Raw genomic sequence first — 70,467 nt, 5'->3', positions numbered from 1 at the left:
TATGCACAAATGGAATTACAAGACTGTTTGGGAACCACCCCCCTCCAAAATCAGAGATCCACACATGCATGGGATCTTCAAAATATTCATGGAAAATACACATCATGAAAAAGCTACACATAGGTTTTTTAAATTCTTGCAACAAAATCAGCCTATGTGAATTCCATTTTCCATGAACTTTTTAAAAAAGATTTATTTGGTTTTTATTGCAGTCAGATATGCAGAGAGGAGGAGAGACAGAGAGGAAGATCTTCCATCTGATGATTCACTCCTCAAGTGACCGCAATGGCCGGTGCTACGCCAATCCAAAGCCAGGAGCCAGGAACTTCTTCCAGGTCTCCCACACAGGTGCAGGGTCCCAAGGCTTTGTGCCATCCTCTACTGCTTTCCCAGGCCACAAGCAGGGAGCTGGATGGGAAGTGGAGCTGCCAGTATTAGAACCGGTGCCCATTTGGGATACTGGCACATCTAAGGCAAGGACTTTAGCTGCTAGGCCACTGTGCCGTGCCCTTCATGAACTTTTTGAAGCCCTTGCTCATTCTGGCAGGCACAGTGTCATCGCTGCTCCTGGCTCCAACCTTTCTGGAGGTGCCCACTGATGTCAGGCTTTCCTGAGTCTTCCAAAGATGCTCGCTCGATCTCCAATGCTAAACCTACTGAAGTGAGAAGGCACGATGGTGGGGTAGTGTCTGTGCCTGAGCAACCGAAGTAAGCCCTAAATGGATCCGAAAGTGCAGAGAGCAGGCGCTTGGTGACTAAGATGTCCCTCAGAACACCTGCATCTGTACGAAAGTGCCTGTCTTGGCTGCGCTTCCGTTCCAGCTTCCTCCTGACACACAACCCTGGGAGGCAACAGAGGATGGTTCAGATATCTGCACCCCTGCTTCCCACATCGGAGACCCAGAGTAAGTGCCTGGCTCCTGGCTGTGGCTGTCACTTAGGGAGAGGCTCGGAAGACAGATCTCTTTATCTTTGCCTGCTTGTCTCTCAGCCTTGCAAATCAATTTTGAAGATTCTGTGAAGAGGTAAACGAGCAGCTCACACACCACAAGGATTAGGTTCAGAGTGACGCGGTCTAGGCTGATGCGCCCCCCCCCCAGCACCACGTCTGTGCCCCAGTAAGCATGACTGCCCTTCTGCTGCCCTCTTTACCACTAGCAGTGCATAAACTTGGGGGACCTCATTTCACCCGGTCACCCCCCCAAGGTCTGGCACATGCCTCTCCCACAGGGGTCCAAGCTCCAGATGCACAAGGGAGGCTGGGAAAGGGAAATGATGGGTTGATTTCAGGTGTTCCAATGGAGAGAAAGTGAGTGCTGCCTTTCAATCAATCTATGAAGTTGGGAGCTCTGAATCCAAAGAATGGGGTTCAAATGTCGGATTGTGAAGAGAAGGTCCAGGACCAGTACTGTGGTATAGTGTGCTGAGTGGCCACCTGCAGTGCCAACATCCCATATGGGTACTGGTTTGAGTCCTGGTTGCTCCATTTCCAACCTAACTCCCTGCTAATGGCTTAGGAAAGCAACCAAGGATGAACCAAGTGCCTAGGCACCTGCACCCACATGGGTACCCAGAAGAAGCTCCTGGTTTCTGGTTGGCTTTGGAACAGGCACAGCTACAGCTACTTTGGTCATTTGGAAGGAGTGAACTGGCAGAAGAACAGGCTTTTGAATAAATAAATAAATCTTTAAAAGAGAGGGTGAGAGAGAAGAGAATCTCCTCCACATAACAGCAGTGGGCACCAGGAAGGTGGAGGGACCTTTTGCTGGGGGTGATAAGACCCTTGCAGGGGCAGGAGGGCGGAGCCAGGGAGTGCAGTTGATGCAGGGGCAGGAACACAATGCGTGAGGCATCACTTCACTGTCCACACCGTGGTGAGAGTTGCCAAAGCAAAACCGCATGCTTGGGGAAATTGCAACACAGGAAGAGCAATTGAGCAATCCCCAAACAAATGAAGTCTACATATGTTGAGAGAGGAAGGGGAGGCTATTTCCCTAATGTGGGGAAGAGTTGAGCTGCGTTGCAAAGAGGATTGCACTGCCACCTCTGAGTATGGAGTACGGAGAGCCAGCTTGCTGACACCACCTCCCACAGTGCGGAGAATCAGAAGCAACACAACCCTGTGACCCCTGGGAGTTGGGAAAGACGCCCTTCCACCGGTCCCCTCCCTTAGTGTCATTCCCCCCGGCCCCCTGGCAGGAAGGAGGGAAGTGTCCAGTAGCTGGGGAGGACCGTTAAGCCCAGCTCTGCCCACCGACAGCCTTCCCTTGTCAGCGGGCCAGCTTCGAGCCGGCCAGTGAGGGAGCCAGCCTGTGAGAGGTGCCAGCTTTCAGCGCTGTCTGCTACCTGACAGGTGGGTCTACCTCTAGGTAGTGTTTGGAAATTTGTGGTTTTCAGTTTCATCTAAGCTACACCCTTGATCCTGGCAGGCACCTTCATCAGCTGTGAAGGATGTTGGAACCTGTCTGTACCTATTTTACTCCGTTATGACTCAACAGCGCCCAGCTCAGACACAGTTAAAAAAAAAAAAAAAAACAGGATACTCATTACTGATGTCTCACTCAGTCCCACCAGTGCAAACATATCATTTGCCAAATAGTACAGGATTCAACTTTTTAAAAAAGAGCAACCGAGAACAAAGGAGAGATAAGTAACAAAGGGATCCTCCATCAAATGGCTACAGGAGACAAGTCGAGGCCACCTGAACCCAGGAGACTGAAACTCCAGCCTGGTCTCATGCAGGTGGCAGGGGCCCAAGTACTTGGGCTGTCTTCACAGTACACGAGCAGGAAGCAGCACTGGAAGCAGAACAGGAACAGGACTTGAACTAGTGTTCCAACACGAGATGAGGGTGACCCAAGTGGCAGCTTATTAACCTCTTCCTTCACCATGCTGGCCCCAGGAGGACTCAATGTGTGATTATTTTAGGCAGTGGGACTCTCGGGCCTGGGGATGCACTGCAGAGCGCTGGCTGTTTGTTCAGCACCTCAGAGCTCCCACGCTGAGGAGACAGTGGTGAAGTTTGCAGTCCCGTCTTCCTTCTCCTGGGCATCTCCATCAGAGAGCAATGCTTTCTTCCATCAGAAGAAAATGCTTATTTTCTCAGACTTCCTTGTAGCACAGAGTGTCACATGACACGGTTTCAGTCAGGGAAGTCAAAGCTAAAGAATTCTGAAAACCTTTGGGAAATGTTTTGGTTTCTTCAATGCAGCCAGAAGGCCTGAAGCTGTAGGGATACAAGGCAATATGTAGGGGCTGGCATTATGCTGTGGTGGGTGAAGTCACCAGCTGTGGAGCCAGCATCGCACATGGGTACCAGCTCAAGGCCAGCTCTCTGCAAATGGCCTAGAAAAAGTGGCAAGAGATGGACCAACTATTTGGGCCCTGCATGTATTTGGGAGACCTGGATGAAGCTCCTGGCTCATGTTTTCTAGTTTCAGACTGGTCAAGCCCTGCCTTATGTGGTCATTTGGGAAGTGAACCAACAGGTGGAAGATCTCTCTCTCTTTTGTACTCACTCTGTGTGTGTGCACGCATGCATGTGCCTTTTTTCTCTGTAACTCAGCCTTTCAGATAAACTAATAAATAAATCTTAAAAAAAAACATATGTAAGATCTAAAGCTTAATTATTAAAGACAGAGTGAAAGACAGAAAGGGCTTGAGTTCCATGTTGCCTTGCTGAGCAGTTGAACCGACACCACCATCTGCTGATCACCAACTTATGATGCCAGGAAAGCAAACTCATTTCTTTAACAAGAAGTCAGATGTTGGGCTATTTACAGCCTAGTGCGCTTCAAGGGGCCTGGCATTGTGGCACAGTGTAGATTAAGCTGTATCCTGCGATATCAGCATCCTGTATCTGAGTATAGTTTGAGTCCATCTGCTTCACTAACAATCCCTACTAAGGTGCCTGGGAAAGCAGTGGAGGACAACCCAGGTGCTTGGGCCCGGCCAGCCTTGCAGGAGACCTGGATGAAGCTCCAGGCTCCTGATTTCAGCCTGCTCCAGACTTGATTGTTACCTGGAACACCATCCAGATCTCCCACATAAAACTTTTTAAGTCCAACTCAAGGAGTCAGCACATTGACTCAACTGGCATATCTTCTACCTCCAATCGCCGACATCCCATATGGGTGCCAGTCCGTGTCCCAGTTACTCTACTTTCCATAAAGCTCCCTGCTTATGGTCTGGGAAAGTAGAGAAGGCTAGCCCAATGCCTTGGGATCCTGTACCCATGTGGAGACCCAAAGAAGCTCCTGGGTCCTGGGTTCGGATTGACTTAGACTATTGAGACCAATTGGGGAGTGAACCAGCAAATGGAAGATCTGTGTCTCTTCTCCCTATAAATCTGTTTTTCCAATAAAAATAAAATTTTAAAAAATGTGCAGCTCATGCACTCTCAGCCACACAAGTTGCCTCAGGCTGAGGGTGGGGGATTGACCACAGACAAAGTACTTGACCTCTGAACTGGAATTCCACAATGGAGGGTAAGAAAGGTTCTTCCCTGTTTCACACCGAGGCTCTTGCCAGGAGAATGGAGGGAGGATGCGCAGCCCATGGGACAGGGTCTTGCCTGGGACAATTTCTCTTCCTTCTTCCCTCACCGCCCAGTGGAAGTGCTTCATGATTTCTAGCCACACATGTGTCCAGTGCCACTCCCCCACCCTCCCCCTCCTGGGCCAGCCGTGGGAGACTGCAGCCAGTGGAAAGGGCTCTGGTGTCTTGTCTGAGAGCCTTGTGTAGGGAATTACCGAGATGTCCACTCGCGCCCCACTGCCATCATCCTCTGAGACAGCTGCTGCACCAGCTTTCTGCCTTGCCTGACACTGCCCTAGCTGGCAAGGCCCACGGAGGAGCGTCTGGTACAGGGCCCAGTGTCTCCTCGAAAGGTTACTGCCCAGCAAACCTGTGCCTGCTGGCTGGCACAAGGGTAAACAGAGCAAGGCAGACAGGAGAGCCACCCTGGGAGTCAGGAAGGAGACTGGCGGCTGGCTCTGATGTGTGTGTGGGTTAGTGGTGGGATGTATTTATCTGTAATGTCAAGCAGCTCTACGGTTACCAATGGATAACAGACAGTCTTCAACTCCCCCACTTAACGTGGACAGTCCTGTGGCATGGAGCTTGCTGTGATGTAGAGCCATCCTCACAAATTTGCAGCACTTAAAAGAAAAAATCAATTTGTTTATTTTGAGAAGCAGAGAGACAGCTCTCATCAGCAGGGATGCTGAGCCTACAGGCCAGGGCACTGTGGGGGCTTAGGGACAACAGGTCAAGGACAGTGCAGGGGATACCCTGGACCCAAGAAAGGTTTCAGGATTTCATTTCTTCTCACTTCATGTCAACAGCTACTTAGTGGTAGCTTCCCAAATGTGTCTGAAGCTGTACAGAAAGAAAGAAATCTAAAGATCCATTTGGCAAATAGGCATCCCCGTGAGAAGGGCGGCTGGGAGTAAGTAGTGTGCATGGAGGAGATGCCACTCAAGATGGCTTTGAAATGTGAGTGTGAGCTTGCTGTATGAACAAACAGAGTGAAACCACAAGGGCGTAAGCAGAGCCCAGGAAGCTCCACCAGTGGCCCCTGAATGAATCCGTATGTTCGTGCAGGACATTAGGATTCAACATCCCCCACCCCATCCCTCACGGCCTCACAATAGGCAGCTTGAGTAGAAGGACCCGACTGGGGTCTGGGGTCCTGATCACTGCAGAAGGGTTCCAAGTTCAAGTCTGTTTCCTTATTTCCCAAGTGCACATTAAGCACAGCCCATCATACCCAGGCTTGTACACATATAGTACCTCATTCCAGCTTGGAGGAGGTGGGGATGGTCATGGCACCAAAAAGGGGATTGGTGAGAGTCAGAGAGAGGGGCCTCGGAAGATGCCCCCTGTGGAATCTATGCCTCTGCCTGTGCAGCTTACCCAGTGTCTACAGCCGTGTAATGAGTAACTTTGTGATGACGTCAAGAGCTGAACCTGTGGTGTAAAACAGACTCTCTTTTCAACCCCTAAGTGCCAAAATACATCCCATTGGCCTCGGACCTTTGTCCTCTGGCACTTGGAGCGAGGCCAGTCTTGGAGTTCCTAGAAGCTCCGGGCGAGCTGCCAGCTGCCTGTGCGTTTTACGGCAGCCTTTCACCTGCCACTCCAGCCATGTGCTAGGAGTAGCAGCTTCCCGACATGGGCCCTCAAGACCCAGCACAGCAGTCACACAGGGAAAGAAAGTGTCACCCACATAGCCAAGATCTTGCAGGGAAGGCAAGTCCAGCCTTGGCCAACTCCCGGCAAAGCCAGAACATCAGGCGCCGGTTCTGCCCTTTGTCTTCCCAGGCTGGCTATTGAGCTCTCTCACCATGGCTCACGGGCGGTGTGCAGGCAGGTAACTAGCAAGCAACATGCTCTCTCTTCTTCCGGAAAGCTGGCAAGCATGCGGGAAGATGAGGGAACATCCTACTTTGTTGCCCCGAAAGAAAATCCACCAGATTCCTAGGATCTCCAAACAGACCAGATGAAAAATGCAGGATAGCCAAGAATCCTGGCAGAGAAGGCTTTCCTACTCAGATTCAGGATTTAAAAAAAAAAAATCTTCTTTTCTTCTCTTGCTAAAGGGAATGCTGATTAAGGCCCCAAGAACTAGCAGCTGAAGTCCTTAAAGTTTAAGGCGAAAGAACGTCCTGACATCCTGCCGGGAAGAGCAATGCTTGCAGAATCTTCCCACGGCCTAATGTGCCACCCTCTGCACAAGCGGCCTTGGTTTCAGATTCCCTTAACAGAGCACAGTGTAAGGATTTCCTGGACCCACACTGTCCCTGTAGACTGTTCTGGGCTGTATCAGAGCCATCCCCTCTGGTGGCCGCTATTGTCCTCAAGTGTTTGCAGAAATGTGGCTACCACCTTACATGTCTGAGTTTGAGTCTTAGCTCTGCTCCTGACTCCCAACTTTATGTGACTGCACAGCCTGGGAGATGCAGTGATGGCTCAAGTCGTGGGGTCCCTGCTGCCCAGAGGGGAGGCCTGGCTGGCGATCCTGATGCTCATCATCCGGGGAGGGAGTCAGGAGGTGGTGTTCTCTTCTCTGTCTCTTTATTTTTCAAATGAAGTTAATTCTTTAAAAAAAAAAAAAGATTTGTTTATGTTTATTTGAAAGATTTACAGAAAAGGAGACAGAAAGATCTTCCATCCGATGATTCACTCCCCAAGTGACTACAATGGCCAGAGCTGAGCCAATTCAAAGCCAGGAGCCAGGAGCTTCTTCCAGGAGGTCTCCCATGCAGGTGCAGGATCCCAAGGCTTTGGGCCATCCTCTACTGCTTTCCCAGGCCACAAGCAGAGAGCTGGATAGGAAGCAGGGCTGCTGGGATTAGAACTGGTGCTCATATGGGATCCTGGCGTATGCAAAGCTAAGACTTTAGCCACTAGGCTACTTTGCTGGGCCGCAATAACCCAGATTTTAACCATTAAGGAAGATCCTAGTTGGGATTGATTAATCATAAAAAAAGCAGTCACCTAATTCTTAAATAGAACAGTTTTTACTTGTTCATCTTAACAATCAATAATGGGAACTAGCATTGTGGCTCAGTGAGTTAAACTGCCACCTGGAATATCATATAGACCCCAATTTGAGTCCCCACTGCCCTACTTCTGATCAGTTCCCTGCTAATGCACCTGGGAAAGCAGCAGAGGCTGGCCCGAGTGTTTAAACCACTGCTATCTATGTCAGAAGCCTGGGTCCTGGTTTTGGCCTGGCTAGCATAGTCATGTGCAGAGTGAACCAGCAGATGAAAGATTCAGCCTCTGTTTCTCTCTCTCATTTGCTCTCATTGTGTGTGTGTGTGTGTGTGTGTTGTTGTTCTCTCTGTAACTCTACCTTTCAAATAAACAAACGCTTTTGAAAATTCAAGGATGGCTGAGTGACTGCTGGGTCAGGTTTAAGATGGACTACAGGAGGGAAGGGGGAAGTGCTGCAGGGACCTCAGCTGACGGGCTCACCGACTCCAGGTGTCTGATGGTGCTCCGGCCCAGCTTCCTGAGACTAACCTTGCAGGATCAAGCCTTGGGGACCTGGGTTCCAGGCAGAGCCCAGCTAATTATACCCACCTACCCTGGACAGGTCCTGCCCACACCGCACACCCTCACTTTCTCTGTAGGGATAGCCACTTGTAAGCGCGAGCCTATAAGAAAAGCTTATGGGTAAAAAGTGACAGTAAATGATGTGGTTAGTCCAAGGTCTACTTTTATCTTTTATTTCTGCTCTTTCTGATTAGGAGATGTTAGTATCCAGGATCTCCATGAATTTCCAGGATGTTCTTTCCCGGGGGGATGGGAGGCCGGCTGTCATCGAGGTCCTCTTCCATGCACACTGCTTGCTATTTGGGAGAAATTTTTCTGCGTTCCCGAAACGTGGACATTGTCCTTTTCAGTTGTGGCACAGATGCTTCATTTGTTTGTCTTTTATTCCTTTGAATCAGGGACCGAGGGTGTGCAGTGAGATGGGATTCGATGCTGTACTTCAAAGTCACTGAACCAAAATTGCCCCTCCCCATTTTTTTTTTTTTTACATTTTTTTTTCTTTCTCTAGCTTACAGACAATCTCTTTGGGCTTAAACCAAATGTTTATCACATTCTGAATTTGGAACATGTTTGGAGAAAGAATATACCCCAGTGGACCACGGAATCTGACTGCCTGAGGAGATAGAGTTTGGGTAGCACGGCCTCTGTTTTTGTTAGGATGATCTTTGGATTTCCTTCCTTCTGTTCTGTTAGGGGGAAAAAAACACCTGAACCTTTCCCAAAAATAATACCCAGCTGAGAACTTGCTTTGCTATTGCTTTCCCAGGAAGCAGAGCAAGGCTCTTGCTTTCCCAGCAGGCCCCCTCAAAGATCAGGGAACAGGGACTTTTGGCAAGGGTACCTCCTGTGCTTTTGTTCTCAGCACGCTTGCATCCCCTGGGATCACCGGAGTGTAATAAATAATACGAGGAGTGGAAACAACAGCAGGTACTTCCAGCTAGGATGCGCCACAGCGAGCACAGTGACCCCGAGGTCAGCTGTGGAAGTTGCAACTCTTACCAAGATCCTGGGGAAGCAGGAAAATTCTTCTCTTAGTAAATCAAATAAAAAAGCACTAGTAGAAAAATGTTGATACACCGAGGTTTTATTTGATAAGCAGTGTACCTCACACCAGAGCCTGTGATGGGATGTACTTGTGGTCAGGGGTTGCATCAGCAAGGACTGCCAGAGGCAGCTCAGACGTCAGACTGGCTTTGCAGTTCAAGGGTTGGCAATGTGTGTTCCCTTGAGGGCCCCTCCAGCACCGTTGCTCACTCACCTTCATGTGCCTTGATTTCTGGGTTGGTCTTCCCTGTTCCAGCCTTGTTGTCTGCAGTGCCCATTGGCTCAGGTCCTTATGTAAGTTTGTTAAGGTAATGCTGGCATTGGGAATTCTGGTCATTTCTGCTCTCTGTTCTTGCTCATTTTGAAAACTAAGCATATGAGTTTAAGTGTGTATGTGATTTAGATAACTAGCAAGACATGATACCTCCAGCCAAAAGGCCCTGGACTAGAAAGCTGCCACTCTGGCCTCAGCGGCATAGCTGTCCAAATGGGCCCGCTATAAAATCTCCTTGAGGTCTTCATGCTCCCCCAACGCAGTGCATACCCAACAATATGTTGTTTTGCTGAACTTCGTAGAATTTTTTTATTTCCCAAAATCTCATGTCTCTGCATTAACAATACAGTCCAGGCACAAGGCCTAATGGATCATTACTTTATGAGTAATTAAATAAAACCCATCTTAATTTTATCAGCAAGCTATTGACACAAGCATATTTAAACATTCTAAACCTAATAGTGTAACATGGAAATAGAACAAATAAAATCAAGTCAATGCCCATCCCAAATTGGAAATAGTCTTCCCATGGTCATCACTATAGAGGCCCAGGAATAAAGAGCTTCATTTACATCTCTCACATGGGTAGCGGGTACATGAACACTTGAACCATTTTCCCTGCTTTTCAGGTGCGTGTTTAGGGAGCTGGATGGGAAGTGGAGCAGCTAGGACTCAAAATGGCACTCATTGTGGATGTTGACACCATGGGCAGAAGCTCAACTCTCTACCACATCACTGGCCCTCATCATGTTTTCTATTATTATTATTATTATTATTAATTTAGTTGAAAGGTAGAGCTATACAGAGAGAAGATTGAGGAAGAGCTCTTCTATTGGCTGGCTCACTCCCCAGCTGGCTGTAATGGCCAGGACTGTGCCAGGTTGAATCCAGGAGCCTGAAACTTCTTCTGTGTCTCCCATGTGGATGCAGGGAAGTGGACTGAAAGTGGAGCAGCAGGGTCAGGAATCATCGTCCATTTGGAATGTCAACACCGCAGGCAGCATTTTTACTGGCTATGCCACAGTGTCAGTCCCTATCATGATTTCTTTAGCAATATTATCACATAAGTTTTGCAACTTTCAGTTGTTTGAGAAACTCTGGAGTACTCTGTTAAACATTATTAAATACTGCTGCCCTTTCTTATCAGTATTTCCAAATTTCCTGATGAACACAGACCTGGGTGCTTCTGTCACCAGGACCAGGCGCTCCACGTGGCAAGGAGCCTGCATTATCAGCATCCTCCAACACCATGGAGACCTGAGGGGCCTCAGCTTTAGTTGTCTGCTCTCTCAGTACAAAGGGTGGCTGGAGGAAGGCCTGAAAGGTTTGGGAGGTAGGCCACAGCAGGCACTGAGCCCAACGGTGCCCAGAGCGCAGGAGAATGCTTGAGAGAAAGCCACACAGCCTCACTCATGAAAGAATGATCACAGCAGATCTTGCTTCCCAAAAGGTCATGCCTCAGGAGATCCATTTCCCATGCCATTTTATTCCTCTTTAGGGTCCTGGGAGAACTGGTGGATGAGCAAAATCGCACAGCCTTTAATGCAGGTGCGCCTGCTGCCTGGGTGAAACCACTCTCTAAACTCCAGAATTGCATCTTACAGTGTGTTGTGTGTGACAAGCAATCATGCCTCGTCACAAGGACTGCTCCAAAGGCCCCACGTTCCAGAAATACATACCCGTCTAAGTGAAAGCAGTAACCAAGCTGAAGTGCGGCTTCCACAACTTAAACCTTCCTGCCTTAAGAAACTTCAAATTAAGATTTTGATGATTCACTAAGATCACTCTATTGCTTTTTGAATTGTAAGAGGTAATGTTACTGCTTTAGCAGTAAAATGCCTATTTTGAGAACAGGAAAATAATATTGCTTTTCAGTCTACCTTTTGTTTCTGTGACAATTATTTATTTGAGAGGCAGGGAGACAGCAGGCAGAGAGCCCCCTGTCCACTGACTCATCCTATAACTGCTTACGACAGCTGGGACCAGGCTGAAAGCAAAGGAAGGAGCTGGGATCCAGGACGCAATCCAGGACTCCTGGGTGGATGATCTGTCACTTGCACCATCAGTGGAGAAGGACCCTGTGACTTGAACGTTCACTGTGCCTCCCAGAGTGGACTGGAGGCGGGAGCCAAAGGTAAGCTCTGAATTTGAATGTGTGGGTGAAAATCACATGCATCTTAAGTAGTGTTTTGATTGCTAAACCAAATGCCTGTCCCTTTTTGATCAATGGGTTCAGCTTGTTATATTTTAATACAATTATGTTTTTAATGCTTTACACAGAATTACCAATAAAACAGGACTATGTAGAAAATATTGTCAAGACTTTTTAGTAATTATGCTGACATGCTGAAAATCCAATTCTCTCAAATATGCTAACTACAACTAGGCTTGTCTTTTTAAATATTTATTTATTTGAAAGGCAGAATGATGCAGACGGAAAGGCAGAGAGAAAGAGAGAGGAATCGTTCATGTGCTGGTTTATTCCCCAAATCACTGCAATATCTGGGGCTGGGCCGGGCCGAAGTGAGGAGTCCAGAGCTCCATCCAGGTCTCCCGCATGGGTGGTAGTGCCCAAGAACTTGAGCCATCGCCTGCTGCTGTTCCAGCTGCATTAGCAGGGAGCTGGACTGAAAGCAGAGCAACTGAACTCACACTAGTGCCCTGATATGGGATGCAGGCATTGCATGGAGCAGCCCACACTCATCCTCAGGGAATTTCGAATCTCTCTCTCTCTCTCTCTCTCTCTCTCTCTCTCTCTCTCTCTCTCTCTCTCTTTCTCTCTCTGTGTGTCTGGGGAGTTGGGGGAGAAGTCAGGGCAGGTCATAAATGGTGAAGGTTGGGTGCCCTGATGGGACATGTGCAGGCCTGAGATTTCAGGGAATAGCGATAATGAGTAAGAAGAGATTACCAGAAAAGAAAGGGCGAGAAGACCAAAGTACACACACCTCATGCTTGTACACATGCACATGTGGGGGTGGGGTGAGAAAAAGTAATAGAGCTGGGGCCCAGCACGATAGCTCAGCGACTAAATCCTCACCTTGTACACACCAGGATCCCTGTGGGCATCCATTTGTATCCCAGCTCCTGACTTTAGAAGGGCTCAGCTCTGGCCATTACAGCCACTTGGGGAGTGAGCCAGTGGGCAGAGGATCTTTCTCCCCTTCTTTGTAAATCTGCCTTTCCAATATATCTTTAAACTAAAAAAAAAAAAAAAAGTAACAGAGCAACCAGGCTCTGGAGCAGGCTATTGCTGCTTTCATTAAACTCCCAGTGCGGTTGTTTGCTTGATTTTTAACATGCATTTATTTAAGGGTCTGATGCAATGGCCAAATGGCTAAATCCTCACCTTGCATATGCAGGGATCCCATAAGGACACCATTTCATGCCTCAGCTGCTCCACTTCCCGTCCAGTTCCCTGCCTGTGGCCTGGGAAAGCAGTGGAGGATAGCCCAAAGCCTTGGGACCCTGCACTCATATGGGACACCTGGAAGAAGCTCCTGGCTTCAGATTGCCTCAGCTCCAGCTGTTGTAACAACTTGGGGAGTGAACCAGTGGACAGAAGATCTTTGTCTATCCTTCTCTCTGTCAAATCTGCCTTTCCAATAAAAATAAATGAGTCTTTTTAAAAAAGCAGATTTTATTTAAAAGATGGAGTGGAAGTGACATAGAAGGAAAGACAGAGAGGTCTTCTAACTGGCAGTTCATTCCTCCAATGGGCACAAGGTTGGGCTGGGCCAGGAGCCCCCAACTCCATCTGAATCTGCCACATGGATGGCGAGGAGTCAAACATTTGGGCCATCGTCCCAGGTGCCTGAGTAGGGAGCTGGAGAGGAAACTGAGCAGCCGCAGCCAGGACTCAGAGGTGCCAACATCACATGCAGTGGCTTATTCCATTGCACCACAATGCCAGCCCACTCATTTTGTTTTTCTGGGTTTAAGCCTTTGGTGCTTACAATCACTAGACCCTTTAGTAGATGGGTAAGTGAATGAATTCCTTATCTAACTCCAATTAACCTATAACTATTAGTTTATAATTTAGACAGCTCAGAAACTAGAATGAGTGAATTGTAGAAGAAGCCATACTTCTGAGGACTGAATCTAGGCAATTGGCACTCAGTTTATATAATTTAGAGATCATAACAATGTGTCATCTAACTGACCAAGAATGGAGGAGGGTTCCCCTGTCTGGCTACCCAGCCTCCTGGATGTCTCAAGGACACGGTCTGCTCTCTAAGGAGGCTCCTTTTCTCCCAATCACTGACTGACTCACAGAACACATCACTGCCTAGAGATTCCCATGTGTCTGATTTTGCTTGCTTGTTCATTGCCAAGTTCAAAGAAAGCTTTAGCACTGTCTTCCTCTCTTGGCTTGGATTGCCAGCACCCAGATGAGTTTCAGGGACCCAATGGTGTTCAAGAAGTCTTCACTGAAATGCAAATTGTGAATTCCTTCCCAGCCGTGGTCTGCAGGCTTGCCAGCTGGCCGGCTGCTTGGCTGGTTTGCTGCAATGACTGGGAGACTCTTCCTTCTGTCACAACTACTTCTGGCAGCACTGACTCAGACTCAGCCCTGTTTATGAGAGAGGAAAGCTAATGGGCAGTTTTGCTTTGCTCCTTTAGCCTTCTAGGATTGGAATTATTACTTCCAAACCACACTCAACTCTACACAGAGATCCATCCATGAGCACTTTGCCTTCTGCCTTGTTCCTTCACATACTGGTTTGTCATCTAAGACAGACAGACACACCTGTTTCCTTGCTGCACCTGGGCCTCACCTGTGACTCTCTAATTCTCATACTTAGCTCCTGTTGGAAAACTTTTGGTGGCAGGGGAAGGGTTGGTTAGGAGGGCTTGTGTCTACCCTTGGGTCAGTGGCTATGGCAGGTGGACTCACTCTCACAACACAGACATGGCCATAGGGTCTACCTGTGAGTCTCAGGGATGTTTCCAAAGGAGGGAGGCTAGATTGAGTGTCAGCTCAAAGCTGCAGCCCTTAGCTATGGAGCTACCCCAGTTTAGTAGTGGTTTTGCTGCCTTGGCTGATAGGATTCAAACTTACTCAGTAAGAATCCCTTTCTCAGACATTTAAGCACATGTGTTTGAGAGTGACAGTGAGACAGAAAGAGAGAGAGAAAGAGAGAGTACTCTTGGCTGTCGGGTCACTATCCAAATACTCATAATGACTGTGATTAGGCTAATGGCTAAAGTTGAGGGCTGAGACTCCATCCAGATCAACCATGTGAATGGTAGGGACCCAACTGCCCAAGTCGTCACCATTGCCTCCCAGGGTCTGTTTAATGGAAACCTGGAGTCAGGAATCAGATCTGGCTTCCATACCCAGGTACTCCAATATCAGGTGCAGACACCCAGTCAACACCTTAGCCATGCTGCCAAATCCCTAACCCCCTTTTCGAAGTTTTGAAAAGTGCATATAACATAAGGGACATTTATTTTATTGAATCATGATTAATAGGTAATACAATGCTCCCACCTTAAATTCAGTGAATGTTGACAAAGCCTGCACCCATGAATTACAGCCATTGTCAAGGTAAGGCCTATTGTGTTACTCCTGCAAGTTTCCTCAGTGCAATTTGAAGTCAACTCTCCACCCCATACCCAGGCCACCACGGATCTACCTCCTGTCACTGGAAACTCTTTGGGCCCTCACTAGAATTTTGCAGAAACATTTTAGAATCTGAGTTCTTCTGAATTTGGCTGCTGTCGCTCGGGGCTATGCTTGTGAGAGTCCCACATGTTGGTGCACATGTTAGTCATCTGTAGAACAGCCAGCCTGGGGCACTAAGTCAAGTCAGCCAACAGAGAAGAATGAAGCCAAGACACGGAGGGAGGTGGGGACGGGAAGCCGTGTGCTGCAGGAGGCAGGGGCGATGACCTCAGCGCTCAGTCCTAAACCAAAAGCTCAAAAAACAACCCCACTACCCAGGCGTGTGCAGCACAATTCCACTTGTCAAAACAAAAGGGAGAAAAACAAACCCACAGATGAACGCGTCTCTCTAGACAAAGGCTGGAAAGAGACACACCGAGGAGTTAATTGAGCTTATCTCTGTGTAGTAGGACCATGATGTTAATAATATTATTTTTGTTTATCTGAATGTTTAATTTTCTACCATCAATACGGATTTGTTTGGTTTTTTAATGTATTTTTTTTCATTTCAAATAAGCAGGTTTCCAACCTGGATTGGGAAACTATCTTGACTTCTTGACCATTTTTCAATGCTGGGAAATGTTCCTAGTCACTTTTTTTTTATATTCAGAAGAATGTTTTATTTTGACAACCATATATTCATAACATTTTTTAATTTCTTTCAAATATTTCTATTTGTACTTAAAGTTTTCTAGGGTAATTTTAAAAAAATAACATAACAATGTACAATCTATTATAGTGGCAGATTTCCCAAATGTGTTAGGTCTTATTTTCTGTATTAAAAAAAAAAAAAAAGCCTGTGTGAACTTGGTGGGAAAGACAAGGAACTGAATAGAACAGCTTTGACTCTTATGGAGCATAAGTATTTCCAGGTTAAACAGTGAATTCAGTGTTGGATAAAGCGCAGCAAATAGCATTTAACATCGACGAATTTTCTAGAAAGTCCTTCTTCCTCATTCTCCCCCAAGTAGGGATTACATAATCTTACTTTTCTGTTGCATACAGGTTAGGATAGCATTTCATTTTTAAACTTGTTAGCTTGTAAAATCACATCATCCTTATCTCATTATTGGCTGAACCTCAGAGATGTTCTAGGCTCTCAAGTTCTATTTTGTGGGCTCCAACCTTAACCTGGTCACCCTCAATCCCCACCCTCCCCAGAACCAACGGAAGGATTGTGTTCACCGTGGCTCTCGAAACCTGGAGTCACCAGGAGTGCTAATCCAAGGGACTGGTTCCTGAGCTGCACCCCAGACAGCCCGAGTCTCTGGAAGTGAGTTCAGAAAACAGCTTTGACATCACCCAGGTAAGTTGATTGCCCCGCCCTTGGCACCACCTTTGCTCCTGGTGGTCCTCATGGCCTTTCTACAGAAGACAACATGGTTGGTATTAGCCTGTTCTGTTCTACCTGAATGTTTTTCCCTTAGCATTGGCCCATTAGTCTCTCTGGAATCTGACACGCACTTGTCCCAGTCCTGGGCCTTCACAGAATCCTCATGGGCTGGGGACCTGTCTGTGTCCAGTGGGACATCTGTTACATCCCAGGCTGGGCGCCTATTGTCTTGCGCCACCTGCCTCCGTGACTTCCTCCAGACCGAATTTTTTCCGTTTCTATCTGGGTCCCCAGACACCCTCCACACACCCACACTGAAGGGTGTTTTTGACTGTGCTGACAACTGGGTTGGATTCTAGATGTTGGCTGAATCCCAAAGGGTGACGTGATAGACAAAGCCTCTAATGACTGGGCTGCTCTTGGGTTGATTCTCCCACGTTCAACCAACCGAGGTTGCACTCTAGTCTTACTGAGGCTTAGCGGAGCTGTCACCAGTTAGCCCTAGTAGAGAGCTTTCTGGACACTGCTTTCTCTTGTTCCCATTTCTCTTTTAACTTTCGACTCTTACATCAACTAGCTGTATCTCCAGTATGGTAAGATCTAGTAGAAAGCGAACCACACATCACTGCAACATCTGTATCACATTTGAAGCCGAAACACTTGGATTTTTCAAGAGCCAACCAAAACCCACCGCTTCAGACTCAATAGCTGGGACATTGTTAGAGCACATGGAGTCCTGAGTTCCAGCAGGTTGCTATATTCAGAGAAGGCCGCACAATTGTCTCCCATCTTGGGGCCCCTCTGCCCAGTGACCTTGCCTCTTCCCCTTCAAGGAGTGGTTCCAAGACCCTTCCCCATCCCTTCATCTGGGCTGGACTCTTTGAAACACAGACTTGGGGCAGAAGTGAAGTTCTGGGACTTAGCAGAACAGATCCTTAGAAGCTTTACATTTCCACCTGGCTATCTTGAAATGCTTGCCCTGGGTGGGCCCCAAGGAGGCCCACGAAGAGGTGTGTCAGCAGGCAGTGGGTGGCTGTCCAGATCCCAGCTTGCTCCAGCTCACTCAGCCCAGACAGCACACACATGGTTCCAGCAGTGCTCAGCATCCTGAGGTCAGAGGGCATCTGGGCATACCTTAGGGGGCTTTCCTGCTGTTCTTAGGACACTGGTTGGTGTGTCTAATGTTGCCATCTTCAGCAGCTGTGACCTTAAAGGAATGTGTCTCCCCATGTGGTAACTTTTTCAGTGGAAGCATTTAGGGCTGTGTTTCCTGCCCCTTTCAGAGCTCCCATGCAGAGGCAGCTCTGCCTGACATGGCAGTGACTGTCTGCACACACCCAAGCCTGGGGGACAGGGCTTGTCACGTGCTAATAATTTTGGGGCGGGAGCTGCCTGGCAGCCTTTTGCAGGGGAAATCTGTCTTTGTCCTGGCTCCTCTACCGGCTTCATGGCTTTACCAGCAGCCAACTTGAAATCTGATTAAGGTGAAATTGTGAAGCAGAGGAGGACTTTTTAAACACACAGAGACCCCAGCTGAAAGCAACGGCCTGGGTTACGTTGTACCTGGGCAAGTGTTACACTACTGGAAGAAAAGCAATTAATAGCTGGTAGGCATCCTGGTTAATGCCAAATTTGTGTTAACTATACCAGTGTACCAGCATAGTTGCCTAGTCTATTTTTTTTTTTTAAAGTTATGTTGGGAGCAGATGCCAGCATGCCATCAGACAAGGTCTAAGGATCCAGGTTTGAGTGTGTGGGGGTCCTGGGTAAGCAGGCAGGGCCCCAGGCTAGCATGGCATGCTGCTGAAGGACCATACTTGGGGAGTTGCATGCTCAACAGGCATGGGGGGCTGTGGATTGCTCAAGGAAGGGGGTCAGGAGATGTGTGGGAGGGAGGACTGCTGAGGGAGAACAGGTAAGTAGTGAAACTTGTGGGAAACTTCCATCAACCTTGAACTAGCAGGTAATTGAGGGGACTTAGATCAGGTGGTTTGGAGGAGGAAAACCAGAGGATCTCTAGGGCTAAATCAATATACCCACCCACATGGGAGACTTGAGCTGGCATGGTTTGTATTAACCACCATCAATTGACACGCACAAAAGCCATGGCTGGGGGGACCTGCCTGGCCAGGCTCGACCACAGTACCCTCCAGTGAGTGTTGGGGCGTGGGGTGGACCACATCAGGCTGGGCCATGATACTACTAGCACTCAAGAGAACTGGATCTGGAAGCAGATTCTGTGGGGAGTTGTGGACTTACTCCTGTGAGACTGCCATATAAGTTGGTTTGTGTGATATCTGGAGTAGTGACAGGCTGAGCTAGGCATGGCCATGGTGAACTTACCAACATTTATGGGCATCGGGGTTGGAAATAGGCCAGGCTGGTCTGAATTGAAGCATCCACAGGCATACCCAATAACTGAGTGTGGGGTGGGCTGGGCCACAACATTCACCAGCACAAAGGGTAGACACTGGTGGGGTCAGGAGCAGACTGTGCTGGGTAAAGGCCTAGCACCTGCTGGCACATGTGAGATCTGGGAATGGGAGTGGGCCTCTGCACCCTAATCAGGAACCCCGTTGATGGGCTGTAGCTTCTGCCAGTAACCATGTGATTCATGCCCGAGTGTTGGTCAGACTAGGCAGGGCTGCTTCACTTGTCAATAGGTGTGTGGGTCGGCTCTGGGGGGTACAGACCAAGCAGAGCTAACTATAGGCCAAACTGTAGCACATTGGTACATACAGGAGCCAGGATGGGATGCAGTCTATGCTAGGCTAGGCTAGGCTGGTTAAGCTAGGTTAAGCAGGGCTAGACTGCAGCACCCACCAGCAAAAGTTAGGACTGGGGATGGACCAGGCCAGGCCAGGTTGAAGCATCAGATGCCAAAGGCCAAGCTGGGTGATGGGTTATGCCAGGCTGTGACAGAGCAACCATTGATACGTGCAATATCTGTGATTGGAAACAGGCCTGGTTGGGGAGCCAAGGGGACGGCTCAGCTGAGCTGCAGTTCCCATTAGTGAACACAAGGGCTAGAATTGGGATGGTGAATTGGGCTGGACATGGCTGTAGTGTCCCTCGGCATGGGTGTGGATGGGGCCTAGAAAGTGTCACTAGGCTAGGTTCTAGCGCCCACTGATACTCGTAAGAGCCACGGTAGGTGTAGGACAGGCTGGGCTAGGTCTTAACACCCACTGAACCATGCAAGAGCTGATTCCAGCAGTGGGTCATGCAGGTCTAGGCTATAGCATCCAATAGTAAGAGCCTGAATGGGTGTGGACCAGTCAGCAAGGCCTCTGCACCTGCCAGGACAGGAGGTGGGCCAAGTCAGGCTAGGCCAAGAACCCACCGGTGTGTACAAAATCTGCAACTTGGAGGAGACCTGATAGAGGAGCTTGGGGAACCCGTCAGTCAGGATCTGGTCCCTGCAGGTGAGCACAAGAACCAAGGCTGGAAGTAGCCCAAACCAGACCAGGTTACACTACAAGACCCTGGGATGACATCAGGTAGCCATTCCCCATCCCCGCCTGCTGAGGGGGTTGAGAGGTTGGGTGCAGCTTCTTCCCTTATCTCCCCCCCTCCCCAGACACAAGAAGAAAAAAGAAAATGTGAAAACAATGGTCTCAGCTACTTTTCACCTAACCCTCAACCTTTCCTACCCTAATCAGCTAAATAAACCTCATCAAAAAAAAAAGGTACCTATGAAAATGTTTTGACAAAATTACATAGCACATTTTCCTGGAGAAGCATATCTTGTACTTTAGAAAAAGAAAAAGGATAAAAAGTCAGTTTACTTCACTCAGGTTTTGGTGTAAGGAAGACTTTGCTTGTGCCCTGGGGGATGCAGTAGCCGTGTAGAGAGCTTTGATACACAAAGGCAACTGAGCAAATACAATGAAAATAATTTGCTGACTGATCATTTCCTGGATGTGAGATTTAGTTTAAATTTTTATTTAAAAAACGCTAATTGAAAGGCAGAATGGCAGAGAGAGAGGCAGAAATCTTCCATCTGCTGATTCATTTCTCAAATACCTGAATCAGCCAGGGCGGGGCCAAGTTGAAGACAGAGACAAAGAACTCTATTTAAGTCTCTCACATGGGCAGCAAGGGCCATCTGCCAGTACTTTCCAGGGTGCGCGTGAGCAGGAAGCTGGGTTGGAAGCTGGGATTCAAACCCAGATCCTCTACAATGGGATGTGGGTGTCTCAAGTGATGTTCTAACTGCTGGGCCAAATGCATGCCTTTTGTTTTCATACTAAAACAGGAATGCTTAGGGGATGCACAGCCTGCCCAAACAGGAGATCTCCCATGCGTAGAACACACGAATCAATGCATACAATTGAGACGCTCCCGAAAGGCCAAACGGTACTGCCGATCCCTGTTGGAATACCCAGAGCTCTAGAAGGAAACCAAAGCACAAACAAACAACAAAAAAAAAGAAAACAAAGGAAACAGGGATCCAGTTTGGGAGACCAGAGGGGAAAAAACAGTCTATAAAAAGTGGTTTGATCATCAGCCAACAGAACCAATTATTTTTAAAACTTTCTATAACTTCAACAGCTTACCTCTCCGCCTTCATGGCATGTTTACTGCAGCCCTAAAATGACTCAGTTTTCCTATAAAGTGGTGGATTGAGTAGGATTGATATCTTGTATACAGTTTACAGTTTTGCTTGCTTTTTGTGTGTGGTGTGATCCACTTGTACTAAGTTCCTTGCAATTAAGATGCAATTGCTTTCTGAAGAGTTTGGCTCAGTGGAAATGTGTATGACTCTTCTGGGTCCTGACCCATGGACACGGCCAAGGTTAGGGAGAAATGGATCCGGGCCTATGAGCCACATCTCACAGTGGAAAGAGTGGTGAGTTTTATCTTTGGAGTAACTTGGGAGGAAAGAGGAAGGTAGAAACTTAATTTAGTCAGAAATCTGGGTACGGTGCTTTCTTTCATATACCTTTCCCTGGAAGGGGAGTCGTGGAGAGAAGTACAGACTTGGTGGAAACAGTTTGTTCATCCAAAACCATGGAGAGATTTGGCTTCACCCGGGCACTCTTTTGAAGGCTCAAAATTACATCTGTATCTAGCTGCACTCGCTGCTGAATGATGCTTTTTGTTCTCATCCATGACGCGTCGTAAACAGCATTACTTAGATTCCACTGTGACGACGATGGGAGATCAACTGAGCCCAAGAACTTAAAAATACAGTGAAGGAAAAACAGAACTCATTCAAACGCCAAGAAGTAGGAAAGTCAAGACAGACGTGGGGAGAGACACAGGGAGGCCTTTGTGTGCTGCTTTGGGTGTGGACAAGACACTGACCACAAGGGGCAGTCTCAACTCCAAACACCGAGCTCTGCCTGGTGGCCCTGGGGAATACAATTTTAGTAACCTTCATTTATCCAGCAATTCCTTTTGAAAAAGAGATTACTTGCATTGTTTATTTATGTATCTGAAAGCTAGATGGGGGCCATTTGGATAGTGAACCAGCAGATGAAAGACTTCTGTCTCAGTGTCTCTCTTTGCCTCTCCCTCTCTGTAACTTGCCTTTCAAATAAACAGAGGCTGGAGCCAAGGCATAGCCGACTAAGCCTCTGCCTGCAGTGTCACATCCCATATGGATGTAGATTCAAGTCCTGGCTGCTTTGCTTCTGATCCAGCTCCCTGCTCATGGCCTGGGGAAAGCATCAGAAGATGGCCCAAGGGTTTGAGCCCTTACAGCCATGTGGGAAACCAGGAAGAAGCCCTTGGCTTTGGATCAACCCTGCTCTGGACATTGTGGCCATTTAGGTAGTGAGCCAGTGGATAGATCTGTCTCTCTCTCCTCTCTGTAACTCTGCCTTTCCAGCAAAAATAAGTGAATTAATGTGATAAATAAATAAATATTTTTTAAAATGCCCAGGGGTGGGCATCAGGGTGCAGTAGGTTAAGCTACCATCTATGAAACTGATTCTGTCTATATGACAGCGCTACTTGAGCCTCTGCCGTCTTACTGCTGATCCAGGTACATGATAATGCACCTGGGAAAAAGTGGAGAATTACCCATCTATGTGTGAGACTCGGATCCAGCTGCAGGCTCCTGGCTTCATTCAGTCTGGCCCAGTCCTTGATTATTGCAGTCATTTGGGAAATGGAAGTAAATGGAAGATTCTCTTTCTCTCTCACTCTGTTTTGCAAATAATAAACTGTCTTAAAAAAAAAAGGATGTTGAGCCTGGTATGATGGCTCAATGGCTAAATCCTTACCTTGCCAGTGCCAGGATCCCATATAGGCACTGGTTCATGTTCTGGTTGCTCTGCTTTCCATCCTGCTCTCTGTTGTTGCCTGGGAAAGCAATGGAGGATGGCCTAAAGGCTTGGGACCCTGTGTGGGAGAACTGAAAGAAGCTTCTGGTTGCAGTTTTTTGATTAGCTTAGCTCCGGATTTGTGAATCAGTGGATGGAAGGTTTTTCTTTCAGTCTCTCCTTCTTTCTGTAAATATGATCTGCTTTCCCAATAAAAATAAATAAATCTTTTTAAAAAGTGCCCACCTGAGAAAAGGGAGTACGGAGGTTTCCTGACATGTTGCTGGATGGCAGGGATATGCTCTGATAAACACCTCGTTGGAGAACTGTATGGTGGTGTGAGCATTGTGGAGCACAGAGACACGGCCAGCATTACACATGGCCTCTTGACATCCTACGTGGGATGTATGAGGTTGATGCAGGCATCAAACAGCAGCGTGTTTAAAGGTTTATTGAGTTGAAAGATAGAAAAGTGGGCCAAAACTAGAATCATGCTGACCTGGAACTCATTCCAGGTCTCCCATGTGGGCAGGCAGGATTCCAAGGACTGGAGCCATCATCTGCTGCCCCCCAGGGCACACACTGGCATGAAACTAAGTGTGAAGCAGTGCAGAACTTCAACCCAGGGATTCAGATGTCAGGTGTGGGCATCCCAAGTGGCATCCTAACCAAGCATGCTACTTTACAATACACTTTTTTCCCCACAAAAAGATGTATCTTCCACCCTCTATTTCAGTCCCCAAATGGCTACAACAGCCTAGTCTGGACCAGCCCAGAGTCAGGAGTCAGGCGCTCCATCTGGTTCTCTCACCTGTGTGCCAAGAGCCCTGGCATCTGAACCATCTTCTGATCTTTCCAGGTAAATGAGCAGGTAGCTGGATCAAAAGCAGAGCAGCCGGAACCGCAGTCGGCAGTTTAACCTCCTGTCATCGGGAGGAGATGGATGCTGTGGAGAGCGAAGCCATCAGTAACACAGGTGTTAGTGATCACTGGCATGGCTCGCTGTCCTGTGGGACTCTTTGCAGGAGTAGCCACACAGTCTTCTGTAGCACCACCACACACTATGGCAAGCTGACACAAGCATCTAGATGACCAGTGGAGACAGGATGTACGCATTTCTTGGAAACACGGAGGTAACTGTCTGAAGAGACATACTCCACAAGCTGAGTGGATGTCGCCTGAGAGGTGGGAACAAGAATTTCTCAAAGTGCTGTCACCTTGGAGTTCGGCTTTTTCAGTGTTTTGTCACTCCCCAGACTCACTGCCTGAAATATTTGAGAATCTGATACTAAAAAGGTTGTCACAAAAAGCAGAAACGTGTCAGCTAAGTGGAGTAGGGCAGGCAAGAAGAAAGGAAATGGGAGGGGCTGTCCTTTTAGTTTCCATGCTGGAGAGATTCCAATTCAAGTTGACAGGAAGGTCAAGTCTGAAGAAGGAATAGGAAGCTGTGCGATTAAGATAAGAGAGTGAACTCTTCTCTAAGAGCCATTTGCTACAAAAAGAAAATTTGGATAGGTAATGTGTTTCTAGATTTCTCCCTCCTACCGACCTCTCTTCTTATCTCTTTTATGTTAAATGAATCCAAATCTAAGATGTTATTGAAACAACAGAATACATTGAAGCAGTTCCTTTGAGAGCCAAGCTTTGCAGACTTCCTCAACTCTATACAACTTCCAGTGGGTTATAATGGCCACAGAAAGTTAGGATTGCCAAAGGAAAAGTGTGGATTGCTCGCACTGCTGGGTTATATGTTAACCGCGCTCATCTCCTTCCCGTGACTTGCTCGTTGGATCTCAGCTCCTTGGCAATGTTTTCACACCCCAAATTTGGCCTTCCCTCAATTTATTGTTTTCCACCAAAGTTCTTCTACAGAAACACGGCTTGGAAAATCCAGCACTACGTGTTTTTAAAGTCAAGATGATAGAGGATTTAAGTGGTTGATGCTTCAACAGTGCCCCCCAGCATCAAGTAGATACATGAGAGGAGTTTTTGTTTGTTTGTTTGTATATTGTTTTGTTGTTTTTCTTTAATCACCAAAGGTAAGTTTTGGAGGAAAATAAGAAAGACTTAAGGAAGTGTGTTCCAGGAATCCGGTTTTACATTGGCATAAAAAAAAATCAAATTGTGTGTTCAGCAGCTTTACTCGTCCAGTTTCAAAACAGTGAAGGAAGTATTGCTTTATAATCGCTTCTTGGCCTTTTGGCTAAGATCAAGTGTAATATTGCTTTACAAATTGTTCACACATATCTCTTACAGAACCACCTCATTTCCCATAACTCGTGGCTTAATCCTTGGCTCACTTGCTGATTCCATGGCTACACCTGCTTCTAACAACTCCAGTGAATCCTGTGGGCTGTGTGAGAAGCATTGTAATACTACCCCGTCTTCCTCATACTTCTCCCTTTGAAAAATATTAAGCATTCTGTAGAGTCAAAAGAAAAAAACAAAAACAGAGAGGAAAAGAGAACTCTCATCAGCTGATTCACTCCTCAAATGTCTGCACAGCCAGAGCCAGAGCAGGGCCAAAGCTGGGAGCAGGCACTCGATCCAGGTGTACCCTGTGGGTGGCAGGGAGCCACCGCCATTGCTCCCAAGGACCGCATCAGCAGGCAGCTGGAGTCCGGAGCTAGAGACAGGTATTCAATCCAAACACCCTGAGGTTGGACATGTAACTTAACCAGTAGGCCAAACACCCACTCTCATTTTTTTTTTTAAGTTGGAAAGGCAGATCAGATTTGTGGAGAGAAAGGGAGACAGAAAGATCTTACTTTCACTGGTTTACTCTCCTAATGGCTGCAATAGTTGGAGCTGAGCTGATCTGAAACCAGGAGCCAGGAGTTTCTTTCAGGTTTCTCACGTGGGTGCAGGGTCCCAAGACTTTGGAACATCCTCTACTGTTATTCCAGGCCATAAGCAGGGAGCTAAAAGGGAAATGGAGAAGCTAGGACACAATCCAGTTCCCATATGGGATCCTGGCACTTGCAAGGTGAATGACTATGTAGTCATTGAACCATCAGGCTGAGCTCCATGTGTTATTTTTTTGTTGTTGGCATTGTTTGCCAAGCATTCCTAAGGATGCAACAGAAGACCCAAGTCATGTGGGAAGTCTGGAAAAGAGATGCAAATTCCGGCGTTCACATTCTTGCCTTTTTCCACTGCACCGTGCCAACTCTCCGGACCTAACGAGGTGCTTTCCAGGCTGTGGTCTTTTGGTTTGATAACTGTTCATGGTCCTAATTCCAGACTCCCCAGTGAAGGTCTCACAGAGAGCCCCTTCTAGCTGGGTTTAATTCCAGTCATTGGTTCCCCTGGGCACCATTCCTCAACCAGTTGTTGGCTCTTTAAGTATCTGTTCTTGACTTCCCAGAGTATCTGGCCTGTCTGCACGGCCACATCTGCAGGTTCCTCCCGAATCCGGAACTCGTGAGCGATGTGCCGCGTTCATTCCTTATTATTTGTGTTAGGTTTCTATTCCCCTGTAGAGATTGGGTTGAAATCACATATTTTTTTCCAAGAGAAGAAGCTGAAACGTTGGCAGGGGCAGCTCTTTGATGGTGGTTGTAATCCTAAAATGGTGTGTTTCTCTCCACAGACACAAGGGAGCCGGGATCTTCCTGTTGCTGGCAGCCATTCCCCAAAAGGCACCAAGTGGGGTTCTACAATTTTAGTTTTTAACTTTTAAATTATATTTATTTTTAAAGATCTATTTATTTTTATTGGAAAGTCAGTTATACATAGAGAAGAAAAATCTTCCATCCTCTAATTCACTACCCAAGTGGCTGCAATGGCCGGAGCTGAGCTGATCCGAAGCCAGGAGTCAGGAGTTTATTACGGGTCTCCTATGCAGTGCAGGGTCCCAAGGCTTTGGACATTTCTCCACTGTTTTCCCAGGCCACAGCAGGGAGCTGGGTGGGGAATGGAGCAGCCAGTACACGAATCAGTGCCTGTATGGGATCCTGGCTCTTGCAAGGTGAGAATTTAGTCACTAGGCTGTTGCACTGGGCCCAACAAGTTTAGTTTTCACTTGTTTGAGAGAGAGTGATATCACATCCACAAGTCCACTCCCCAAACATTTGCAACAACTGGTGCTGAGCCAGGAGGCAGGAACTCAATCCAGGTCTCCCATGAGGGTAGCAAGGATTTCCACCACTGGGTTCATCACCCACTGCTTCCTAGTGTCTATATTAACAAGAGGCTGGAATTGGGAGTCAGAGTCAGGAATTAAACCCAAGCACTATGGTGTGGGCAACTTAACTTGTAGTTTAACTGTTAGGCTAAGTACTTCAGGACCCCACAGTTTCTGCTGGTTGCAATGGTAGGGTGGATAAGGCTAAATCAGGAGCCAAAAACTCCATCTGGGTCTCTTCTGTGGGTGTCAGGGACCCAAATACTTCAGGTATTTTCTGCTTCCTTCTAAGGTGCTTTAGCAGGAAGCAGAGCAGCTGAGATTTGAGCTGTCACTCTGATATGGGATGCAGGCCTCACAAGTGGCAGTTTAACCCCTGTGCTACAACCCGAGCTCCAGTTTAGTCCAATACCCGCAATCACTGCCTCGAGTTAGCAGCAGACTCCACAGAATGGTAAGTCTGCAGTCGCTTTGATTGCCAGTTGCAAGTCCTGAGTTGTGGTCCATGCTTCTGACCAACCAGCTCTCCATCAGGGACTTCCACATCCCTTTCTTCTGATTTGATTACTGATTTGAATGGCTCACAGACCTCAGGAAGACTCTTTCCTTACTAACTGCTTTTTTATGATGGATATGGATGGCCCCAGGTGAAAGGGACAAGAGGGTTCTCAGGGTTGGCTCTTCCGTCTTGTGGATGTATCACCTTCCTGACATGTGGACCCATTCACCAGTCTGGAAGCTTATCATTTGAGGGGTTTGGTGAAGGTTTCATTGGATAACAGGAGGAATCCCATCCCCCACCCTTGGGGATTAACTGAATCTCCAGCCCTTTTGGCCTCCCTGAAAACATCAACACAGCTCAGGTTTTTCCAGGGACTAGCCACATCCTGAAACCATCCAGGGAATCCTAAGGGTGTTAGGAGCTCCGGCAGGAACTGGGGACAAAGAGCAGATACCAGCACAATAGAGGTCCCCCATCAGTCAGGAAATGACACGGGTTTCAGGCTCTGTGCCACGAACCAGCACGTAGACCAAATTTATACTTATTACATCATACCACCACACATGGACTCAAGGCCTTCCAATAGTCCTTGCTCCTCAATCCCACGGTCATAGTCTCCATGTACTTTCAAATGGAATGTAATAAAATTGGAGTCTCTCCAGTGGCAGAGAAATTGCTAATTTAAAAATAATATAAGACATTGTTCTGAGAATGGGACCCAGGTTATATTTTTAAATTTATTTTTGTTTATTTGAAAGGCAGAATGAGAGAGAGACTCTTTCCACCATCCCAAATAGAATAACTTAATCTGCTATGCCACAGTACTGGTCCCTACGTCCTAGCTTCTTAAATGTAGTTTTATGAGCCCTGTGCAATACCCTAATGGCTAAATCCTTGCCTTGTATGCACCAAGATCCCATGTGGATACTGGTTTGTATCCCAGCTGCTCCACTTTCCATCCAGCTCCTGCTTGTAACCTGGGAAGACAGTACAGGACAACCCAAAGCCTTGGGATCCTGTACCCGTGTGGGAGACCCGGAAGAAGCTCCTAACTCCAGGTTTCAGATCAACTCAGCTCTGGCTGTTACGGCCACTTGAGGAGTGAACCAGTGGACAGAAGATCTTTGTCTCTCCTCTCTGGAAGTCTTTCCAAGAAAAATAAATAAATCTTAAGAAAAATGTAATTTACTATCCACAATGTTCAAGTTCATTGGCAAAAGAGAAAGTTATGTAAACATTTGGGAGGGGAGGCAGCATTGTGGCACAGCAGGTAAAGTTGTTGCCTGTGATGTTGGCATCCTAAATGGGTGCTGGTTCAAGTTCTGGCTGCTTCACTCCCAGTCCAGCTCTTTGCTAACAGACTGGAAAAAAAAAAAAAAAAAACAACCCAGAAGATGGCCTAAAGGCTTGGGCCCCTGCACCCAAGTGAGAAATCTGTAAAAATCTCATGGCTCCTGGTTTTAGCTTGGTCCAGCTCTGGCAGTTGCAGCCATTTGAGAATATGCCAGAAAATAGAAAACCTCTTTTTCTCTCTTTATCCCTCTTTTCTCTCCTTTCTTCCTCTCCATAATCTTTTCAACTAAATAAACAAATACTTTAAAAATGTTTTTGCTATTGTGGATTAGGCTATATTGGGGGTTAAATGAGTGGGAGATGAATTTGCGAACTTTGATGATTGCATCAGAGGGCCATTGAGAAATTAGGGAGATCACCCACCATCTGCTGGCTCCTCCTGAGGGCTGGGTTCAAATTCTCAAAGTTCGCAGTACTCTAACATAACAGGGTGATGCAACTTCAGACAAGGGCCAACTGAATGGCCCTAAAAGAGAAGGTGCAGCCAGAGTCAGGAGGTATCCAAACTGCTTCCATTTGTGTGTCTGTGTGAGGCAGTTAAGGACGGGAGAAGGGGAGAGAAGAGAGTGGGCCAGAATCCTTGGGTCTTTTGATTGCTGTTACATTTAGTTTGCTGGCGGAATCTTCCTCAAGCCCAGGTCTACAGATGTTCAGTGTCACAGTGTCAGGGAAACCCCTGAGCTCCCAACGCTGAGGAAAAGCTGGCCCTGCTTCTGGCTAGCAGAGTATAAAATTGCCAAGGCTGCTTTACCTCTTTGAAACTGTTGCCTTTATCTGTGGATCAGGGACACGTTCACTGGGAGGATGAAATGGGCTAATCTGGCTCTGGGCCAGAGAGAGGCGGGCCGTTCCCCCCTCTCTAGCTCTATGCTTGCTTTAGCTGGAGCAAACCCTAGGCACTGCACGACCGCCAGGGCCCAGGTCCCAAGGCAAGGAAGATGGCCAAATCCTTATCAGGAATTGAAGTTCTGGCTTCTTCATGCCTGGTTTAGTCATCCTCACAAGCTGCTCTGGGATCATTCTCCAAGCCTGTCTGGAATTCAGTTCGTTGCTGTGTGGGATGAAAAAATCACAGTCTGTGTGCCCAAAAGACACAACTTGAATAAGAGCCAATTAGCTGTTTCTCCTGCTGCCTCAGGAGGGTAGTGCAGAGTGGAATCCTGCCCTTAGCAAAGGCCACTGCTGCACACTGTGGATCATCCTGAAGTGTGAGCTCTGGCTTGTCCCTGGGACACAAACAAGTTCAGGTGAGAAATAGCTGCAGCCTAAAATGATATTAAAATATCTGGTGGGCCTGGCTCAGTGGCCTAGCAGCTAAAGTCCTTGCCTTACATGTGCCAGGATCCCATATGGGTGCCGATTTGTATCTTGGCTATTCCACTCCCCATCCAGCTCCCTGCTTGTGGCCTGGGAAGGCAGTGGAGGACAGCCCAAAACCTTAGGACCCTGCACCCGCGTGGGAGACTTGGAAGAAGCTCCTGGCTCCTGGGTTTGAATCAGCTCTGGCTATTGCAGCCACTGGGAAGTGAACCAGTGGACAGGGTATCTTTCTCTCTGTATCTCCTCTCTGTGTATCTGCCATTCCAATAAAAAATAAATAATATATTAAATGCATATTAATATATTATTTACTTTTTAAATACTATATTAAATGTATATTAATATATTAATTATTTTATACACACACATCTGGTAAAGTGTGAAAATGCACTGCAAATTTTCCCCTTTTCAGTTTTCTTGGATCACAACAGAAACTGCTCTTCATTTGGGATTTTGAAGACTTGCTAGTTCTCTATTTTTAAATAAAAAATATTTACTTACTTATTTGGTACAGGAACAGAGAAAGCGAGAGTGCCACTGAGCTCCTCTCCTCTGAGCCACCCCCCCCAATGCCTGCGATGGCAGGGCTTTGGCCGGGCTGAAGCACCACTCCGGACTCCCTGCGTGTCAGGCCCCAAGGACTTGGGTCATGTTTCCAAAGACAGTAAATCCTTAGTTTCTGTGCCTTTAGCAAGAGCAGGAACAAGGAAGAAGTTAAGAGAATATTTCCGAAGTTTTAATTTTTATATTTATTGTTTAATTACAACAAGTAATACTGGTTTTATGTAAAGACATAAAGTTTCTTTTCTTTGTTTTTTTTTTTTAATGATTTATGTCATTTATTTGAAAGGTAAAGTTATAGAGAGAGACAGAGGGAGAGATAGAGTGGCTTCCCAGGAACTTGAAGCAAAGCAGGATCGTATTTCATCAGATAAGAACCTAATTCAAGGGAGCTCCCTGAGCACCTGCTGTTGGGTAGTCACATGTGCTAGGCATAATTATACCTTTGGTCTTTCATAAATATCTAGACAAAAAAGGCATGACCTTTATCTTCCACTGGCTTTCCCCTCTTTTGATCGCCTTTAATGCCACTGCCAATCTGCTGGGTTTCTTAAGAGGAAGAGGATTCTCTTATTCCCTCATTCTGTCACCAACCAGTTACGTGGGTGTGAGACTGTCCTTTGTACCTCAGGGCACTAGCTTCATCATCCATGCTTCATCTCTAAGGCCCCTCTAGCTGTGGGTCTGCAAATGGTTCAAGAAATTTGTCTCCATGCTGAAAGACTCCAAAATGCCAATCGGAGATATCCTCTGATACATTTCTTTTTCCATGTAATGATAACAAGCAAAGTCACACAATATGTTTTTGGGAAATTTATCTCCACAATTGCCTCAACGTTTGAACTCTCCTACCATCACTTTCTAATTTGATTTATGTCTTCGTTTTTGTAAAGCCAGTAATAGGAACATTTGTTTTGGAAGCTAACAGCAAATACCCTATAGGAAATTAGATGAAAGATAAAATTGGGTGCCATTCAACAAACACTGAATATCAATTGTGTGCAAATTTTTTAAAGTTATCACCACCCATAAGGAACCTCCAGCAGGTGGGGAAAATGAAACATTTTCATTATATCAAAAGTGTTCATTTCATTAGAACAAAAACTGGATTCGGAAAGTGAAACATTATGGAAGATTAGAGAAAAAAAGCAAATAATTTACAAAGCAATGGCCTGAGGGAGTATTGGAAATTAGCCAGAGTCCTCAGCCTAAAAAAAACAAAACAACCACAACAACAAAAAAAAAACTAGAGTGTACGAAGGGACTTCAAAGGACTTGTAGAAAATGGAATTAAAACATGAATTTGCACTGAGCTAAAAAAAAAGTTTGCTGTTCATGCAAAGAGTCTTTAAAAACATTCATGGAGAAATGTGTTATGAGGAAATTCACCTGAATTTGAGTATTTTGAATTACTCTGTTATAACAAGTACAGACACGAGTAGGGAACTCTCATATTCAAGACCATTGCTTGCAAAGGGCAAGACTGGCCAGTGGGGGCAATAGCTTTAGGAGAGATAACCTGAATTCTGCAAGAGGGACTCTGAGAAAATGATTCAAATTGCAGCTGGTGTCCTTGACCAACACCAAGAGGAAACAAAACAAAACCAAACCCAGGTCACTGGAAATGGGAAGAACCAGAACGCATTTCTCCCAACAAGAACCAACAGAAGGGAGGGGAAGGGCAAATGAGAGAAGCGCACAAGCCCCTGTTGCTGCAGGGCCTTGTCTTCCTCCTGACAATCTCATAGCAAGGTCATGGTCAGAAAAATGAGAGTCAGTCATCTGGCAGAGGAAGAAAGAGAATGCCATCAGGAAAATCCTGATCGACAGCATGGAACAATCCATTTACAGAGTTCTAAAGGTGGAGGACTGAGCAAGGACACAGCCTGTGAGTAATCACCCTGAGTCTGGAAGGAAAGAGAGCAGGAGGACAAATATGGAGATAGCTCATCCATGGGTTAGCTCATCAGTGGGCAGGGGGAACCCTGCGGGGAGCAGGAGGGCACAGTATAATTCCCCTGAAACTGCCAGGGGTACCCCAGTCCAGGCATAGACCTACAAATGCAGACAGAGACCTAGGTTGGCTGCACACACTTGGAGTTCTTTTGGGTACAGCTGTAACAAGTGCCACATCTTTGAATACGCAGTGTTAATATACTGCTCATACACATGGAGAAAACACCACTTCAGGAGAAAGAAAATGGGATAAAAATTGGAACACTGTAATATTTCCTCTCCAGCAAGACTACTAAAAATGAATGCCTCCTGAATTTTCCTCTGGGCTGTGTTATTTTTTTTTTAACATGGTCCACAGTGATAAATATTTCTAACAGTGTTTACTAATGAGCATGCTGTTGTGCATAAATTATACTTTACCAGCTGTATCCTGAGGAAGTTCCATACTCTTCAAGCTAAAGTCCCAGACTCAATACCACAAAGTCGGTGATTTGAACCTCCTGGCTTAGAATCCACACCCTGGATAACTCTGGATGAATTCTCTGGATGAACTCTGGCTTAGCCTGGGGTTTAACCTGAAGTTACTATGGTAACAATAACAACAGAGAGAGGTTCAAAAAGCACAGATACATGGGAATAAAGAATAGTTCATTATAGGAGCAGCCTGCCTTTCTCCATTTTATCAAGTATTATGCCATTTGGGGCAGACTGAAAAGGAAGATCACTTACAAATGAAGTTAAGTTTACTTACAATAAAAGTTTCATTAATTCTGGAAAGTAATTTATAGCACAAAGGGGAAGAGGCAAGACAGAAACATGTATATTCTAAATGCTGATTATTTTGACATGCATGGTCACAATCACTCCCTCTGAACAAAAGAACGGGACAGCTCCTGCTCCACCAATCTCAAGCATGTGGACCTCCCTGCCATTGTAAGAAATGTTGTGGAAAAAAACAAAGGGGGTTAATTACCCACAAATGCCATACTGTGAACACATCTGCAGGGGAGGGTGAGGAGCTTGCACACACATGCATGCACACAGCCCGGCATTGCTTGGCTTTGAAAAACTCTTCTTCAAAGCAGTTCTGTTGCTGTCTGAACATGACATGGTGTACCTGAGCAAGTGCTGGTCACTATGATGTTAGCAGATGAAACAATCTTATGGGAACACTAAAGGACATGCCGTGCACTACGGGATAAAACATCATGTGGTGTGTGATTTACACAAGCTTCTGGCTAGTGTTCATGTGGAAGACCTAGCCCTAGGCTGTTTCTGTCATTGTGGTGGTGGTATGTGTGTGAACTGGTGGATAAAGATTTCTTGATCGCTCTCAATATATTAAATTTCAAAAGAAATGATATCTGCATTAGAAAACAATGGATAAATCAGCATAGTACCAATGTTTTTGGAAGAGTAATTAAACAAGATTAAGGGCCAGCACAGTGATTGATGTAGAGGACTAGGTCTTGGTCTGTGGCATTCGCATCCCATATAATGCTGGTTTAAGACCTGACTGCCCCACTTTTCGATTCAGCTCTGTGCTGATTTATCTATGAAAGCAGTAGAGTAAGGCCCAAATGCTTGGGCTCCTGCAACCATGTAGGAGACCCAGAAGCAGCTCCTGGATCCTGGCTTCAGACTGGCCTAGCTCTGGTTATTGTGGTCACTCCCAAAGGGAGTGAACCAGTCAGTGGATGCAAGATCTATCTCTGTCTCTCCTATCTCCATAACTCTGCCTATCAAGTAAAAACTGATCTATCAAAAAGATAAAATATTTTAAAAATGAGATTAAAAGAGAATTTTTAGTGGTTGAGTCAGCTTTGTTTTTAACGTTTTCCAGAGTATGCATGTGTGAGTGTGTATGTGTGTGTGTGTTTATGGCTGTTCACCAACCCATTTTTGAAATCTTGATTGTTGAAGTTTGCTGTTACAACAATATTGCATCTAATGACTATATTGCTGTCAGGCCCTGTTGTAAATCCAGTTAGAATATTCAAGAACATGACACAGGTTTTATCACTATCCTTATGTTATGGATAAGATTGAGGCACAAGGAGGTTAATGATTTTGTCCAAGGATGTGATGGAACTAGCCAATAATTTAGACTGGAAGCAAATACCCCAAATGTCTATGGCTGTTTTTCAGATGTGGGAATGAGGTACCAGGATCTTTAACAATGATAAGGACAGTTGAGAAAACACCAGGGGGACTTGAGGAGGGGTTGGAAATGGGGGTGTCTGAAACATTCCCCAACTCAGGCTTGGCAGAATCAACCCTTGGCACCAGGGCCAGAAAGGGCTAGGCAGGCATGGGAGAGGCCAGGTGTTCCCGTGCTGACAGGTGCAACTTGACACTGCTCAGTTTTATTGCAGGTGTTTGAATATGCACAGCTGAAGTTCAAGCAAGAAGTCAGGTCTGGACCTGAGAGCTGAGCTGGTAGTTAGAGAGATGGCCCTGACCAAGGGAAGGCAAGGGAGAAAAGGAGAAGAAGGGCCAAGGACAGAACTCAGCAGAAACTCAGTATTTGCAGGGCACGCTGGGAATCACAGGTTCATTCAGATATAATACTAAACCAACAAACTCAGATATGAAATGCCAGGCAAATATGTACTCTTCAAGGTAGGTGTATTTGTGGGAAGCCAGGTAGCACCAGAACTGGTTCAAACCCAGCCCAGTCTTCTTGCGTGTTCTGCTGGTGCTGCCTGGGGAATGTGGCTCAGATCAGTACGCTACACAAACCATTGAGAGCACTGAATGCAGTAAAGCCACAAAAACCCTTACAGGGTTTAGCACGTCACATGGATCTGATAAATACTAGACACTGTCATGAATGAGCATGCAAATCCCAGAATTATTTTCATCCCACTATCAGCTAAGGAAAATGAGCGGGAAGTATGATGGGTGGCAGGAAAAAACCAGAGCAGGAATTGTGTGGAAAAGCCACCAATGGAATATCACAAGGTGTGGTTTGTTGAGTTCTGCTACAGTGTAAACCAACAGAATGTAAACAATTGGGTGAAAGAACTAGGACTGACGCTGGAATGTGAGATACGGAATAGCATTCACATTTTTGTTGTTCTAAATATTCAGCAGCCAGTGCCTGGCGCAGTCATTCCTTGACAAATCTGTTGAGCATAACCCTTGATGCAGGTGAAAAACAAAGGGATCCACTTCACTGTTTCAAGCGTCTCACACACCCAGGCGGAGGGCAAGATGGAGACGCGCCCTACCTCACATGATGTCATCCTGTCATCCGAGACCTCTCCCTTGGGTTTAGGCCGCATATTTGAAATTCCCAGGCTTATCTGCCCCCTTTTGGAGTAGCACTCCGTGCACACCAGCGCTCCTTAAGACGCAAACGTGCCACGTGTGCGCGGGAACCGCCATGGCACCCGGCCCGGGCCACGGCCGAGCCCACCCCCTGGAACGCGCGCGGACCACCGCCCCAAGCACAGCCCCGGGCTGCCAGCAGGGGACCAGGGAGGCCCCCAGGACGCGGTCCGCCTCCCTGTCACCCACGCCCTTCCGGAGGCCAAGCCGGCTGCTGTAACGGCGGCGCTCACGTCCCTCTGGTCTCTGCCCTCGGTGCAGCCCCCAAGCCCCTCCAACGCCGTGAAAAGTCGTAGATTATCTTTTTTGTGTGTGGTTCTGGTTCGGCTGTTAGCCTTTTTTCCAAGGCTCGTCAACCTCGGGCATCCTGGCCGGCCCCGAGGAGCCGTCGGATGGGGGGCGGTGGGGAGACGGCGGCAGCCAGGCCGCAGTCCCCTCGGAAGGCGCTCCTCGGAAGACGGCCCCTGTAAGGAAGGCACCCCTTTGGAAGGCGGCCAGGGGAAGGAAGGCGGCACCTCGGAAGGCTGCCAGCGCCTCGCACTCCTCGCCGCCATCCCGGCCGCTCCCACCCGGCCCCCGACGCGCCCGCGCGCGCTCAGCACCGGCCGGTACGTCTTGTGCGTCGAGGGGCGGGGCCGGCTCCGTGACGCACTGGCTCCGCCCCTGCCGCGCCGATATCCCCCCGCGCCGCCCGCCATTTTGTCTGCATTGCCGCGTTAGCCGTCGGTCGGTGGATCTCTACCGTGTGGGACCTGTAGGCGGGAAGCAGCGCCCAGGGTCTATTGTCTGTGATTGTCTCCGGGGTTTGGTCCGGAGCCCTCCGTACCCGTCCCGGGGGTAGCCAAGCAGAGGCCACCCCATCCGTCCCTTCCGCCCCCGGCCCCGGGAGGGACCGAGACCGCGTCACGCCCCTCAGGCGCTCGCCGTTCCCTCCTGTTAGTTGCGTCCGCCTCGTGTTCCCCGGAATCAGACGGCACCCCATAGATGGCCAGCTTTTCCCCGAGGGTCAACGAGAAAAAGATCGGTGAGGAATGGGATGGCGGGACAAGTACGCTGGGGGAAACTGCGGGAAGAGCCGACGGGAGCCCCGAGGCCCGAGCGTGACCGGCGGGGATGGCGCGGGGGCTGCCCGGGGTCTGCGTCCGGGGCTGGGGCGGGAAGAGCTGATGGGATCCCCGAGGACCGGTGGGGACGTGGCGGGGGTTGCCCGGGGTCTGCGTCCGGACCTGGGGCGGGAAAAGCCGACGGGAGCCCCGAGGACCGGCGGGGATGGCGCGGGGGCTGCCCGGGGTCTGCGTCCGGGGCTGGGGCGGGAAGAGCTGATGGGATCCCCGAGGACCGGTGGGGACGTGGCGGGGGTTGCCCGGGGTCTGCGTCCGGACCTGGGGCGGGAAAAGCCGACGGGAGCCCCGAGGACCGGCGGGGATGGCGCGGGGGTTGCCCGGGGTCTGCGTCCGGGGACCGGCGGGGACGTGGCGGAGGCTCCCCCGGGTCCGCGCCCCGAGCGGGGGGCGTCCGGCGCGCCGCGGCTGGTCACGCCCAGGGAGGGTCTCCCTGGCGAGTCCCGGGGAGCCGGCACGAAGTGGACGTGTGTGTTGGCGAGCAAGAGATGGCTGAGAACTGGGGAGAGGCGGCGGCAGGCCGGAAAAGGCGCACTTTTAGAAAAGGAAGGCAGCGGTGCAAGGGAGGAGACGCGTTCAGGATTATCTCTCGGACACACAGGGGGGAGCGGACTGCGGGGCGCGGCATCCGGCGGTGTGCGCTGGCCCTGGCCGCTGGACCGAATGCGCGCAGGTTGCAGGAGGGCCGCAGCCCGGGCGGCCGCCAGTGGATGGACTCCTGGCCTCTGGAGCTGTTTTGGCCTCCTGGATTCTTCCACTTATGGCTCCTTAGGAGGGAGCTTCAGCCACGCTGTAGTAGCTTTTAAAGCTATAATAAAAAATATTTTTACAGGACTATTATGTTTTGAAGTGGGACGGAATTAGTCCTGTGGAGGTTCTCCGTGGTCCACACCCCGGTGTTGCTAGGTGATGCCTTCAATTTAGTCTGGATTTTACTGCAGTGCGTTAACCCATTTTGACTTCTTTCAGAAGGGCTGGGTGGAACTTTTTAGAATACCTGCATAAGGTAGAGCCAGGCACTAAATAGGTAGCTTCTATTAGTTTACAAATTTTAAAGAGAAATATTATTGATGAAATATTTCACTGTGTAGATGTGAATAGGACTTAACTTTCTGCCTTTTCTTGGGTATTAGTTGTAATCTGGCCAAGTTTGGCTTCTTGTCTCCATAGTAAAGTAAGGGCAGGGTTCCAGCAAGGGATCACAGGATCCTCTGCCGTCTCACAGGCCTGCCCTGCCGCACGTCCTCCCTTTCTGGTTAGGAAATGCCAGGAAGGAAGGTGAGGAAGGAGCTCCGTCTGGTTTGGTTGGTTGCTGCGCTGACTCAGATGCAGCGCTGTGTGGCTCTGTCTCCGAGTGGCCCTCCTGAGGCAGGCAGGGTACTCCTTGGGCAAGGACATTGCTGCGGAGAATGTAGTAAAGCTTAGGAAACATTTTTAAATGTGCTTTATTGTAAACCTTTTGCCGGGTTTATACTATACTGTACTATTATGAGTTAGCATTTTAAAAGGCTCAAATCGTTTGATTAGTGTAGAAATAATTGGGTACGTTTGTTAGTCAGCTAGTGTAGGTTTCAAGGTAATTTTTAGTAAAAATTCTTGTCAGCATGCGGTGTGTTTACTTGGCAGGTTTTATAATGGCCCAGTTTCTTTTAATTTCCAAATGTTTCAGAATAAATTTATTATTTTCATAATTTTTGTTGTTGGAACTAGTTTTTAGGTTAATTTAGGAGCCTCATGATTGTGGGTAAATAAAAAAGAAATACCAAGTGACCTTGAACTGTGGGCTTTTCAGAAGGCATCTTCTGTGGGAAATTTGGTGTTTTCAGTTTGTCAGGGACTTTCTTCTTTTCAGATAATGTTGCCCCAATGAATTTTGTCTTTCTCCCTGAAAGTATGTATGATTAAACAGAAACCAATGTCACAGGAAGAGATTTGGCTGCAAGTTGCAGATTTAGAGTCTAGACATAGTGCTGGTTGCATGTCTGTGTGACTGAGGCTAGTCTCAGAACTAGGGGAGTTTATACATATGCGTTCATGTTTGTTCAGTAAATATTTACTGAGCACCTGTTGTGTGCTAGGTGCTATACTGCTGTTGATAAGAGTATGTGCAGACTGAAAGTGTCACTGAAGGACTACATTTGGAGTTTGTGTGTATACAGTTGTATCTGCTGTATCTGTATCTGTATCTGATTAAATACATGGATCTTATTTTAACTAGAGTACATAGAATATGTTAAAGTTTTCATAGAGTTTAACCAAAAAAAAAATCCCAAATAACATGTACTGTAGGTGTTTTACTTGAAAGTTACAGAGAACTTTGCTTGTTTTTAAATATTTTTGTTTTGAAAGGCAGATTACGCAGAGAGGTGCTCCATCCACCAGTTCATTTCCCAGTTAGCTGCAACAGCCAGAGCTGAGCTGATTGGAAGCTTGGAGCCAGGAGTCTGTCCCGGGTGTTCCACGTGGGACCAGAGATCCAAGGGAGCCGTTCTCTGCTGCTTTCCTTGGCTTAAGCAGGGAACTGGGTAGGAGGTGGAGCAGTCCGGACTAGAACTGGGATGCAGGCAGTGCAGGGTGAAGGATTAGCTAGTTGGGCCTCTGTGCTGTTCCCAGCAGAGCTTTCTGACTTCGCTCCCCAAATAACTACATAGTATCAGCGAGCTATTAGTATCTAGCAGAAATGGAGCAACTAGGACTCTAACCGTGGCTCATATTGGATGATGTTAACTTGCTCTGTTGCTGTGTGGGGCCCCCTGCTTTCTAGCGCTGACCAGACAACAGATAATAAGATAAATATTAGGGAAGCTAAACTGATATTAAATGAAAAAAAATTAGCAAAGTTTGAAGCCAAAGCCAGATCAAGATAGTGTTGGTGATGTAGTAGGTTAAGTTGCCATAAGGGCACTTATAGCCCGTAACAGAATGCAAGTTTGAGTTCTGGCTTCTTAGCTTCCAATCCAGCTTTTATGCTAATGCACATGGGAGGCAGCAGATGATGGTTCAAGTTCGTAGGTCCCTTCCATCCACATAGGACACCTGGAGGTAATTTTGGATCCTGACTTTAGTGCTGTGTGGGGAGTGAGCCAGAGGATGGAAGGTCTGTTTCTGCATTTCAAGTAGGTGCAAGTAAATACTCATTGAAAAGATCTCATTAAGTTCTTCACACCAGTTATATACCTCCTTTCTTTTTTTTTTTTTTAAAGATTTATTTTATTTTTATTGGAAAGGCAGATATACAGAGAGGAGAGACAGAGAGGAAGATCTTCCATCCGATGATTCACTCCCCAAGTGAGCGCAACGGGCCGATGCTATGCCGATCCGAAGCCAGGAGCCTCTTCCGGGTCTCCCACACGGGTGCAGGGTCCCAAAGCCTTGGGCCGTCCTCGACTGCTTTCCCGGGCCACAGGCAGGGAGCTGGATGGGAAGCGGGGCTGCCGGGATTAGAACTGGCGCCCATATGGGATTCCGGCGTGTGCAAGGCGAGGACCTTAACCACTGCGCCATTGCGCCAGGCCTATATACCTCCTTTCAGTCAGAGGTGGGAAACCTTTTTCTGCTGAGGACCATTTGAAAATGTGTAATATCCAAAGTCTGCTAGACAGTTCATTGAATTTTTTTTAAAGATTTATTCATTTCTATTGGAAAGGCAGATACACAGAGAGGAAGATCTTCTGTCTGATGGTTCACTCCCCAAGTGGCTGCAATGGCTGGAGCTGAGTTAATCCGAAGCCAGGCGCCTCTTCCAGGTCTCCACACGAGTGCAGGGTCCCAAGGCTTTGGGCCGTCCTCGACTGCTTTCCCAGGCCACAAGCAGGGAGCTGAATGGGAAGTAGAGGTGCCAGGATTAGAACTGGCGCCCATTTGGGATCCTGGTGTATTCAAGGCAAGGACTTTAATAGCTGCGCTATCACGCCAGGCCCATTTCATTGAATTTTGAGTTCCACCTGAGGTTGTCTTGTCAGGCTGTGTGATTCCCATCCAAGTTTTAGATACTGGAAAGAAGTTTTCAGTAGACCTTATTTGTATAGGTAAAGGAAAATAATTCTGTGAATCTCAAAGCAGTCTCGTTCCTTTTTGGTTATAGCTGATACTCTGTACTTCTGTGCTTCCTTTTAGTGAGATCACGTACTATAGGCGAACTTTTAGCTCCAGCAGCTCCTTTTGACAAGAAATGTGGTGGTGAGAATTGGACTGTTGCTTTTGCTCCAGATGGTTCGTACTTTGCTTGGTCACAAGGACATCGTACAGTAAAGCTTGTTCCTTGGTCCCAGTGCCTGAAGAACTTGTAAGTTGTATGTGGGGGGGTGGGGAGTTGATTGTATTCTTTGTGGAAGTCACAACTCTGTGGGGTAACAATTTTGATAAAGGTTTTGATTTGTAAACTATGTTTTAACTGTTTAATCATAAGCTGAATTGTTTATTGGAAAGTATTTGTGAAGAATTAGCTGGCTTTCACTTTTGGCTATGTGTCTAGGATTTTTCATGCGTTGAAAGGCAAAGTGTGCCTGGGTGTGTGTGTGTGTGTGTGTGTGTGTGTGTGTGTGTGTGTGTGTGTGTGTGTGTGTGTGTGTGTGTGTGTGTGTGTGTGTGTGTATTTCATGATATGGATCTCACGCTGTGCCAGAGTAGATGCTTCTTTGTGGATTCCCGTTTTACTGTTAACAGTGGTGATTAGGCAATGTAATTATCTGGAAGTTGAGTTGAAGGCTTTGTTGAAAACTTTTTCTAAGTCTTTCCTGCTGTTTGTGTCTGCTACACCTTCGTGGGTATGTTGTTAATGTCCTTGTTAAATATTACTTAAGGTCTAGAAAGTCTGAGAAACTGATTATTATTAGCTTTCCCCCCTTCTCCCCTTTGCTGGATTATACTTTTTCTTTGAGGTCACAGAGTTCTGGTTGATAGAATAGTTTTAAGGAATATCTGGGAAGCAAACTATAAATTGCTTTATTGAGCTTTTCCTCAGTTATTGTAGGATTTCTGTTAACAGTCTGCATTTTCAGTTATTACCTTTTAGTTCATAGCAGCTTTTTACCCTTCACAGCTGTAGACTTTTGTTACTCATTATCAGTATAACCATGCTGAAGTTATTTTAATAGTTTGAATGTCCAATTTCCAGAGTGAATAATAATTTTCTTTAAATCCACCTAGTCTTCTGCATGGCACCAAGAATGTTACCAATCCAAGCAGTCTAAGATTGTCAAGACAAAATAGTGATGGTGGTCAGAAAAACAAGCCTCGTGAGCATATTATAGACTGTGGAGATATAGTCTGGAGTCTTGCTTTTGGGTCTTCAGTTCCAGAAAAACAGAGTCGCTGTGTAAATATAGAATGGCATCGGTTCAGATTTGGGCAGGATCAACTACTCCTTGCTACAGGGTTAAGCAATGGACGTATCAAGATATGGGATGTATATACAGGTAAGGATTTAAAAGAAAACTTGATTATTTTACCCTGCAGGGCCCTGTTGATAGACCTTGAAATGTATTTGAGCATTGTAACTCACTGAAGTCAGTGCTGTTAGTGTGTTTTTCTGATTGTCTGGAATAGTGTCATGGTTTTAATTTAGGAAAACAGTATAATCCATGCTGCTTGGTCACTCTTCACCTTGGGAGTTGAACAGTCCATTAATAACTCAAGGCCAAGGAAATGCAAGCAAGAATAATTCAGTTTTATGCTTTTAAATCCAAAGATGTGAAAAAGAGCATAGAGGTTTTTTAATTTAGAAATTTTTTGTTTATTTGGAAGTTGTAGAGAGGAAGAGACAGATCTTCCACCTGCTAGTTCATTTTTTTCGATGGCCACAGCAGCCAGTGCTGGGCGAGGCTGAAGCCAGGAATCAGGATCTTTGGGATCTCCCATGTGGGTGTAGGGACCCAAGGCCTTGTCTTTCACTGCTTCTTCCAGGCTGTGCCTGTAGGGATACCCTCACAGGCTACGGCTTTACCTGTTACACCACAATGCCAGCCCCAGGGCTTTTCTTGACACTAAATTAACTTAATCTGGGAACTTGTTGGATTTCAGAAGCTCATGTCTATTTTTTCTGTTAAACTTAGTGAATCTTTAAAATAATAAGAATAGCATTAGTAATATACCTGTCATAATCTATTTGGTAAGCTAAGGAACTACTTTTTAAAAAATGAGTCGGCTTATTTTTCAAAAGTGAGAACTGATACAAAATATTAATACTACTCTCTTTCCGTCTTTTAGGAAAACTCCTCCTTAACTTGGTTGATCATACTGAAGTGGTCAGAGATTTAACTTTTGCTCCAGATGGGAGCTTAATCTTAGTGTCAGCTTCAAGAGACAAAACTCTCAGAGTGTGGGACCTGAAAGATGATGGTATGTCTTTTGTTCCTAGGTTGTAAAAGTATTTGTGTCTTAGTTTTAATTTAAAAAAAATTTTTTTTAAGATTTGTTTTTATTAGAAAGGCAGATGTACTGAGAGGAGAAACAAGAGAGAAAGATCTTCCATCGAGGGGTTCACTCCCAAATGGCTGCAATGTCGAGAGCTGAGCCAATCTAAAGCCAGGAACCAGGAGCCTCTTTAGGGCCTCCTACATGGGTGCAGGGTCCCAAGGCTTTGGGCCGTTCTCCACTGCTTTCCCAGGCCACAAGCAGGGAGCTGGATGGGAAGTAGAGCAGCTGGGACATGAACCAGCACCCATATGGGATCCTGATGCCTGAAGGGCAGGATTAGCCAATCAAGCCATTGCACCAGACCCTTAGCTTTTTAAAAATAGATTCAGTGTGGTTCATAGGTACAAATCTATAACTCTAACAAGACAAATGTGAACAGTTTAGGTGAACAGTTTTAGGAGGGGTGTGCAGAGAAATCTTCAATACCCTAGTGAGGAGTAACTAATCTTTGTGTCCCACCCAGTGAGTTATAAGTGCATCCCCGCTGACTGCTTCCTGCCTGTTTCTAAGCTTTCCTTGCTGTTCTCTGTTCTAGTTTTTTTGTTTATTTGTTAGTTTTGAGGGGTCACGAGCGATCCTGATTGTCATTACGAGAGAGGGTGGGGACCCCAAGTCGGAACCTGGCAAGAACCAGAGAAAGCTAAGATATCCATACTTCCCACAATGTCCCTCCTTTCTTTTTTATTTAATTTTTGCAAAAACAATTTCAGTCCACTCTATAATTACAACCTTACTGCATCACTAGCAACAATATTCCAACAAGCAAAAAGTACAAAAACCTCAATTCTGCAGGAATATAAATAGGAACTTATACAACGACCACATCACAAGATGTCCATTTTATTCCTCTGCACTTGTAGTCTTTGTTAACTGCTGCATATCAGATTACTGCTGATATAAGCATAGGTATGTTCTGTAGGTATGATACACAAGAACTGTAGAGTGGAGTGTCAGTTATCAGAATGGGTGAAAAGGCATTTTCAGAAAGTTCAGCTTGCTGTATTCCAGTTCTTTTTTGTAAATTGAGTATATTTTTTGTATATTGAGTATAACTAAAATAATTTTTTCTTGTAGATGAAAGAGCACAGACTGTTTCTTAAAGGACAAGATGTGAAATAGTTTAGGCCAGTGGACCATGCTGTCTCTGTTATAATGTCACAGTGTTGAGGCATGATTTATATGCTGGTTAAATTTTAGAGAATTAAGCAACTGGCTTCCATCTGTAAAAGTTTGTGATGCTGTGATTTATGGCTGTTCTGAATTTGTAATATGATAACACAGGTGTCTTCTTTGTTTAGGAAACATGATGAAAGTGTTAAGGGGACATCAGAACTGGGTGTACAGCTGTGCATTTTCTCCTGACTCTTCTATGCTGTGTTCAGTTGGAGCCAGTAAAGCAGTATGTGTCCAAGTTCTTATGCATTCGATGTGAATTGGGTTATAATAATGTATGCAAAATCATTTTAAATGTCAGTAGCCTGTTGAGTCTGTGCTCGGTGTCATGAATATCTTAAATGTTTCATGATGGGGAGAATTTGCATGAAGAAAATTAAAGAATATTGATTTTGAAGTGAGAAGTTTGATGCTCCTTAGGAATAATATTTGTAAAATGAGGGGTATGTTAGGTTTGTTTTTTTAGGATACAGAAGAAATTGCTTGGTTTTGTATTTATAGGGGCGCTTATATGCTTCAAAAGAGTTCATGTGTTAAAACATTCTCTCGCTAATTATTATTTTTTCTGTTCTATGTTTTTGGTCCAGTTTGCTGTTTTTAAAGTTCTGATTCCCAGCTGATCCTGGACACTTAACTGAAAAAAAGTAACTTAAAAACTCAATAATAGGAATTAAGAATAACACTCGTGTATCCTAGAGTGAATGATAATTGAGGTTTTGATGCCGTTAATGTAGCATATTTATGGGCAACTAGCACAGTGACTCGTGAGAGGGTTTTGCTGTCAATGAGTTCTATAATTTGTTTACCAGTTCTGAGTTAGTCCAGGTAAAGGGGCCTCTATAGTTTCTGATGCTTATGAAATGGTTGAAGTCCAAATACATGTGATGTTCACAGTACGCTTTCTTAATAAGGGGTGGGAGGCTCGTTAAAATGCCTTTTGTTTAGAGATATGTTAAAATGGTAGTTGCAAATGTTGGAAGTTTAGAACAAGGTATTCAGTTTAGTGTTTTAAAAAAATAAGAACAAAGCTAGATGTTGACATTGCTATTTTAGGCTGTGTGTTTTCCATATGCTTCTTGCTTTCCCTGTCACAGGTGGTGGCAGCAATATTGGTGTGATTGAGGTTATGCTGGCACCACTCGCACACAGGCGCACATGGTGTTAGCTGGGCAGAAAGAGTGGCATCTCTGGCTACCGGGCTGGGGGCGACCTTTACCGTAGGATGAAGTAACCTTGCATTCGGCTGCAAGGTGTACTGTACGTACAGGTGCTGGTCGATGTCCACTTTCTGCTTTTCTTTCTTTCTTTTTTTCTTTTTAAAAATTATCTTCCCCACAGTGAAATTCACTGGCTCCTTCAAGTAAATTTATCTTCTAGTTTGATGACATTGGAAGTTTTAAGTGAAAAACAAAAATGTAAGGTAATTGGCTTTCAAATGGTTTCTCTGTAACATTTTTTGGAATTAAGATACTAGAGTTACTGTAAATCTTTGATCCAGTTTAAAAATGTATACTTACTTTCCTTTAGAAATAATACCTTGTGTCTGTGTGAAAAATGTAGCAAAAACAACTTTTACTTACTCCAGGAGGAGGAGAGGTTGTCTTTCTAGAATTATTGCAAACCTCTGAGCTCAGATTTAATGCGATAGACCTAAGTAAACAATAGAATCATACTAGAGCGATTCTGTGCAATCTGACTACTGATCTTTAGAATATAAAATTGAATGTGATCTTCAGTAGTTTGACTATTTTATACTTGAAATGAGTAATGATTGTGGTCAGTTTGGGAAAATAAGATTTGTAAATCTTGACTCAGAAATGTGGTAATATCATTTTCATTTTGTAATGTAGTTTAGCATCCTTATTATTTGCCAAAGCAGTTTCATTTGGCTGTGAAAATTCTCTGTGCTTGCAGTATCTGTTTCTCTTCCTAGGCTCACGTTGGTGACCCAAGCCTATTGTAAACAAGTGATAATCTCAAAGGGAGATACCAGTGGAGTAACAATTTGTTAACCTTATATTTTCTGTCTGTATATTTAAAAAAAATTTTTGTAGTTTCTGGAAATAAAAGGAAAAGGGGGTTTGTAGTACTTAACCCTGTTTCTGTATATTTTGGTTAACTAGTTTTTTAAATAAATGAATTTCAGTATAACTGTGGTTAAATTGCATTGCCTTTATGTTTAGGCTTATTTTAAAATTAACATTTAACGAAAATATTTGAAATAGAATTTGCATGTCTGCTTTAATTAACTTAAAGACTGATTGTTAATCTGACACTGAGCATATTCTTTAAATTACTCATTTATTATGCTTAATTCAGTATAATTAAATTAAATTTAGCAGTTTTAGTTAAAAGATGTGTCATTTTGTCCTCTGCGTGTTTGAATGAAGCTATAACCTTTGCCTTTTTATTGCAGGTTTTTCTTTGGAATATGGATACATATACTATGATACGGAAACTAGAAGGACATTACCATGATGTTGTAGCTTGTGACTTTTCTCCTGATGGAGCATTGCTGGCTACGGCATCTTATGATACTCGAGTGTATATCTGGGATCCTTACATTGGAGAAATTCTGATGGAATTTGGGTGAGTTCAGCATGAATTATCTTAGTCTGTAATTCCCCTCTGGCTGTCACTGTATCTTTTAAGAAGTTATATGAATAATATCACTACCGTGAAGCCTAAAACTAGTCTCTCGATTATAAAGTTTTGCTACTTAAACATTTAAATAATGCAAAGCTTCAGAACAAATCTTAAAACCAAATTTGGCTTTTTTGATACAGGTTTTGCTAGTTAACGTAACTATAGAAGTGATACTTTGATTTAGAGTTTGAGGTCAGGGAAAAGTAGCTAGAACCCCATGTTGTGAGAAGTGGGTTGGTAATTCCTTAAGGTCATTTTACTCAATTTAATATGTCTCCTGTGTTGTGTTTTTTCAGTTGCATTGACTAAGACTACCTTAAAGCTTTTTCAGAGACAGTTTTGCTATACTTGGGTGGTTTTGTTTCTTGAATAATTCATGTCCACTGAAAACATGTATTTGACCTCAGGCACCTGTTTCCCCCTCCCACTCCAATATTTGCTGGAGGAGCAAATGACCGATGGGTACGATCTGTGTCTTTTAGTCATGACGGACTGCATGTTGCAAGCCTTGCTGATGATAAGTAAGTGTGTGAATTATAGCTTATTACGTCTGAAAGATTTCCTTTCATCTTTCCGTGCAATGGAAATGCTCTTAGGCCGTAAAACCTGTCCACAGTTAATGGGGATTTGAACGTCTCTTTCTCTGGACAGGATCTTTGGAGGCATTGGTATATCTTGAGGAATATTTGACTGGATAGAATCCTTGTGAGTTCACAATACTGCTTGCTTCTCCCTGTGTTCCTTGTTAGGATTTAGGCAAACTGGGTAGCTTTTTAATTAGCTCTTAGCTCATAGAGATGTTACTAAGCAGTGTCTTAGAGTCAATGCAGAGGAAATTTCTAAAGTAAAATAAATAGTTAAAAAAAATTGTATTTGCTGCTTTTGAGATTAAAAGATGAAATGTGTGTACATGGGTGAGGTATGCTGACTAGAACAGTGATGCATGTATTTTATGACTCCAAACACAGTGACATGCTTTATGAGTTTCAAAAGTTGCTTTTACCATGAAGTTGTTGCTCAGTACTCACCCAGTAATTTGCTTGTTTTCTAGAATGGTGAGGTTCTGGCGAATTGATGAAGATCATCCAGTTCAAGTTGCCCCTTTGAACAATGGTCTTTGTTGTGCCTTTTCTACTGATGGCAGTGTTTTAGCTGCTGGGTAAATACCTTTGTTGTTTTTTCTTTAAGGAGCAAGTTAAGGCGACTTTTATACAAAGTGGCCAACAGTTCATTGCCGGTCAGTCAGTCAGAGTGCTCTTCATACCTCTGTCCTGTACTTCTGTTAGTTTGTCACAGGGTACAATGTTAATTTTTGATGTTAATGTGGGGTTTGTAGCTCTAACACTGTTTCTGTGATAGGTTTTTTGAGCTGTAGGAATGTTAGAATAAAATGTGCTTGAGTGGCTGACTGTATGTTTTTTCTGCTTTTGTTTAGGACACAGGATGGAAGTGTGTATTTCTGGGCCACTCCCAGACAGGTCCCTAGCCTTCAACATTTGTGTCGCATGTCAGTCCGAAGAGTGATGTCCACTCACGAAGTCCAGGAGCTGCCCATTCCTTCCAAAGTTCTGGAGTATCTTTCCTATCAGAGTTAGAGACTCTGCCTTCCTTGGTCCAGGGCTTGGCAGAGTACACTTTACACAAACCTCAAGCTTTACTTCAGTATCTATTTTGGTGCATTCTTGTGCTGCATTTTGATGAGTTTAAAATATTATTTATAAGGGACCTATTTCTGAACATATCATATGTAAATTTTTAAAGGTATAACTGTGAAAACTTGTATGCATACATGTACATATTTAGATGTAAGCTGCTGCGAGTTGAATGGCCTCTGGCTTTTCTTATTTCTAGTTCTGGTTGTGGATACAGTACTTCAGCAGAGCCACAGTGCGTAGCTTTGCTTACTGTAAAGGAGTTTTTTATTTTGGAGCAGTGAATTAGATTTTTAAATACTGAGTTAGGAAAATTGTATTGCTTTACAGAAAATGTGTATGATTATAGGTGCTAGGTGTCTGGCTGACCTGTGCGTGACAGACGTTGTTGTGTAGGAAAGGAATTTTTTCCATTAGGGATGGCAGCTGAGAGGTAGGAGTTAACAAATGTAGTTGAGAGAGAACCAAAAAGGGGTCCCATTCCCCTACTTCCAGTACTGCTGTGGGCTACGTTTTGGAAAGCAGCTTGCTTTTTACCCCTATTGTATAAAGTATTATACACTTTAGTCAATTTGAAAAATTCATTTACTCTGTTACTAAGTATTTTGTGTTTTGCTAAGGGACAGTTATTTTAAGGCCATGGAATTTTTCTAAGTTGCTGAAGGCTCTGGTGTTAGTGATTTGCCAGTAGAAACAGTGCAGTCTGTGTGTTTTGGTCTGTTATTTATCTTACCTATAGATACCAAGAATGTATGCATTATGTAAAATGCTTGATTATATATTTTTGTTGAGTTTTTGAAATAAAGTCTTGGGGAAAAAAGCAATATGTTTACTGTTTCTTAAATATGTTAATAAGTTTGGTTTTTCATCTGCCTGCATTGTAAGATTGACTAAAGCAGACTAAGAAGTAAAAAGGCGATGGAGTAACACTGCAGGAGTAGGCGGACACTGCTTTAAAGTTGATTCAGTGCTTATTGACCAGAAGTTTATATTTTGCAGTATTTTGGGTTTCGAATTAGGGAAGCTCAATTGGCAAATATGACTCAAATTTTTTTTTTTTTAATTGGAAAGGCAGATATACAGAGAGGAGAGACAGAGAGGAAGATCTTCCATCCGATGATTCACTCCCCAAGTGAGCGCAATGGCCCATACTATGCTGATCCGAAGCCAGGAGCCTCTTCCAGGTCTCCCACGTGGGTGCAGGGTCCAAAGCCTTGGGCCGTCCTCGACTGCCTTCCCGGGCCACAGGCAGGGAGCTGGAAGGGAAGCAAGGCTGCCGGATTAGAACTGGCGCCCATATGGGATCCCGGGCGTGCAAGGCGAGGACCTTAACCACTTGCGCCATCGCGTCGGGCCCAGCAACTCAAATTTTTAAAACACTAGTGGTGCCAAGAATTTCTGATTAATGAATACTTAATATATTTTTGTTTTCACTGAGAAGTTATTTGGAAGTTCTTACATTTGTTTCTGTTAAGAGAGCTTGAAATGTGTATGGGTGTATTTTATAATTTTTTTTTTATTGGTTACATTGTATTATGTGACACAGTTTTATAGGCACTGGGATTCCCCCCTCAACTCCCCAAATCCGCCCCCCCCCCCCGATTCTTCCACCTTGTTGCATTACCACAGTTCAAATTCAGTTGAGATTCTTTCCTTGCAAGCATCTACCAAGCATAGAGTCCAGCATCTTATTGTCCAGATAAGTTCAACAGTTTCTTCAGGAGACCGTCTCTGGTCTGAAGGTAGAACTGACAGAGTATCATCCCAATCAATTAAAAGCCCCGACATTACATCAGTAACAATTTATAACGTACCAGCATTAGTTGACATGGTATTGAGTAAGCAGCATGTTAAAAGAGAAAAAAAAAAATGCAAGTTCTGAACCACATCCTGTGACTTCTACATTGACATTTCAATTATTACTTTATATACAACTGGGTTCTATATACCTTAAAATGGCTATAGATTACTATTCAGCTGTCTCATGTCTATTTCAATTTTACTATTTAGCAGTTTAGAGCGTTGAAGCATGATTTTGTAGAACCTGGCTGTTTTTCGGGTAGTCTTAACTCTATAACAAGACAAATGTGAACAGTTTAGGTGAACAGTTTTAGGAGGGGTGTGCAGAGAAATCTTCAATACCCTAGTGAGGAGTAACTAATCTTTGTGTCCCACCCAGTGAGTTATAAGTGCATCCCCACTGACTGTTTCCTGTCTGTTTCTAAGCTTTCCTTGTTGTTCTCTATCTATTCTAGTTTATTTGTTAGTTTGTTTTGGGGGGTTTCTGGAGCGATCCTGATGGTCATTATGAGAGAGGGTGGGGACCCCAAGTCGGAACCTGGCAAGAACCAGAGAAAGCTCTTCCTCCTAGTCCCGAAGGAAGTTTTTTGTTTCTGCGGACCGCTCAGTGCTCCTGGTTGTCGTTCTGATGTCCCTGGATCCTGCAAGGCAGGATTTGGGCTTCTTCCATCCCATGTGGTAGATCCAAATGGAGGTGGGTGACCTCAGAGTTCTCCGCCTCCGGAGGCACTCCAATTCCGTGTGGTCTCCTTGGCGGTTGGGATGTAGTCCTCAGAGCTCGTACTGATAATCCTTGGTGAGGATCTGGGAGTCTTCAGGATTGGGATACAAGCCGCCTCCTGTCCGCCTGCTCCACTCTGGGGTCCCCTCCTGCTCTGTGCATATGACCTCCTGTTAAGAGGTTGTTAGGATTGCTCCTGATTCCCCCATATGCCTTTGTAGTTTTGCTATTGTCTAATACTGATTTGAGTCTGTTGTCTATGAGTTACCAGTTATGATCCTGATAGGTTATATTTTATAAATTTTTAAAAAAATATATTTTTGATGAGGATTGAAGTACAGTTGAAGGATGTATACCCATTGGACCACTGATTGGGGTGAAGAGGGTTGAGGAATGGAGGAAAGTGGGTGAAACAGTTGCTTGCACTATTTTTTACTTTTTCTTCCTGTATCTGGGGAAACGGAGAGGATGGGAGAGGGCTGCTCAACATCAGCACCTGGGGTGGGGAAAGGCCATGATCATCCTAGGATCCCGGCTACAGACTATTGCAAGGGCACTGCTTAAGTGATTTAAATAGTTCAGAGATGCTGTTGATTTCATTGCTCCAAGATTGAGAAAATCCTTCCAAGGTCCATTGGCTGATACAGTCCACCTTTAGAGTCTCCACTGGCCCAGATACTTATTGTCAAAGCTTGGGGGACTTATAAATTTGAAAACCAATAGAAAATGTGCCTTTTATTTCTTGAGGATTGACTTGTATTTTTATAAAAAGTAACAGAAAAAGCATCTCTATTTTTTAAAGATGTTTTAATTGGAAAGGCAGTTACAGAAAGGAGAGACAGGTCTTTTCATCAGCTGGTTCACTCCCCAACTGGCCATAAAGCTGGGCCAGTCCAAAGCCCAGAGCTGCTTCTGGGTCTCCCGCATGGACGCAGGGGACCAAGCACTTGGGCCAGATTCCTGCACTGCTATCCCAGGCCATAAGCTGGGAGCTGGGTTGGAAGTGGAGCAGCCAAGACATGAACCATAAGGGGTGGTAGTGCCACAAGACCTAGTTTGCTATGCTACTGCACCACCATTACAGAAAGTATCTTTAAAACTGTTGGGTTTGGGCCCGGCGCGGTGGCGCAAGTGGTTAAAGGTCCTCGCCTTGCACCCCCGGGATCCCATATGGGCACCGGTTCTAATCCCGGCAGCCCCGCTTCCCTTCCAGCTCCCTGCCTGTGGCCTGGGAAAGCAGTCGAGGACAGCCCAAAGCTTTGGGAACCTGCACCCGTGTGGGAGACCTAGAAGAGGCTCCTGGCTTCGGATCGGCATAGTATCGGCCCGTTGCGCTCACTTGGGGAGTGAGTCATCGGACGGAAGATCTTCCTCTCTGTCTCTCCTCTCTGTATATCTGCCTTTCCAATGAAAAAAAATAATAAAAATAAATCTTTAAAAAAAAAAAAAAAACTGTTGGGTTTTGTTTTATTTCTTTTTGCATTTTTCTTTGTAGTTATGATTCCATTTGTCACTCTTCACACCCTTAAATTATTCCTTGCACCAACATAACAAAATCCAACTGTTCCTTGCTGCCTCGCAGGGTCTGCATTACCGGGAAGAGCCAGGGCTGGGGGTTGAATCCAGTTATTGCAACGTGGGATGTGGGCCTCTAATGGGTAGGCTGAAGGATTTCCTCTATGAGGCAGACTTTGTTTTTTTTTTTTTTTTGGAAATAAAATATGAAAATAGCATTTTAAAAGATGCCACTCTGCTTTTGAGCAGTCCTCAGCTATTTGCCACTACTTGTGGAAACCACAGTGCTAACATCAGGAAGATAGCAGAATATATGGGCCAGCTAGAAACAGGTTGCCTTTTCTGTTTCTGAGGATGGAGGGAACAGTCAGAGGGTAGTACTTAATCCTGAATGGCTGGAAGAAAGGAAGATTGGGTTAGTGTCTTGGCTCAGATTCTGGCTTTATGATTTTACTCTTTGTTCTTTGGCAAAAGAATGCCATTGGGAGAAATCCCAAGAGACCATTTAGATTTAGATTTGGCTTTCCATTTCAGTGTCCCATAGAAGTGCCATGTGGGGGCCCGGCACGGTAACCTAGTGGCTAAAGATTTTGCCTTGCATGTGCCAGGATATATGGGCATTAGTCCTAATCCCGGTGGCCCTGCTTCCCATCCAGCTCCCTGGGAAAGCGGTAGATGATGGCAAAAGCCTTGGGATCCTGCATCCTGTACCAGGAGTTCCTGGGCTTTGAATTTGGCAGAGTTCTGACTGTTGCAGTCACGTGGGGGATAAATCATCAGACAGAATATCTTCCTCTCTGTATATCTTACTTTGCAATAAAAATAAATCTTAAAAATGCCATGTGAACACAGGAAAATGTCTCACACTCAGCAGCTAAGCTATTCTTTCATCATAGTGAAATCACTTTAAGAGCTGTAACTTGATCTTTTTTTTTTTTTTTTATTGGAAAGGCGGATATACAGAGAGGAGAGACAGAGAGGAAGATCTTCCGTCCGATGATTCACTCCCCAAGTGAGCGCAACGGCCGATGCTATGCTGATCCGAAGCCAGGAGCCTCTTCTGGGTCTCCCACATGGGTGCAGGGTCCCAAAGCTTTGGGCCGTCCTCAACTGCTTTCCCGGGCCACAGGCAGGGAGCTGGATGGGAAGCGGGGCTGCCGGGATTAGAACCGGCGCCCATATGGGATCCCGGGCGTGCAAGGCGAGGACCTTAACCACTTGCGCCACCGCGCCGGGCCCAGTAACTTGATCTTACATTAGTAAATCTTAAATTTATGATCCTTGAAATTCCCTGCCTGCTTGTGTTTGAGGTGGAGTTGGATTCAGCTGGTCTGCACTGCCGTCGGGGCAGCAAGATCAAAAATGGCTGGACATTGGAGCATGCTTCTGGTTTGAGGCAGTATGAGAAACACAGGACTTGGATGTTAGCCAGCCAGTACACAAGATAATACTAAACATGGTCTTACCCAGGAACCACTGAGCCTCCACCTGTCTGATTCAATAATGAAGGTTTGTTGGTGGTACAGCATTCTGTCCAATAATTCTGACCCATCTCTGGGCTGAGACTTGCATTAAACTGTAGAATATGTAGAATGCAAAACAACTCCAGGGGCAGGGGGTTAAGTGCATATGAGTACTGGTGTCCCATGTTTGAAGGCCCATTTGGCTGCCCAGCAGCTCTAGGTCCGTGCTAATGTGCTTGGGAAAGCAGTAGGTGACAGCCCAAGCACTTGGTATGGGAGCAGTTCTGACCTCTAACCCCTAGAATGGGGAGAAGTGACATGTCTGCTGTTCCTAAATCCTTCCAGCCGATGGCTCTTGGTGGGAGCGGCGTGAATGGAGTAAGACGAGAGCCAGCAGAACTGTGCTTAAGAGTTCCTCATTGCTCGCACACTGTACCCAAGCACAGCTCTGTGTATTCCCTGCCCAGCTCTCCACTTGTAAGATCTCTGCTGGGATTTGCTAGGAATCTCCTAGAGGTCAGCTTCTCTCCTGGACGATACCAGGGAGCTCAGAAGAGAAGCAGCAGGCATCGCTGTGAGCCTGGGGTCGGCTGTGTTCCCAGGAAGCCCTGTGTCAGGGTGTTGCACTCTCCCTTCAGCACATCCCCAGTTTTCCTAGACATTTGTGTTTGGAACCCGCTAACTTAACACCCTCTTAGTGATCGCAGAAAAGCCATCCTAACCCACATTAGTCTTGCCCTGTTTTGGAACTCAGCAGAGTTAGAAAATTTCTATACTGTTTCCTTGGTCTTTCAGACATGCCCTGTGGCTAGTTACTGCTAGGCAGTGGTGCTTCATGTAGCAGATTCCTTATACCTGGCCATCCCTGAGTGTTCTCCCATAGGGCTGTGTCCCCAGATGGTATCCAGGGCCACCGTGACTGGTTGTTGGAGAGACCAGCCCTGGTGAGTATGCACATTTCCTTGGGTTGAGGAGTTTGGGTAGAAAGTCAGGGGCTCGCTTTCAGCTTGTGCTGAATGGAGCAAGCTCCCACGACTGTGTCTGGGTTGCACTGTTCAGCTTTGGCAAGGTCCCAGACTTAGGCCTGTGCCCACCCGGCCTCTGAGCAGGAGGCTCCTGCAGCTGGCTGGCCCAGTGTGTCCTCTGCTCCAGCAACTGCTGCCAGCCGGACTTTGGAGAAACAGCAGCTGAGGCTGACGTCCGAAGCACGACGCCGGTGATTGCCTGCTTAGCTGCTTCCCAGCTTGTAACTTTTGGAGTTCTGAGATGGAAATGTCTGTCCTCTGTGAAAAGCGATTCGCTTTTATTTCCTACCTGCACAGTGTGAGCTGGGTGGCAGGCACTTGATACATATTGCCAACACTGTCTGCACTCTAGACTTGTGCCCAGCATCCTCCTCTCCGCTATGTGTGCTTCTCAACAATCCTGTGAAAGCTGAACCCCATTTGACAGCTGGGGAGTTGAGAGAAACCAGCACCCTCCCCCTCGGCCTTGCAGCTAAGGGGTGGCGGTCGGGCTTGAAGCCCTGGTTGCTGTGTCCTGAGGCCTGGCTTTCTGTTCTTCTTTAATGGTCTTGGGTGGATCCCAGAACTTAGAAAAGACCTTCTGAGTCACACACACTTGAGCCAACCTCAGACTGCTGAGTCCCTGCCTGCACCTTCGCCAGCCCCAGGCCAGCCTTGATGACGTCAAGCTAAATCCTTCCCAACACCCCACCTTCCTCTGACTCTGGGAAAAAAAGAAGCGTGGAAGTAATGACTGCACATGTGGCTGGGTGATGAAAGCCCCCACACAGGACTCTTGGGCTCTGCTTTGTCTGTTGCCTGGACAGTCTGCACCGGAAGCCGATGCTGCTCTCGGGAACTTGGCTCAAGCAAGCCACCTGAACAAAGGGAACTGCAACAGGCTGCAGCAGGAAAAGCAGAGCAGTGCGGGAGAGGGGAGAGGAAGTTGGTTGACCGGCCAGCCCTGGCGTTTCAGATGACCCCAGCTCAGATTCCAAGGAGGCCTTAAGAGCCCCCTGCACCGGCTGTGCCAGCCAAGGTCAGCCTTGTTTGCCTGGCACAGTCTGGATCAGCCAGGTCAACTGATTCACACACTTTGCAAAGAGCAGAGGCCCAAGTCAGTGATAAAGGTATGGAGCATTCCTACGTGTTTCACCTAATGAAAGTCACAGATCTATGTATTTGAACGTCTCTAAAGTTGGGTGTATTTTACCGTCTATCACGCTCTTGACACATTTGAGACCTGGGGGCAGCTCCTGACTCCTGACTTTGGCCTGGCACAGACCTGCTGCAGCCCCTTAGGGGAATGGAAGATCTCTGTCTCTCCCTCTGCCTCTTTCACTCTGCCTTTAAAAAAAAATTTTTTTTTTTTAAGATTTTTTTTAATTGAAAAGTCAGATCTACGGAGAGAAGGGGAGACAGATCTTCTGTCTGCTGATTCACTCCCCAAGTGGGCACAATGGCCAGGGCTGAGCCAATTCGAAGCCAGAAGCCAGGGGCCTCCTCTGGGTCTCCCATGCGGGTGCAGGGTCCCAAAGCTTTGGGCCATCCGTGACTGTCTTCCCAGGCTATAAACAGGGAGCTGGATGGGAAGCGGGACCACCAGGATTAGAACCGGTGCCCACATGGGATCCCAGCACATGCAAAGCGAGGACTTTCGTCACTAGCGTATTGCACCAGGCCCAAGATTGATTTATTCTTAATTGAAAGGCAGAGTTAGTGAGAGAGGAGAGAGATCTTCCATCTGCTGATTCACTCCTCAGATTTCCACAACATCTTGGCCAGGCTGGAGCCAGGATCTTCTTCTACGTCCTCCGCATGACTGCAGGGGCCATCCTCTGCTGTGTTCCCAGGCCATTAGCAGGAGCGAGATCAGAAGTGCAGCAGCCTGGGCTCAAATTGGCACCACAGGCAGAAACTTCGCCTGCTACATTATGGCACTGCCTTCCAAAGCTTTTTTAAAAAGTGGCACAAAGGCACTTTGTGATGTGTAGGATTTGATGAGCTGATGAAACTGTCACATCATATAATTCAAAAGACCCCCGACACTGGCAGTCAGGGAATGCGAGGTAGGCTGAGGTAAGTAATGGGATTTAACATGTGGGAGGGAGCCTTTCCAGAGGAAAAAAAAAAAAACAAAACAAAAAATGATACAAGCAGCCAAAATGTGTTAAAAAAAAAAAATAAATGCCTGTCACCTGTAAACACTAGCAATGACCCAGGCACTGTTTGATCCTTGTATCAACGACATGAGACACACTGTTTCCTTGTAGAAATGAGGAAACAGGCACAGATGGGTTCACTAATGGCTAATGCTCCCTCAACTGTAAATGGTGCAGACAGGATTCAGTCCCAGGCTGACTCCGGAGTCTAGAAACAAACACTCAGCTTAAATCTTTGCTGCCTCCAGAGCAAAGCTTCAGAGCTGTGAGACCTGGGATGTGGACAGACAAGGGTCCCACAGTCGCCTTCCTGGGCCTGACTCACAGCCTCTGGGCCGGTAGTGGCTGCTCTGTCCCGGCGTGTCATCCGTCCGCCAGTCTGTCCGTCCATCCGTGATGTCAGGCACCACTTGACACAGCGAGCAGTGCTTGGGCACTCGGCTATGCCAGAGTGTGACAGGTGCCGGGGACACCACGACACCGCTCCTGTCCTCGAGGAATTCTAGGCCAGAGCAGACAAGGACAGACTGCCAGGCAGCAAAGGCAGAGGAAAGCCTCCTCGTGAGGGCAACCACAGCAAGTTCACAGCAAGGTAAGTTTATCTTGGGGCAAAAATTTTAAATTTGTACAGTTTTTCTCACAACATGTAGTTTTCTAGGACGCTTTCCCCCACCCCTGCCCCTGCCCCGTTTACTTAAAAGGCAGAGTAACAGCAAGAGAGGGAAAAAAAATTTTTTTCCCCACTTTTTTCTTTTTTAAGTATAAGATTCTAAAGATTCTCCCATCCTGGGAGAGTGGGCAGGGCCAGCGGCTTGTGTGTCCCTTGAATGGCTTCTGATCCAGAAGGAGTGAGCTGCACTTTGGATATATATCAAAAAGGGAAGATTCTAGATGCATGTTAAGTATGGACAAGTGGATTGGATTTTGCTTGATTGGGGGAGGGCAGGAAGTGAAGAAACACAGGTGTGAGCCTGGGCTTTGCGGTGTGAGGCAGCTCCCAGGAGCTCCAGCAGAGCTGAGGCAAAGTTCGAGCAGTGCAGGAACAGGGTCGTGTGGCTTGTCGGGGGAGGCGGTGTGGAACTCCCCAGGTTGCTTTCTGTTAGATGGTAGTGCTGGGGTTCGAATCAGGCAGAGATGTGTCCCCACCCACTATACAGCCCTGCGCCTCACCCCACTGCCTTGCAAACACTGGCTGTGCCACCGCAGGGAATTTCAAACTTTCCCTCTCAGGACAGATAGGGCCAGAACTACACAAATGTGTCAATATGCAGTCTCCCAGGAATTGCACAAAAACCAGAACTCAAAGAAGGGTAAATCACCATATGCTAAGGGCTCAAGGGAGTGGGGGCCAGCGGCCCTTGTAGAGGGGCAGGGTATGCTTTCAGGGGAGAGAATGAGACTGAGAACAGGGCTTCAGGCTCCGGGCTTCAGCTGTGCCTGCTGCTTGTCTCCCTGTGGCATGGGAGTGTAGGCATCTGTGTTAAAGTGGCCTCCATGTGATCACTGAAGGCAGCTGGGCCTCATTTGAGGAGTGAATTAGCAGATGGAAGATCTTTCTCTCTGCCTCTCTCTCTCTGTAAATATGGTCTGTCTTTTCAATAAAAATAAATATTTAAAAGAAAAAAAGAAAAATGTTATTCCCCAGGGTGTGCCTCTAGGTGTGCACCTGAAACATGAGAGCAGGGAAGTGCCTTACTGCACACCCGTCTGCCAGGCTGGACTAAAGATGAGGGGCGGAGGGGAGAGGCACAGGGAGCCTTTACAAAGGAAGAGCTGAAGCTGCAGGAAAAGAGCAGAGTGTGTTCTGGGATGATGATGTCATGACTATAAATAGCTACTTCATGTGTTGAAAAAGCTGGGAAGGACGATTTATGCCAAATTGCTAACAGTGAGATGCGAGCTGGGGGAGGACAGCGTTTCAGGTCCTGATTTATGTACATCTGCATTGTGTGCATGCATTTTACAGCCACCACGTCTACCCCTGCTTGTTTTTGTTAGATTTCTGGTGCTAAAGACAGAGCAAGCGTTGTGGTACAGTGGGTTACACTGACACTTGCGACACCCACATCCTTTACCAGCGTGCCGGGTTCAGATGTCGGCCACCGCATGGTTTCAGACCGTCTTCCTGACAACGCACCTGGGAGGCAGCAGGTGATAGTTTAAGTGCTCAGGTCCCTGCCACCGCTGTGGGAGACCCAGATGGTGCTCCTGGCATTTTGGGAGTGAAGATCTATGTCACTCTGACTCCTAGATAAATAAAAGCAGCTAAAAAGAAAACAAAAAACCACTAAAGGCACACTAATGCCTTAGAATCTGTGGATGTCATCACACCAAGGCACCAAGGCACGGGTTCCCCAGTGATTCTGACCACATCCTTGCAAATGAGGATGCCCAGGGAGAAGCCGGCTGCCCGGCTGCTGGCTGGTCCGAGACTTAGGGTGCCCAACTGTGATGTAGACCGAACCATCTGAATGCTCTGTCAGCTAAATCCAGTGCCAGGGAGGACCCACTGCAGCCCAACAGCCAGTCATCAGAGTACCAGGTTCCGAGCTGGATCCACCCTCAAGGGAGGGCAGTCAGATCCTTCCCAACTCAGGCTCCTCCTGCATGGGCCCACCTGCTGGCACTCGGCTATTTGGGCTGACACTTGCAGCTCCTACCCTGGAGGGGCCCATCACTCCCAGCCGTGCTTGGCTGTCTCTTGCCGTGGCAGGGTCCAGCTGAGCAGAGCTAGTCTCTTCAGGCTGTTTCCGGCTTGGCTGAGGCCCTTGCAGTTGTGCCTTAGGGCTAGATGATCTAAGTCCTCTTCCTTAGAAAAAGTGAGAATTCTGGAGGGAGAAAAAGAAATGTGGAGGCAGCGAGGAGGCTCGATGGGTGTGGGTGGTAGGTGGCAACAGCAGTTAGGACAGGTTCTGGGCCCCAGTGTGCAGGGTCTGGGGTATGTGGGGCTGAGTGGGGGTGGCAAGTCCCCAAAGCCCCCTCCCCTGCCGTGGGAATCGGTCAGAGGTGGTACAGGGTTCATTGCTCAGGAACCCAAGGTCAGGTATTGCAATGTGGGCAGCTGAGCCTGGCCTAATACAGTGAGATGAATGATTCTGGAATATGTCCAGGCCAGCACAGACCCTGGAGTGCCCAGATGATCCGTTCTGGACTCAGAGTGCCCCCTCACAGGCTTAGCTGTGCCCAGGGCTGGGCACCTGGTGGTACTCAGTAGGGGAGCCTGCTCCCCTGCTATCAGAACGGCTGTGGCTGTGACGATGGCCAAGCAAGCCACACGCCTGGCACACACTTCTCTGTCACCCAGCTAGACCTTGCCTGGGCAGTGTCGCCCCTGGCTGGAGAAAAGCGCCTCCTGGCTCTGGTGTCGGCTGGGCAGCGCTGCCCCCTGGTGGCCTCGCGCAGAGCCCGTATGCGCTTCCCTGTAGCCGCTGCAAGCCTGTCTGTGCACCTGCCCTCCAGCGGGGAGCCAGGGAGAAGGGAAAGAGTTTTTGGGGGCAGGGGCGGGGGGATGCTATGGCCACAGCCTGCTCAGTGACTGCCTTGAGAGACAGCTGCCAACACTTGCCCTTGTCCTCCTGTGGGCTGCCAGTTTCATTTGGGATTTGGGTCAGCTTTTCTGGATTCCAGTTGTGGTTTTTGTTTGCTTTTTTTTTCCTCTTAAATACTTGAAAATGTTGAATCTGTCACAGGCCCTACAGATTATTTTTCTAAGCTTAGAGTTTATATTTTGATTTTGTTTTTTAAAAGCTTTATTTATTTGCTTGAAAGTTGCCAAGAGAGAGAAGAGAGGTACCCCCCCACAGCCAGGGCTGGGCCAGGTGCGTGGAACTCAGCCAGGGTCTCCCAGGTTCATGGGTTACCTTCTGTGGCTTCCCAGAGTGCATCAGTAGGAAGATGGACAGGAAGCAGAGCAGCTGAGACTCAAACCTAACGCTGGTAGGTGGGTAGTGGGGGCGCAGGTGAGGGCTTCACTTGCGGGGCTGGTCTCTGCCCGTGGTCTCGGCACACACCTGTTGTGACAGGGTTTGACCTGAGGTGGGTTCCCCTATTCTCCCTCTTCTCTCACCCGTGTGTTACACAAACAGACCCTGACTCCTCCAGCTCTTCCTTTCTGCTTTCTCTTCCTTCTTCATGTAACTTTTGAATCCGTCATTTCCTTTTGATACAAGTGTAGGAGAAAGATCCAAACTTAGTTCTTCTCAGTTAGCAAACTTCCTCAAATGCCATTAGTCAGACTTTTTTCTTCCAACCACCTCGGTTAGAGACTAAAGCTTGGGTCAGTATCAAGGACCCTGGCCGTACTACTCAGTTCAAGGTGGGCTGAATCAGTCAATGCAAGCTCGCTTGCTCGCTCTCTGCCTTTCAAACAAATACTAGCTTACTGCTTTCAAAAGAAAGCAAAGGGATGGAGGGGGCCAGGAGGGGTGGAGAGGAGGCAGGGGGACAGGAAGGGAAGGGAGGGGGCCAGGGTTGTCCCTCCACAGGATAAACTGGGCAACAGGTGTCAGATTGCTCTCTCCCACAATCATCCCTCCCCATGATCAGCTGTACCCCACAATCAGCCGCACCCTGTTGTGCTGTGAATCATTTAATGTGTCACTCATCTCTTGCTATAAGGAATCCCAAAACTTGGGGACTTGGAAACAGCAGAGGGTGTCATTTCCCAGTCTCTAGCTAACTGGGTGTCCCTTCTCCCACCCCACCCCCGCAGTGCTGGCTGTGGGGCTGGGGAGCTAGGGGGCTGGGGGGCTGGGCCTGGGGCGGGTCCTCTGGGTCTCTGTGCGTGGCCTCCTGGTCTGGCTCACAGGGGTGTGACCTGGGCCTCTGTGAGCACAGTGCTGGTGTCAGGGAGCCAGGGTCCCTCTGTACCAGGACCTGTCAGACCTCCACTTGTGTCACTCTTGCCAACATTCCCTCTGCTGAAGTGTCACTGAACCGAGTCTGGGGTGAGGGAGGGACCTTCCTGGATGCAGACACTGCGCAGGGTGGCTCTGAGTGTGCTAATAGAATGGCCCGGTACATTTCATTACATTTTATTACATTTCATTAGTGCTGGCCATGCTGACTGCTCTGTCTTCACCCTGGGTCATGCTGTTGGGAAAGGGCACTCCTTTCCCTGCAGACCATGGCGTGACCTCAGGCAGCCCGTGTTCCCCAGGCCTTGGCTGTAGCATCCCTTAGCACTGGCTTGGTTTAGGGGATTGCTAAATGCCCTTCCAGCTCTAAAGTGGAGGGTGGGGGTCCCTGTCTTGGGATAGATACACACCTGTAGGGGCACAGATGCACAGAGGGGTTTCAAAAGGTTCATGGAAAAGTGAAATTACAAGTGATGGTGAGGGAGTGAGTGTTGGGTTAAGCAGTGAGGACATCACTTGGGGTGCCAGCATCCCATGTTGTAGGGTGAGTCCTCTCTGACCCCACTTCCTGCTCATGTGTACCCTGGGGAGCTGCGGGTGATGGCTCAAGGTCTTGGGTCCCTGCCATCCGGGGGGAGACTCAGACGGAGCTTCAGGCTCCTGGCTTTGCTGGGACCAGCCTCAGCTGTTTCAGGCATTTGGGAGTAGAGGATGGAAGATGGCTTTCTTTCTTTCTTTCTTTCTTTCTTTCTTTCTTTCTTTCTTTCTTTCTTTCTTTCTTTCTTTCTCTCTCTCTCTCTCTCTCTCTCTCTCTCTCTCTCTGTTTCTTTTTAAAGAAACTTGGTTCTTTTTGGCAGTCATAGTTCCACTGAAGTGGCTGCCAACTCTTTTATTTATTTATTTATTTATTTATTTATTTATTTTATTTTTATTGGAAAATCAGATATACAGAGAGGAGAGACAGGAAGATCTTCGGTCTGATGATTCACTCCTCAAGTGACCACAATAGCTGGTGCTGTGCTGATCTGAAGCCAGGAGCTAGGAACCTCCTCCAGGTCTCCCACATGGGTGCAGGGTCCCAAGGCTTTGGACCATCCTTGACTGCTTTCCCAGGCCACAAGCAGGGAGCTGGATGGAAAGCGGAGCTGCCAGGATTAGAACTGGCACCCATATGGGATCCCGGGGCGTTCAAGATGAGGTCTTTAGCCACTAGGCCACTGTACCGGCTCTCTTTCTCTTTTAAATCCATGCATTATTGTTTCATTAGACCCATTTTTCATGACCTTTTAAAGACACCTTATACCTGTATACTTACATACATCGTATGCACACATATCTTCACATACAGAACCCATACATGCACACACAAGAACTATATCCATTGATACACACATGCTGACACACACTACATTCTTGCTTGTAATTTGTCTATACCCACATGCACACACATGCTCACATAGTTTATTCAACATGCACACACAGGCTACATATTCATGCTTAAACATTCATGCTCACAGTCCATGTGTGTAGTCACATGCACAATCTCCATATTCACGTACATGCAATCTATTTGCATGCCCACATACACTCACATGTCACACACCGCATGCTCACACTGCCCTGCTGGGGCCTAGTGCATCACCTCCAGGAACCTTGGGTCCCACACTGTTGACCATCACCCTGGAGAAGAACACTAAGTCTGGAAGACATCTCTGGGCTCTGCAGAGCAGGCATGCCCCCTCTCCCCAGCCCCTCCTTTCCCCTTTTGTCGTCTGTAAATGTCTGCAGCTATCCTGGCTGGCCCTCAGCTCAGGCTGCCTCTCCCCAGAGCCTGGGCTGGCTCAGCCCTCCGCAACCATCTCCCAGGACCCGCTGCTCCTGCCAGCTCCTGCACAAATATGATTTCACCCAAAGGAGCAAGTCAACAACAGCTCAGTGCTCCTTCAGGGAGGGGGGGCGCCCTGAAACGTGGCTCCGCCCCTCCCCAGGACGCCAGCGCAGGGAGGAGGCAGAGTGAAGGGAAGAATCACGGGGCTGGGGGAGGGGGCTGAGGGAGGTGGGCGCTGCGCCCCTGGGGCCACTCTCAGGACCCAGACTTCAGGCTGGATTGTAAGTTCAACTTGCTTGTTTTCTCTTGAGTGTGCCTTGTTTTGGCCTCTCAGTCCCTTCTCTGTCCGGCTGGCGGGGGGTAAAAAAGCAGCCAGGCTGTTCCAAAAATTTGTGCAACAACGGAAATGACCTTAGATGGGGCAAGTGTTTGGCACAGTGGTGAGGAGGCCGCATGAACACACTGGGGTTCAAGTGCCCATGGAGCTTCTGGTAAGAAAGTCCAAAAGGTTGAATTTATTGCGGAACAAAAATGTGAAACCCACACGCACAGGCTTTTCTTCCAGGACTGACAGCCGAGTCCTTTCTCCTGACTGCGAAGCCATGTGGTGGCGCGCTCTGTCTTGGTGGTTGGCACATAGTCCGTGGGGGCACTTCTGAGGCTGCCCTTGTCCGGCCACCCGTTTCCTTGTTGCTTCAAGGTCATTGTCACGGTCACAGCCTACAAGCTGTTGAGTCCTCCCCGGAAGCTGCTAGAGCCCACACAGCTCTCGCCTTGCAGCTTGCCTCTCCAGCCAGGAGGCTGGGCTGTGCTGGCCACAGCGGTGGAGAGTCCTGTCTCCGCCCTGCTTCCTCCTGCCAAGGGGCCGCGTTCAGCATTTGCATGAATCTGCTTTTCTCACCTCCAGCCCTCAGCTCTGAGTGTGAGTTCTCGGCCACTTTGGCGTTCTTCCTGTCCAATCTGCTGCACTCCTCAACCTGCCCGAGCGGAAGGGAACGGTAAAGCACAGGAGCCAGAATGGACGCTGCTGGGCGTCTCCCATATACTCTGCCCCTCTCATCCCTCTGTGCTTCTGGTGTATCCGCATGCTCTAGGTGGGAGGCTAGGACTCCATGAGGTCACAGTGTCCCTCCTGTGCGTGTTCTAGGCTGCTCACTTGTACCCCAGACCGTTTCGGTGTTGGCACCTAAGCAGACCCTCCCAGGGCAAACCCCAGTGGATGTTGCTGTTCTGGTGGGAGGTGACTGGGGTGGGGCGTGTTGGGTGCTGCTCCCGCATTTCCTGCCCTGCCAGGGACACCTGGGTGCTGCTGGCCAAGCCCAGCCCCAGGAGCACATTTGGGAGCCCACGGGCAGCACAGCCCTCAGGCCTGTTCCACAGCCACGCCCTCTCTCTGGCTTGGTGGTTGGCTCAGTGGACACCCTTGGGAGCTGGATGGGAAGTGGGGCCAATGGGATTAGAACCAGCACTTGTGTGGGATCCTGGCGCATGCGAGGCAAGGACTTCAGACCGCTGTCCCGGGCTCCAGGAACTGTTTTTTAATCTAAGACACAAGGCTCACATTGTCAAGGAAAATGTTGATGCAGTTGGCCACCTTAAAATTTTAAACTTCTTGATGACAAAAGGTATGATGACAATGAAAAGGCAAGATACTGCAGTTTGTCACCATTCACTCATACCCAGGACTTAGAAGGATTTTCTGTCAGTTAAAAAAAACAAAAAAAAACAAGAGAAACAAAACTCACAGCAGAGGAAGCCCAGAGGCCATAAATAATTTAAAAATGCTCAACCTTATTAGCAATCATGGGAATTTAGACCAAAATCATAAAACCAGCAGTCTGGCAGAAAGGGCAAAACCCGATTCACCCTATTAGAAATTATCAGGAAATAAGAAATCGTAAATTGCTCGTAAGACTGCAAATTAGTCTAAATCTACACCCTTATCTCCAGTCCCAAAGCCCAGAAGACCCTGAAAACACAAGGCTTTCAAGAAGATGGGAGACTATGTATAGTCTTAATTTATCCCATTTAGCATAATTCTTCACGCATATCACCAAAGAAATTTCATGTTTTGATTTTAAACCTCACCAGGGGTTGTAATATGTGATATATCTACCATAGTAAATGAACGCATTTAAACTTTTAATTTCCAAATTGTGAATCAGCAGACAAAAGCTGTTTCTCTTTTTCAACCTGTGGGAGGATTTGTATAATCACCTCTACAGTCAGGGCACAAAGCGCCCCCAAATCCTTCATTCATGTTCTCTCGATTTGTCTATTTGAAACACTGCAGAGACCGGGTAAGAGGCCGGCCCTTCCATACCCACTGGTTTATTCCTCAATGTCGACTGCTGTCGGGGCGGGACAGGCCGGAGCCGGGAGCCAGGAGCTCTACTCCAACTGCCCTGTGGGAACCCAGGGGCTTGGACCATCACGTGTGCTCTTCCAGGAATCACGATCGCCGGAAGCTGGGACTTGGCTTTGGGCACTCGGCCATGGGATGCAGTGTCCCGAGGGGCAGTGTGGGCACAGCACTCACCCTCCCTTCAAGATTAAACCCTCCCCAGGGAACCGCTGCTTTATGTCCATCCTTTGTAGTTTTGTATTTTTTGAGAGTTAGTGGAATTATTTTTATTTTACGATTACTATTTGAAAATTGAAACTGGAGTATGGTCGTTGCAGTTTCAGAGATGTTTTGAAGAGGAGTCTGGCATCTAATAAGAAGTGAGGGACTGGCACAGGGGCTCGACAGGCTAATGCTCTACCTGCAAGCACTGGCATCTCAGATGGGCACGGGTTTGTGTCCTGGCTACTGCACTTCCCATCCAGCTCCCTGCTTGTGGCCTGGGAAAGCAGTAGAGGATGGCCCAAAAGATTGGGATCCTGCACCCACATGGGAGACCCGGAAGAAGCTCCTGGCTTCAGACTGGCTTAGCTCTGGCTGTTGTGACCATTTGGAAGTGAATCATCAGATAGGAGATCTTTCTTTCTCAGTCTCTCCTTCTCTCTGTAAATCTGCTTTTCTGATAGAAATACATAAATTTAACAAAAAAGAAAAAGTGATGGTGAGCATACACTGTGACCTGGGCCTGGCCGTGTGCCAGCATTGTCAATACTGTGCCTGTGTAGTTCATCAGGAAGGGAGTGGGTAAACTGGGGTTTAGCCAAACAGAGGGAACCCCCTCGGCCTTGAAAATCCATCTATCAGGGGTGATGTTTGGCATGGTGGTTAACAGCCCAGTTGGAATCTCACCCTGGAGAGCCTGGGTTCGTGTCCCAACTCTGCTTCCCACTGTAACTTCGTGCTAATGTGCACCGTGGGCAGTGGAGCTGATGTCTCCAGCGCCCGGCCCTTGCTCCCCACACGGGCCACCTGACAGAGTTCCTGGCTTCTTAGCCTGGCCCAGCTTTGACTGTTTGGAATATTTGGGGAGTGTACTAGTGGATGGGAGATCTCTCTTTCTGTCTCTCTCCTTTTCTAAATAATTATTTTAAAAAATAATAAGGGAAATTTAAGCACATATGGGCAAATGTCACCATTTGTTAAACCTGCGTGGGCAAGTACAGAGGTCTGTCACAGTAGTCCCTGTTCCCTTTTATTTAAAATATTTCCAAGCTACCTTGCAAAAGCTGATTTGAAAAGACAAAAGGCTGGGATTCAGAGGCAGGAAAAGCCTTCAGGAGCACCTGACCCAGCCCCAGGCTCTTGCAGTCTTAGACCTGGAGTCAGAGGCCTTAGCAAGGCCAGTCCACGTCCTGGGCTGGAGGATGAGTGGGAGCAGGGGGTTAGAAGGCTGGAGAACCAGATTCTCAGGGTATCCATGACCTGGAGCCCCAGGTCCAGACTGGGGAAGCCTTGCTGAGTTATTCACGTGTGTGCCAGGTGAGTGGGCATAGCCACTGGGAAGGCCCCTGCTCCAGGCAGAGTCTTGGGCCTGGAGTAGGGGGCATATGCCCATCTGTTGCCCACCCACCTGCACCCTGCACGTCTCTGTAGGTTACCGCCTTACTGAGTGCCTCTCCCCACTTTACCCCTGCCATTTCTGGGCAGAGGTCTGAGTGGTTATGCCCCCATCCTGGCACAAAGGAATCGGGCACCTGCTCTGTTGGGCAGTGTGATGGGGAGCAGGCCGTCAGAGGGCTTCCCAGAGGTTGGTGCTTCTAAATTCTGATTCTGTGGGACATCATCAAGTCAACTGCACCAGCAGTCACTTCACGTGGACAGCTCAGTGGCGCTGTGTGCATGTCACCGTGTGCCACCACCCCTTTTCCTTTATGGAGCTTTTTACCTCACACAAGCGAGACTCCACTGGCTTTTTTCTTTGTGGTCTAGTCACTTGAAAGGCAGGGTGAGAGAGAGCGAGCGAGAAAGAGAGAGAGAGAGAGTGCTTTCATCTGCTGGTTCACTTCCCAAATGGCTGCAGTAGTCAGGTCTGAGCCAGAATAAAGCCAGCATCCTATAGCTCCTTTCGGGTCTCCCATGTGGGTGCAGGGGGCCAAGTACCTGAGCTATCCTCTGCTGCTTTCCCAGGCACGTTAACAGGGAGCTGAATGGGAAGTGAAGCAACTGGGACTCAGACTGGTGCTGGAAAGGGTAGGTGGCTGTTGAGTGACCCACTGTAACATGGGCCCCTTGGAACGCCGCTGTTTAACAACACTTTTGCTGTCCTCCCTCCACTCTGGCCACCGCCGCTGGCTCTGTCCCGCACTGTGCGTGACTGTGCATGGGAAGAATCATTCAGCATGCGTCCTCCACCCCGTCCTCATGTTTCCCCATGTGGCAACAGAATGACATTCCATTTCACGTTCCGGCCATTTTCTGTGTAGCCCTTCATCTACCACAGACGCTTGTATGTTTGGCTTCCACCTTGGGGCCGTGGTGAGCATGGGCGTAGACTGTCTCTTTTAGAGTCCCTGCTTTCAGTTCCTTTGGGCCTTTACACCTACAAGCGTAACTGTGGGTCATGGGGAATTGCACCTGTAGTTGTTGGAAACTGCCGTGCTGTCTGCCACTGCAGCTGCACGTGACAGCTCGCATTCTCATCCACGGGGTCAAGGGTCTCTGCCTTGCTCTTCCGTTGTCTCTTTTGCAGCAGTCACCCTGCTGGGTGGGAGGTCATAGGTCACTCTTGATTCTGAAGTGTCTCTTCCCGGAGAGCGGGGACACTGCCTCCTGTGAGGGGGCATTTGTGCATTTGCTTCAGGAAGTGTCTATTCAAGTCCTTTGCCTATTTTTGAATAGGATTAGTTGATGTTTTACGGATTCTTAGTTATTTGAAAGGCAGCAGCAGGGATCTTTCATCCACTGGCTCATGCCTCAAATGCTTGCAGCAGCCCACGCCTGGCCAGGCTGAAGCCAAGAACCGGGCGTTCCATTGGTGTCTCCCAGGGGGCTGGCAGGGACCCAGCTCCTGGAGCCCTCACCTCTGCCTCCCAGGGTGTGCATTAGCAGGAAGCTGAGGTGGGAACCCAGGCGCTGTCACATGCTGGAGTCCCCCACGGCAGGTGCGCCCAGGGCTGTGTGACACTCCTGTTGCTGAGCTGCGGGAGGTCTTGGTGTTTTATTTGTTCTCCCAACTTGCAGCCATTTTCTCATACCCTGTGGGCTACCTTTTCACACCCTGTGGCTGTGTCCCTCAAGAGTGGCCGTGGCATGAAGCCAACTGCTTGGGCGCTGGCTGCAGGGGAGGAAGGCCAGCCTCGTGGGCACCACAGCCGGGTGGGAAGGACTGGCTGCTTGATCACCAAGAGGGTCAAAGAGCTCCTGGCCTTAGCATTGCCTTTATTTGTTTCCTAGGATTTGTCAGAATTTAGCCCAACTGGATTGGGTCCTTGGGTTGGACCCCCTTGGGTCGTCCCAGCCCCACTGTGCTGAGCTTGGAGCTTGGGCCTCAGGCTGACCCCAGCCTCCTGCCACTCTTCCTCCGTGTGGGGTCCTGGGCCAGGGGCTGCAGAAGGGCCCTGCATTCTTACTTCCTGCCTTTGTCCTGGGTTCCTGCAGCTGCCCCCACCCCCCAGCCCTGGGGAGTAGTGACTCATTTCCTTTCTGCCTGGTGACACAGTCCTGTTCCCAGCTGGCTCCAGGCCCTGTGCTGCTTCGGTGTGGTTGCTCCTTGCCCGGCAGGGGGCGCTGGAGGCTGCAGAGTCGGTGCAGCTGGTCCTGCAGGGACCAGGCTCGCCCCGGAGTCAGATTATTCAGACCTGGGAGGAGAGAGGCTACCCTGGGAGGTGATAGACTGGGGGTCCCCTGAACCTGCCCGAGCTGAGAGCAGCTTGCCCATCCTCCAAGCAGCCGGGATCTGCAGG

At 47.3% G+C, this 70,467-nt stretch overlaps 1 protein-coding gene, 1 long non-coding RNA gene and 1 other non-coding gene across 7 annotated transcripts in view; all 3 read left to right on the top strand.

Moving 5' to 3' along the window:
* The window catches only part of LOC121170449, a 7,760-nt gene extending 4,237 nt beyond the window's left edge, over window positions 1-3,523 (top strand). Inside the window, exons 2-3 of the long non-coding RNA XR_005885965.1 lie at window positions 1,746-1,749; window positions 2,984-3,523. This is a non-coding gene — a long non-coding RNA (uncharacterized LOC121170449). The remainder of the gene's footprint in view (window positions 1-1,745; window positions 1,750-2,983) is intronic.
* Window positions 3,524-24,835: 21,312 nt separating this feature from the next.
* On the top strand, window positions 24,836-25,027 carry LOC121170614. The gene has a single exon (XR_005886033.1). It is a non-coding gene; the product is annotated as a U2 spliceosomal RNA (small nuclear RNA).
* An 11,489-nt stretch (window positions 25,028-36,516) lies between these two features.
* WSB1 (WD repeat and SOCS box containing 1) lies at window positions 36,517-49,624 on the top strand. 5 transcript variants are annotated; one of them, XM_041001676.1, is made up of 9 exons: window positions 36,517-36,827; window positions 41,041-41,209; window positions 42,073-42,341; window positions 43,132-43,263; window positions 44,640-44,740; window positions 46,931-47,103; window positions 47,568-47,681; window positions 48,212-48,319; window positions 48,596-49,624. In XM_041001676.1, the coding sequence occupies exons 1-9, from the start codon at window positions 36,788-36,790 to the stop codon at window positions 48,753-48,755; spliced, it is 1,266 nt and encodes a 421-aa protein (XP_040857610.1). In that variant the 5' UTR covers window positions 36,517-36,787; the 3' UTR covers window positions 48,756-49,624. The 5 variants fall into 5 exon arrangements, with proteins under 5 accessions (XP_040857610.1, XP_040857611.1, XP_040857612.1 ...); XM_041001677.1 differs by lacking the exon at window positions 47,568-47,681; XM_041001678.1 differs by lacking the exons at window positions 41,041-41,209; window positions 42,073-42,341.
* Window positions 49,625-70,467: the final 20,843 nt, after the last annotated feature.

This window comes from Ochotona curzoniae, unplaced genomic scaffold (assembly GCF_017591425.1).
Source record: "Ochotona curzoniae isolate NIBS_2020 unplaced genomic scaffold, NIBS_Ocur_1.0 scaffold_2453, whole genome shotgun sequence".
NCBI lineage: Eukaryota > Metazoa > Chordata > Mammalia > Lagomorpha > Ochotonidae > Ochotona > Ochotona curzoniae.
The sequence above is the reverse complement of the archived record's forward strand: the minus strand, read 5'-3'. Positions and strand labels throughout refer to the sequence as shown.

Excerpts from the sequence above, each read along its gene's own strand:
- WSB1 (XM_041001676.1), top strand. The coding sequence starts at position 36,788 with ATGGCCAGCTTTTCCCCGAGGGTCAACGAGAAAAAGATCG. Across the intron at positions 42,342-43,131 it reads GATATGGGATGTATATACAG|GAAAACTCCTCCTTAACTTG; the intron begins GTAAGGATTTAA and ends TCCGTCTTTTAG. Across the intron at positions 47,104-47,567 it reads GAAATTCTGATGGAATTTGG|GCACCTGTTTCCCCCTCCCA; the intron begins GTGAGTTCAGCA and ends ATTTGACCTCAG.